This window comes from Rhinopithecus roxellana, chromosome 19 (genome assembly GCF_007565055.1).
Source record: "Rhinopithecus roxellana isolate Shanxi Qingling chromosome 19, ASM756505v1, whole genome shotgun sequence".
NCBI lineage: Eukaryota > Metazoa > Chordata > Mammalia > Primates > Cercopithecidae > Rhinopithecus > Rhinopithecus roxellana.
The window spans coordinates 47,450,547-47,520,562 of record NC_044567.1 but is presented as its reverse complement, the minus strand read 5'-3'; the positions used below and the strand labels follow the sequence as shown (position 1 = coordinate 47,520,562).

At 43.9% G+C, this 70,016-nt stretch overlaps 2 protein-coding genes across 3 annotated transcripts in view; both read left to right on the top strand.

Annotated features, from left to right (window-relative positions):
• The first annotated feature begins 9,405 nt into the window (after nucleotides 1-9,405).
• Nucleotides 9,406-55,189, top strand: CFAP52 (cilia and flagella associated protein 52). Its single transcript, XM_030923973.1, is given in 12 exon segments — nucleotides 9,406-9,423; nucleotides 9,425-9,447; nucleotides 13,688-13,787; nucleotides 15,687-15,803; nucleotides 24,951-25,051; nucleotides 29,211-29,381; nucleotides 40,737-40,885; nucleotides 44,527-44,672; nucleotides 47,454-47,605; nucleotides 50,609-50,711; nucleotides 53,717-53,828; nucleotides 55,014-55,189. Coding segments are annotated over 12 exon segments (1,353 nt in total). The 5' UTR covers nucleotides 9,406-9,420.
• A 2,275-nt stretch (nucleotides 55,190-57,464) lies between these two features.
• USP43 (ubiquitin specific peptidase 43) overlaps nucleotides 57,465-70,016 on the top strand; it is an 88,317-nt gene continuing 75,765 nt past the window's right edge. Inside the window, exons 1-2 of one of the 2 annotated variants that reach the window (XM_010358262.2) lie at nucleotides 57,465-58,084; nucleotides 68,740-68,871. In XM_010358262.2, coding sequence (XP_010356564.2) covers nucleotides 57,581-58,084; nucleotides 68,740-68,871 — 636 coding nt within the window. In that variant the 5' untranslated portion in view covers nucleotides 57,465-57,580. The remainder of the gene's footprint in view (nucleotides 58,085-68,739; nucleotides 68,872-70,016) is intronic. The other variant, XM_010358263.2, reaches the window with a different exon arrangement.

Here is a 70,016-nt window from a genome sequence, read left to right as displayed (position 1 = left end):
GTTTTTTTCTGTCTCTTACTTATAGTTTTTCCCTCTTTTTATGTATCTCTTGAATGTGAATATTAAATGATTATATGACTAGAAAACTCTGACATTTCCCAGGAAACACAGTGCAGTATTTCAAAGTTTCTTGAAATATCGCTACAGGAAAACTATCAAAGTAGTTAGAACATCTGTCTGTTATCAGAAATGAGATAGGCAGGTGCAGAACCTGGTACAAGCTTTCAAATCAAAGTTTAGTAGAAACAGCCCTAGCAAGTTTCTGGGCTGCTGGAAATAGCACAGCACTTATTATATAAAATGTCCTTGATGGCAGCTTTTTATTTTGGTGTAAACATCAAAGTCTCTAACTGTCCTTTTAACTAGAATTGCGCGGAATTCTGTAAATATAAACAGTTGACTCTTTATAGGTCTTTTTCGCGACTTATAATGTCAGCTGAAGCTAAAATCTAAGATCTAGTTAGTAGAGTAGACAAAAATTTTTATATAGTTTTATAGATCAAAGAGCACACTTATGTATGGCAACGGGGTGGAACCAATGTGGTTTAAAACACAAAGCAACAGGCCCTATGCTTTGAAGAGGTGAACAAAATGCGGTTCTGATTCTCTCTTCAGGACACCTAGAAATGTCTTTACCCTGAATAAAAAACCAGGGAGAGGGCAAAGAAACTGGCCAATGTACTTGCAAACTGAGATGTGGCTTTGGGTCCATCACTGACTTTTATGTTTTCCCACAAACTCTTTCTTCATTAAGAAAGTGTGTGCTTTGGCCGGGTGCGGTGACCACACCTCTAATCCAGCACTTTGAGAGACCAAGGTGGGCGGACACCTGAGGTTCAGGAGTTCAAGACCAGCCTGGCCAACATGATGGAAACCCTGTCTCTACTGAAAATACAAAAATTAGTCGGGCGTGGTGTGCAAGCCTGTAGTCCCAGCTACTTGAGAGGCTGAGCCAGGACAACGCTTGAACCCGGGAGGCGGAAGTTGCAGTGAGCCAGATCATGCCACTGCACTCCAGCTGGGCGACAGAACAAGACTCTGTCTCAAAAAGAAAAAAAAAAAAAAAGGTACATATGCTAGTGAAGGAGAGAGAAATGGCAGGCAGTAGATGGTCTCACTCACCAAACTGAATTTGTCCTTCGCAGGCCCTGCATCTGTCAGCAGTTTAGTCCTGGGGTTCATGTTTTAGAATATCTCCAGTCGTGGTGCCAAGGTAGAAAAAGCTATCATCGTCGGCCATCTGAGGAAGCAAGAAAAAGAAATCTTGGGCAGGTCGGTGCTCACACTGTAATCCCAGCACTTTAGGAGGACGAGGCGGCAGATCACCTGAGCTCAGGAGTTCAAGACCAGCTGACCAACATGGTGAAACCCCGTCTCCACTAAAAATACAAAATTAGCTGGCTTAGTGGCGCATGCCTGTAATCCCAGTGTTGGGAGGCTGAGGGCGGAGATCGCTTGAACCCGGAGGTGGAGGTTGCGGTGAGCAGAGATTGGGCCACTGTATCCAGCCTGGGCGACAAGAGCAAAACTCTGTCTCAGGAAAAATAAATAAATAAATAAATCTTGAAGACCTGGACGTCCTCAGTGATGCCCATGAACCCTGCTCAGGAAGGGATGAGGTTCCTCTGGCACACCCAGGAAGACTTGCAAAGTGCTCAGGGTGCTTTATTTCCTCAGGCTCAAAGTGGGTCAGAACCGCCTGAGGGAGCAGGGTTAGGCTACACATAGGATGGAGGAAATATCCGACTCCAATTGCCCGTGGTTCACCTGAAGTCTGTCTGGGTCTGATGTTAACAGGCATCCTCTGTCCGTTCAGACTTTGAGATATCTTTAAGGCTCCTAGGATAAAGGTGTGCTCCTCCAAAACTATGCTTTATCTCATTTTCCAAGTCAGATTCATAAAATGACTATGCATTAAACAAGAGGAATCAGTCCATGGAGAATGAAGTTATCTACGGGCTGAGTATCCTTAATCCAAAAATCTAAAATCTGAAATGCTCCCAAATCGGAAATGTTTGAGTGCTGATGTGACACTCCAAGGAATGCTCATTGGCACATCTCAAATTCTGAATTTTCAGATTAGAGGTGCTCAACTGGTAAGTGTAGTGCAGATACTCCAAAATCTGAAAACAATCCAAAATTCAAAACACTTCTGGCTATAAGCATATCAGATAAGGAATACACAACCTGAAATATAATCCACATTTAAAATATATTAAATATTCTCTGTATGGAAGAGATGCATTTCAACCATGGATTTCATGGTCAGAAACTGTATTTTCAGTAGCAGAAATAGCATAGTGACATAGGAAGTGCTGTGGGATTCGAGTGCTGCGGGCTACAGTGCTTTCGTCCAGGTGAGGCAGGCTTTGGGTGTTAATGACAGCTAGATTCCAGTAAAACAAGGTTTACCTGTGCTGTGTCTAGGTGACTTTCCCTGACTGCTAAAGGGAGTGGCAGAGGTGAAATTTTTCTTCTTTTTGAAACAGAGTGTCACTCTGTTGCCCAGGCTGGAGGCGCAGTGGCGTGATCCCAGTTCACCTCAAATTCGCCTCCTGGGTTCAAGCAATCTCTTGCCTCAACCCCCTGAGTAAGCTGGGATTGCAGGCACCCACCACCACACACTGGCTAAATTTTTATTTTTAGAAGAGGACAAGGTTTCACTATGTTGGCCAGGAGCACAGAGTTTGGCTCTGTTGCCTAGGCTGAGGAGTGCAGTGGCGCAATCTTGGCTCACCGCAACCTCCGCCTCCCAGGGTCAAGCAATTCTCCCGCCTCAGCCTCCGAGTAGCTGGGATATAGGAATGCACCACGACGCCAGCTAATTTTGTATTTTTAGCAGAGACGAGGTTTTCCATGTTGGTAGGTGGTCTGAACTCCTGAGCTCAGGTGATCCGCCGCCTCGGCTCCCAAAGTGTGGGATTACAGGTGTGACCACCGTGCCTGGCAAGGTGGCAGGTGAGCTTCTCAATCAACACCCCTATGTCTTATTCCCCACCTTCCTATCCCCAGCCCCATGAACGCACAACAAACACCTTGGTCAGTACTGCTAACAGGAATGTGTGCTAATGTTACTTAATACTTGATTAATACTTACTCCAATACTCATGACTATTTTTCATCTGTCCTGTTTGGCACTCTTGGCCAGATTTTTCTATTTGGAAGATCCAGTTCCCATACTCGAATTGTCCCACTATAAAAAAAAAAAAAGTCACAATCAAATGGACACCCATTGATAATCACTTCATCCCTGAAACTGAAGGGAAGAGATCAAAATTTTCGAGGCTTCGTGAGGGCCTAGTGCACTATGAAAGATCTTTTATTCGATCCTCATAACAACACCATGAGGCAGTTTTGTGATCTCCTCCCAAATGAGAAAGTGCGGAGCTCGAACACAGCAGAGCAGGAATCACACCCTCTCCCTCTCATCTGAAGTGCACACTCCCCACTCTACGGAAAACAAACACACATGTAAGAATGAGAACAAGGGTAGAGAAATCAGAGCTTCTAAATTTCTTCTCTTTGTTCTTTTCTTTCTTTTTTTTTTTTTTTTTTGTGTTTTAGACAGAGCCTCGCCTCTATCGCCCGGCGGAGTGCAGTGGTGCTATCTCGGTCACCGCAACCTCCATTCCCAGGTTCAAGCCATTCTCCTGCTCAGCCTCTGAGTAGCTGAAAACTACAGGTGGCCGCCACCATGGCCAGCTAATTTTGTATTTTTAGTAGAGACAGGGTTTCACCATGTTGGCCAGAATGATCTCAATCTGTTGACCTCATGATCCCGCTTCGGCCTCCCAAAGTGCTGGGATTACAGGCGTGAGCCACCGCGCTGGCCTTCTTTTCTTTCTTTCTAATTGACAAGTAAAAAATAATATATATTTATAGTGTACGTCATGAGGTTTATATACATTACACATTGTAGAATAGCAAAATCAAGCTATTGAACATATGCCTACCTTGTATAATTACCCTTTTTTTTGGTGGTGAGAATACTTAAAATTAATTCTGTTAGGAATTTTCAAGTATACAATATATTATGAACTATACTCACCCATGATGTCCACAACCTGTGTCATCAAAAGATGGATGGACTTTAAAAATGTGTATATGTACACGATGAAAAAATTCTGTCATTGTGACAACATGGACAAACCTGATGGACATTATTTTAAGTGAAATAAGCCAAGCACAGGAAAACAAACACTGTGTGACTTTATTCAGCTATGGAGTATAAAAACTCCTAACTCATGAGACAGTAGAATGGTGGTTATCAGAGACTGGGGGGGGAGAGTAGGGAGATGTTGGTCAAAGGACACCAAATTTCAGTTCAACAGGAGGAGGAGGGCCGGGCACAGTGGCTCACGCCTGTAATCTCAACACTTTGAGAGGCAAACGTGGGTGGATCACCTGAGGTCGGGAGTTCGAGACCAGCCTGGCCAACATGGTGAAACTCTGTCTCTACTAAAAATATAAAAAATTAGCCAGGGTTGTGGTGGGTGCCTGTAATCCCAGCCACTCGGGAGGCTGAAGCAGGAGAATCGCTTGAACCTGGGAGGTGGAGTTGCAGTGAGCCGAGATGTGTGCCATTGCACTCCAGCCGGGGTGACAAAGAGCAAAACTCTGTCTCAAAAAAGAAAACAAAGCAAAAACAAAAAAACCAGGAGGAGGAGTAAGTTTAAATGTGGGTTTTTTTTCGAGATATTGAGTTGCAAGGAAAAATTTTAAAGGGAAGACCTGTGGTGTGGAGTCTTGTCTTCAAGGAAAGAGAAATGAGACCAAACGACTAAAAGCTAAATCAAAATAGGCATCTAACACAGGACTTGATCCATGGTCGGTATTGACTCATTATATGTTGGATTAATCTGAATTAATAATTGTATAAAAATTTCAAGGCCAACATCACAGTCAAAGACTTCAGCTAATATTTAAGGCAGAAAAGATTAATAATCTAAAAATATATCAAGTTTGGGCTGGGGGCAGTGGCTGACACCTAATCCTAGCCCTGGGAGGCTGAGGCAGGTGGATTGCCTGAGCTCAGGAGTTCAAGACCACCTGGACACATGGTGAAATCCCATCTCTACTAAATACAAAAAAAATTAGCCAGCTTGTGCAGCATGCACCTGTAATTCCAGTTACTTGGGAGGCTGAGTCAGGAGATATATTTGAACCCAGGAGGCAGAGGTTGCAGTGAGCTGAGATCGTGCCATTGCACTCCAGCCTGGGTGACAGTGTGAGACTCCATTTCTCTCTCTATGTGTGTATATATTATATATATACACAACACACGCACACACACATATATGTGTATATATATGTGTATATACGTGTATATATACACACACACATCTATATCACAAAACAATACAATATAAACTATATAAACATAACATAACTTGTGTGTGTCTATATATATATATATGTTTTTCTTTTTGTTTTTAGCCTCCAGAGGTATATATATTAGTAAGTACTCAGACATATTTAAATGTACTGAACTTTTTTTTTTTTTAAACAAAGAGCTTTTTCATGGTCTTCCTGGTAGATGTTCTTTGGATTCTGAAATACTGAAACTTGCAGGCTATCTCATGGGGACAATATGGTGGAAACACATGGCATTGGGACCAAGTTAGAGAGCCCGGATACGTAGGTGCCCTGTCAAAAATTTTACTTAAGAACGCTCACTTTTCAGTTCTCAGTGTCACATGAAATCAAGCCAGACATAGAATGCAGATTGTCCTAAAAACTTTTTTGTTATAAAATTCAAGCTTTGAGTCCTGAAGAAAATGTTGCTCATGGACATCAGAATGGACCCATGCCTGCTGCTGAAGGGGTTGCTAAGGAACAGAAAGAGCCCCATAAAACCCTGGCTAAGCCAGATTGCTCTGCCAACCTGAACAAAGTTGAAGAGCGCCGCCACAGCCCCTGGTCAGTTGCTTTAGATTGCTTGGTAGGGGCTGGATTTCATGCCCGTCAATTAGCTTCATGGCCTTCCTCTGATGAATCGTTCCTCAGGATTAGCCATGGAGCCAAATGTAAGTTGCATATCGTAAAGCGGGGACAGGAAACAATACAGATGTGGAGCTGCACAAATTCTCTTCTCTGCTGGAGAGGTAACAAGCCCGTGTACCTTTCCCAGATGGAGGCCACACATGGGTTGAAAAAAATATTTATACTCCCCCTCATACGAACACATTCAACTCTGTATTTTCTGATTTCTTTCCCTTTGGACTGGTATTAAACATTTAAAAAGGAATTTTTAGACGAATTCTTGCTCTGTCACCAGGCTGCCATAGTGCAGGTGGTGCGATCTCGGCTACTGCAAGCTCTGCCTCCTGGGTTCAGGCCATTCTCCTGCCTCAGCCTCCTGAGCATGGGATTACAGGTGCCTGCCACCACACCTGGCTATTTTGTATTTTAGTAGAGACGGGGTTTCACCCTGTTAGCCAGGATGTGTCCTCGATCTCCGACCTCGTGATCCGCCCACCCTTGGCCTCTCAAAGTGCTGGGATTACAAGCACGAGCCACCGCGCTCAGCCCCCAAAAAAGATTTTTAAAAATTCTGTTTAACCTTCCCTTCAAACTCCAAACAAGCGTCTGTGGTCAGGAGTTGGAGACCAATCTGGCCAACATGGTGAAACCCTGTCTCTACTAAAAATACAAAAATTAGCCAGGTATGAGGTGCCTGTTATCCCAGAATTGGGAAGCTGAGGCAGGAGAATCGCTGGAACTGTTAGGTGGAGGCTGCGGTGAGCTAAGACCATGCCATTGCACCTAACTGGGTGACACAGCAAAACACTGCCAAAAAAAAAAAAAAAAAAAAAAAAAAACCTCCAAACAGGGTGCTAATTAGTGCATCTGTAAATTAATTTATTCCCTCCCTTAGGCAGATACTGGCCTCTGTTCAAACTTTGAGCTAGGTCATCATTAGTGGTTAAAGCTGATCCTGCCTGTAATTATCTTATATGGCTAACAGTCTCACCATCTGAAACTTCTGCAGAATTCTCTGCAAACTATCAATCATGAGACCCCAGTCAAGAGCAGGTGGAAAGAAACATCAATCAGTGGGTGAATCTGTGCAATTGTGCAAATTATTTCTGTGGGCATGGATTGGAGATAATCCTGTCACAAACAAGAACCTGAGAACAGTTAAGCAGGTAAGCAAAATCTTTTCATCAGTAATCACAGAATTTTTAAATAACTGTAGTTAAAATACTTCCAGTGAAGAGAACTTTTAATGAGTACAAAAACACAAAAACTATGATGTAAGGTATTTATCCAGGACTAAAGACACGTTCCCCCAGATCAAAATGACCACGTTTTCTGTGCAAGAAAATAAAGCAATGTTTGAGTTCTGAAAACTCCGAAGGCAGACACGTACTTTCCAGCAGTCACAAACATCTCATCGCGGCACCTGGAGAAGATTACATTGGTGGCATTCCCAACATTGAGGCCGGCTGCAGGGCTGCCGCAGATGGCATCTCTCTTAGCTATGCTCCACACCACCACGCTGCCGAAATAAGAAGGACCAAAAAAAAAGTCAAAGGGAAAACAGGCTTTCAAAATAAGAAACAACCATCTTAGTGGTTCTAGAAAGAAAAAACCGCAATAGGTTACTTAAAAACGAACAATGAAATTACCCCACCCCAACATCTCAACCACACCTCCCAAGTAGCTGGGACTACAGGCACACACCACCACACCTGGCTAATTTTTCAGTTTTTGTAGAGACGGGGGTCTCCCTATTAGAAGACACAACAGTGACACATTAAAAATTTGTTGTTGTTGTTGTTTGTTTTTGAGATGGAGTTTCGCTCTTGTTGCCCAGGCTGGAGTGCAATGGTGTGATCTCGGCTCACTGCAACCTCCGCCTCCTGGATTCAAGCGATTCTCCTGCCTCAGCCTCCCGAGTAGCTGGGACTACAGGCATGCACCACCACATCTGGGTAATTTTTGTATTTTTAGTAGAGATGGGGTTTCACCATGTTGGCCAGGATGGTTTCGAATGTTGGCCAGGCGCGATGGCTTACACCTGTAATCCCAGCACTTTGGGGGGCCGAGGTGGGTGGATCACCTGAGGTCAGGAGTTTGAGACCAACCTGGCCAACATGGTGAAAACTCATCTTTACTGAAAATTTAAAAATTAGCCAGAAGTGGTAGAGTGCACCTGTAGTTCCCAGCTACTTGGGAGGCTGAGGCAGGAGAATCAGGCTAGTCTTGAACTTCTAGGCTCAAGTGATCCTTTCTGCCTTTGGCCTCCTGAAGTGCTTGGATTACAGGTGAAGCCACGCATCAGGCTGGTTTGGCACATCAAAACAAATTTGTTTTGATAGTTGCACAGCCTAGGCAAACAAGAGCAGGGGCTTACAACTGTTTTTTTTTAAAAAAAAAAAAATTCCAAGCACTTCAGGTAGGGCCAAAGGCGACAGGATATCACTTGAGCTAGGAAGTTCAAGACTAGCTGATTCTCCTGCCTCAGCCTCCAAAGAGCTGGAACTAAGGTTGCACTCTACATTCTAGGCTAATTTTTAAATTTTCAGTAAAAGTAATAAAAAGGGGGGGGAAAGATGAGTTTTCACCATGTTGGCCAGGTTGGTCTCAAATCCTGATCCTCAGGTGATCCACCCACCTCGGCCCCCCCCAAAGTGATGGGGATTACAGGGTATAAGCCATCGCGCCTGGCCAACATTCGAAACCATCCTGGCCCAACATGGTTGAAACCCCATAGCTCTACTAAAAATACCAAAAATTACCAGGATGTGGTGTTTTGTGCAGCCTGTAGTCCCAGCTCTCGGGGAGGATGAGGCAGGAGAATCGCTTGATTTTGAATCAGGAGGCGGAGGTGTGATGTGGAGGGTGCAGTGAGCCGAGATCACCACCATTGCACTCCAGCCTGGGGCAACAAGAGCGAAACTCCAACTCAAAAAACAAACAACAAAAACAACAAGGTTTTAAATGTGTCACTGTTGTGTCTTCTTAATAGGGAGAACCCGTCCGTTCCTCTACAAAAATGAGAAAAAAAAAAAATAGCCAGGTGTGGTGTGTAGTGGTGCTGTGTGTGGGCCCTGTAGCACAACTACTTGGGAGGGCGTGGTGGTGAGTGTTGGGTGGGGTTGTTGGGGGGCGGTGGGGTAATTTCGGGGTGTAATTGCGGTGGTGGGTATGGGGTAATTTCAGTGTTCGTTTTTAAGTAACCTATTGCCGGGTGTTTTTTTTTTTTTCTTTCTAGAAAACTAAGATGGTTTGTTTCTTTTTTGAAAGCCTGGTTTCCCTTTGACTTTTTTTTTTGGTCCCTTCTTGATTTGCGGCCCCCAGGTGGGTGTGGGAGCCACAAGCAAGAGAGATGCCATCTGCGGCCCAGCTCCTGCAGCCGGCCTCAATGTTGGGGAAGAAGTGCCACCAATGTAAGGCTTCTCCAGGTGCCGCGAGATGTGAGATGTTTGGGAATGCTGGAAAGTACGGTCTGCCTTCGGAGTTTTTTTTCAGAAACTCAAACAATGCTTAATTTTCTTGCACAGAAAACGTGGCATTTGGATCTGGGGGGGGAACGTGTCTTTAGTCCTGGATAAATACATTACATCATAGTTGTTGTGTTTGTACTCATTTACAAGTTTCTTTCCACTGGAGTAATTTTTAAATACAGTTATTTAAAAATTCTGTGATTACTGATTGAAAACGATTTTGTCTTACCTGCTTAACTGTCTCAGGTTCTTGTTTGTGACAGGATTATCTCCAATCCATGCCCACAGAAATAATTTGCACAATTGCACAGATTCACCCACTGATTGATGTTTCTTTCCACCTGCTCTTGACTGGGGTCTCATGATCTGATAGTTTGCAAATGAATTCTGCCAGGAAGTTTCAGATGGTGAGACTGTTAGCCATATAAGATAATTACAGGCAGGATCAGCTTTAACCAGCTAATGATGACCTAGCTCAAAGTTTGAACAGAGGCCAGTATCTGCCTAAGGGAGGGAATAAATTAATTTACAGATGCACTAATTAGCACCCTGTTTGGAGGTTTTTTTTTTTTTTTTTTTTTTTGGCAGTGTTTTGCTGTGTCACCCAGGTTAGAGTGCAATGGCATGGTCTTAGCTCACCGCAGCCTCCACCTAACAGGTTCAAGCGATTCTCCTGCCTCAGCTTCCCAAGTATCTGGGATAACAGGCACCTCATACCTGGCTAATTTTTGTATTTTTAGTAGAGACAGGGTTTCACCATGTTGGCCAGATTGGTCTCCAACTCCTGACCACAGACGCTTGTTTGGAGTTTGAAGGGAAGGTTAAACAAGAATTTTAAAAATCCTTTCTTTGGGGGGCTGAGCGCGGTGGCTCGTGCTTGTAATCCCAGCACTTTGAGAGGCCAAGGTGGGCGGATCACGAGGTCGGGAGATCGAGACCATCCTGGCTAACAGGGTGAAACCCCGTCTCTACTAAAAATACAAAAATTAGCCAGGTGTGGTGGCAGGCACCTGTAATCCCAGCTGCTCAGGAGGCTGAGGCAGGAGAATGGCCTGAACCCAGGAGGCAGAGCTTGCAGTGAGCCGAGATCGCACCACTGCACTGCAGCCTGGTGACAGAGCAAGAATTCGTCTAAAAATTCCTTTTTAAATGTTTATATACCAGTCCAAAGGGAAAGAAATCAGAAAATACAGAGTTGAAGTATGTGTTCGGTAGAGGTAGAACTATTTTTTTCAACCCATGTGTGGCCTCCCATCTGGGAAAGGTACACGTGCTTGGTTACCTCTCCAGCCAGAGAAGAGAATTTGTGCAGCTCCACATCTGTATTGTTTCCTGTCCCCGCTTTACGATATGCAACTTACATTTGCTCCATGGCTAATCCTGAGGAACGATTCATCCAGAGGAGAGGCCATGAAGCTAATTGACCGGCATGAAATCCAGCCCCTACCAAGCAATCTAAAGCAACTGACCAGGGGCTGTGGCGGCGCTCTTCAACTTTGTTCAGGTTTGCAGAGCAATCTGGCTTAGCCAGGGTTTTATGGGGCTCTTTCTGTTCCTTAGCAACCCCTTCAGCAGCAGGCATGGGTCCATTCTGATGTCCATGAGCAACATTTCTTCAGGACTCAAAGCTTGAATTTTATACAAAAAAAGTTTTTTAGGACAATCTGCATTCTATGTCTGGCTTGATTTCATGTGACACTGAGAACTGAGAAAGTGAGCGTTCTTAAGTAAAATTTTTGACAGGGCACCTACGTATGCCGGGCTCTCTAACTTGGTCCCAATGCCATGTGTTCCACCATATTGTCCCCATGAGATAGCCTGCAAGTTTCAGTATTTCAGAATCCAAAGAACATCTACCAGGAAGACCATGAAAAAAGCTCTTTGTTTAAAAAAAAAAAAAGTTCAGTACATTTAAAATATGTCTGAGTACTTACTATATATATATAACTCTGGGAGCTAAAAAACAAAAAGAAAAACTATATATATATATATAGACACACACATAGTTATGTATGTTTATATAGTTATATATGTATATGTTTGTGTATATAGATGTGTGTGTGTATATATACACGTATATACACATATATATACACATATATGTGTGTGTGCGTGTGTGTGTATATATATATATATATACACACATAGAGAGAGAAATGGAGTCTCACACTGTCACCCAGGCTGGAGTGCAATGGCACGATCTCAGCTCACTGCAACCTCTGCCTCCTGGGTTCAAATAATTCTCCTGACTCAGCCTCCCAAGTAACTGGAATTACAGGTGCATGCTGCCACAGCTGGCTAATTTTTTTGTATTTTAGTAGAGATGGGATTTCACCATGTTGTCCAGGCTGGTCTTGAACTCCTGAGCTCAGGCAATCCACCTGCCTCAGCCTCCCAAAGGGCTAGGATTATAGGTGTCAGCCACTGCCCCCAGCCCAAAACTTGATATATTTTTAGATTATTAATCTTTTCTGCCTTAAAATATTAGCTGAAGTCTTTGACTGTGATGTTGGCCTTGAAATTTTTATACAATTATTAATTCAGATTAATCCAACATATAATGAGTCAATACCGACCATGGATCAAGTCCTGTGTTAGATGCCTATTTGATTTAGCTTTTAGTCGTTTGGTCTCATTTCTCTTTCCTTGAAGACAAGACTCCACACCACAGGTCTTCCCTTTAAAATTTTCCTTGCAACTCAATATCTCGAAAAAAAACCCACATTTAAACTTACTCCTCCTCCTGGTTTTTTTGTTTTGCTTTGTTTTCTTTTTTGAGACAGAGTTTTGCTCTTGTCACCCCGGCTGGAGTGCAATGGCACCATCTCGGCTCACTGCAACCTCCACCTCCCAGGTTCAAGCGATTCTCCTGCTTCAGCCTCCCGAGTAGCTGGGATTACAGGCACCCACCACCACACCTGGCTAATTTTTTATATTTTTAGTAGAGACAGAGTTTCACCATGTTGGCCAGGCTGGTCTCGAACTCCCGACCTCAGGTGATCCACCCACGTTTGCCTCTCAAAGTGTTGAGATTACAGGCGTGAGCCACTGTGCCCGGCCCTCCTCCTCCTGTTGAACTGAAATTTGGTGTCCTTTGACCAACATCTCCCTACTCTCCCACCCCCAGTCTCTGATAACCACCATTCTACTGTCTCATGAGTTAGGAGTTTTTATACTCCATAGCTGAATAAAGTCACACAGTGTTTGTTTTCCTGTGCTTGGCTTATTTCACTTAAAATAATGTCCATCAGGTTTGTCCATGTTGTCACAAATGACAGAATTTCTTTTCATCGTGTACATATACCACATTTTTAAAGTCCATCCATCTTTTGATGGACACAGGTTGTGGACATCATGGTGAGTATAGTTCATAATATATTGTATACTTGAAAATTCCTAACAGAATTAATTTTAAGTATTCTCACCACCAAAAAAAAAGGGTAATTATACAAGGTAAGGCATATGTTCAATAGCTTGATTTTGCTATTCTACAATGTGTATATGTATATAAACCTCATGACGTACACTATAAATATATATTATTTTTACTTGTCAATTAGAAAGAAAGAAAAGAAGGCCAGGCGCGGTGGCTCACGCCTGTAATCCCAGCACTTTGGGAGGCCGAAGCGGGCAGATCATGAGGTCAACAGATTGAGATCATTCTGGCCAACATGGTGAAACCCTGTCTCTACTAAAAATACAAAAATTAGCTGGCCATGGTGGCGGGCACCTGTAGTTCCAGCTACTCAGGAGGCTGAGGCAGGAGAATGGCTTGAACCTGGGAGATGGAGGTTGCGGTGAGCCGAGATAGCACCACTGCACTCCAGCCTGGCGATAGAGCGAGGCTCTGTCTAAAACAAAAAAAAAAAAAAAAAAGAAAGAAAAGAAAAGAACAAAGAGGAAGAAATTTAGAAGCTCTGATTTGCTCTACCCTTGTTCTCATGCTTACATGTGTGTTTGTTTTCCGTAGAGTGGGGAGTGTGCACTTCAGAGTGAGAGGGAGATGGGTGTGAATTCCTGCTCTGCTGTGTTCGAGCTCCGCACTTTCTCATTTGGGAGGGAGGATCACAAAACCTGCCTCATGGTGTTGTTATGAGGATCGAATAAAAGATCTTTCATAGTGCACTAGGCCCTCACGAAGCCTCGAAAATGTTTAGATCTCTTCCCTTCAGTTTCAGGGATGAAGTGATTATTCAATGGGTGTCCATTTGATTGTGACTTTTTTTTTTTTATAGTGGGACAATTCGAGTATGGGAACTGGATCTTCCAAATAGAAAAATCTGGCCAACTGAGTGCCAAACAGGACAGATGAAAAGAATAGTCATGAGTATTGGAGTAAGTATTAATCAAGTATTAAGTAACAATTAGCACACATTCCTGTTAGCAGTACTGACCAAGGTGTTTGTGTGTGCGTTCATGGGGCTGGGGATAGGAAGGTGGGGAATAGACATAGGGGGTGTTGATTGAAGAAGCTCACCTTGGCCAGGCACGGTGGCTCACACCTGTAATCCCAGCACTTTGGGAGGCCGAGGCGGGCGGATCACCTGAGCTCAGGAGTTCAAGACCAGCCTGACCAACATGGAGAAACCTCGTCTCTGCTAAAAATACAAAATTAGCTGGGCGTCGTGGTGCATTCCTATGATCCCAGCTACTCGGGAGGCTGAGGCGGGAGAATTGCTTGAACCTGGGAGGCGGAGGTTGCGGTGAGCCAAGATTGCGCCACTGCACTCCAGCCTAGGCAACAAGAGCCAAACTCTGTCTCCTGGCCAACATAGTGAAACCTTGTCTCTTCTAAAAATAAAAAATTTAGCCAGGTGTGGTGGTGGGTGCCTGCAATCCCAGCTTACTCAGGAGGTTGAGGCAAGAGAATTGCTTGAACCCAGGAGGCAGAAGTTGAGGTGAACTGGGATCACGCCACTGCGCTCCAGCCTGGGCAACAGAGTGACACTCTGTTTCAAAAAGAAGAAAAAGTTCACCTCTGCCACTCCCTTTAGCAGTCAGGGAAGAGTCACCTAGACACAGCACAGGTAAACCTTGTTTTACTGGAATCTAGGCTGTCATTAAACACCCAAAGCCTGCCTCACCTGGACGAAAGCACTGTAGCCCGCAGCACTCGAATCCCACAGCACATTCCTATGTCACTGATGCTATTTCTGCTACTGAAAATACAGTTTCTGACCATGAAATCCATGGTTGAAATGCAATCTCTTCCATACAGAGAAATTATTAATATATTTTAAATGTGGATTTATATATTCAGGTTGTGTATTCCTTATCTGATATGCTTATAGCCAGAAGTGTTTTGAATTTTGGATTGTTTTCAGATTTTGGAGTATCTGCACTACACTTACCAGTTGAGCACCTCTAATCTGAAAATTCAGAATTTGAGATGTGCCAATGAGCATTTCCTTGGAGTGTCACATCAGCACTCAAACATTTCCGATTTTGGAGCATTTCAGATTTTAGATTTTTGGATTAAGGATACTCAGCCCGTATAACTTCATTCTCCATGGACTGATTCCTCTTGTTTAATGCATAGTCATTTTATGAATCTAGACTTTGGAAAATATGAGATAAAGCATAGTTTTGGAGGAGCACACCTTTATCCTAGGAGCCCTTAAAAGATATCTCAAAAGTCTGAACTGACAGAGGATGCCTGTTAACATCAGACCCAGACAGACTTCAGGTGAAACGCACGGGCTAATTGGAGTCGGATATTTCCTCCCATCCTATGTGTAGCCCTAACCCTGCTCCCCTCAGCGGTTCTGACCCATCTTTGAGCCTGAGGAAATAGAAGCAGCCCTGAGCACCTTTGCAAGTCTTCCTGGGGTGCCAGAGGAACCTCATCCCATTCCTGAGCAGGGGTTCATGGGCATCACTGAGGACGTCCAGGTCTTCAAGATTTATTTATTTATTTATTTTTCCTGAGACAGAGTTTTGCTCTTGTCGCCCAGGCTGGAGTACAGTGGCCCAATCTCTGCTCACCGCAACCTCCACCTCCCGGGTTCAAGCGATTCTCCTGCCTCAGCCTCCCAAGCAGCTGGGATTACAGGCATGCGCCACTAAGCCCAGCTAATTTTGTATTTTTAGTGGAGACGGGGTTTCACCATGTTGGTCAGGCTGGTCTTGAACTCCTGAGCTCAGGTGATCTGCCCGCCTCGGCCTCCTAAAGTGCTGGGATTACAGGTGTGAGCCACCGAGCCTGGCCAAGATTTCTTTTTCTTGCTTCCTCAGATGGCCGACGATGATAGCTTTTTCTACCTTGGCACCACGACTGGAGATATTCTAAAAATGAACCCCAGGACTAAACTGCTGACAGATGCAGGGCCTGCGAAGGACAAATTCAGTTTGGTGAGTAGAGACCATCTACTGCCTGCCATTTCTCTCCCTTCACTAGCAGTATGTACCTTTTTTTTTTTTTTCTTTTTGAGACAGAGTCTTGTTCTGTCGCCCAGGCTGGAGTGCAGTGGCATGATCTTGGCTCACTGCAACTTCCGCCTCCCGGGTTCAAGCGATTGTCCTGCCTCAGCCTCTCAAGTAGCTGGGACTACAGGCGTGCACCACCACGCCCGACTAATTTTTGTATTTTTCAGTAGAGACAGGGTTTCATCATGTTGGCCAGGCTGGTCTTGAACTCCTGACCTCAGGTGATCCGCCCACCTTGGTCTCTCAAAGTGCTGGGATTAGAGGTGTGAGTCACCGCACCCGGCCAAAGCACACACTTTCTTAATGAAGAAAGAGTTTGTGGGAAAACATAAAAAGTCAGTGATGGACCCAAAGCCACATCTCAGTTTGCAAGTACATTGGCCAGTTCTCTTTGCCCTCATCCCTGGTTTTTATTCAGGGTAAAGACATTTCTAGGTGTCCTGAATTAGAGAATCAGAACCGCATTTATGTTCACCTCTTCAAAGCATAGGGCCTGTTGCTTTGTGATTTTAAACCACATTGGTTCCAGCCCCGTTGCCATACATAAGTGTGCTCTTTGATCTATAAAACTATATAAAAATTTTTGTCTACTCTACTAACTAGATCTTAGATTTTAGCTTCAGCTGACATTATAAGTCGCGAAAAAGACCTATAAATAGTCAACTGTTTATATTTACAGAATTCCTCGCAATTCTAGTTAAAAGGACAGTTAGAGACTTTGATGTTTACACCAAAATAAAAAGCTGCCATCAAAGGATCATTTTATATAATAAGTGCTGCTATTTCCAGCAGCCCAGAAACTTGCTAGGGCTGTTTCTACTAAACTTTGAATTTGAAAGCTTGTACCAGGTTCTGCACCTGCCTATCTCATTTCTGATAACAGAACAGATGGTTCTAACTAAGCTTTGATAGTTTTCCATGTAGCAGATATTTTCAAGAAACTTTGAAATACTGCACTGTGTTCCTGGGAAAATGTCAGAGTTTTCTTAGTCATATAATCATTTAATATTCAAGCATTCAAGGAGATACATAAAAAGAGGGAAAAACTATAAGTAGAGAAGAGTTAAGAAATAATTCTACAAGAGATTGAAGTGTAGCTTTTCAAGTGTGTTTTTTCTAATTCTTTTTAGGATAGGAATTGTTTTTTATTATTATACTTTAAGTTCTGGGATACATGTGCAGAACGTGCAGGTTTGTTACGTAAGTATACATGTGCCATGGTGGTTTGCTGCACCCATCAACCCGTCGTCTACATTAGGTATTTCTCCTAATGCTATCCCTCTTCTAGCCCCCAACCCCCGACAGGCCCCAGTATGTGATCTTCCCCTCCCTGTGTCCATGTGTTCTCGTTGTTCAGCTCCCACTTATGAGTGAGAACATGTGGTGTTTGGTTTTCTGTTCCTGTGTTAGTTTGCTGAGAATGATGGTTTCCAGCTTCATCCATGTCCCTGCAAAGGACATGAACTTATCCTTTTTTATGGCTGCATAGTAGTCCATGGTGTATATGTGCCATATTTTTTCTTTCTATCCAGTCTATCATTGATGGGCATTTGGGTTGGTTCCAAGTCTTTGCTATTGTGAGTAGTGCCACAATAAACATACCTGTGCATGTAGAATGATTTATAATCCTTTGGGTATATACCTAGTAATAGGATTCCTGGGTCAAATGGTATTTCTGGTTCTAGATCCTTGAGGAATCACCACATCGTCTTCCACAATGGTTGGACTAATTTACACTCCCACCAACAGTGTAAAAGTGTTCCTATTTCTCCACATCCTCTCCAGCATCTGTTGTTTCCTGACTTTTTAATGATCGCCATTCTAACTGGTGTGAGATGGTATCTCACTGTGGTTTGGATTTGCATTTCTCTAATGACCAGTGATGATGAGCTTTTTTTCATATGTTTTTTGGCCGCATAAATGTCTTCTTTTGCAAATTGTCTGTTCATATAGGATAGGAATTCTAATATATTAACCAAATAAAAACAAAGCACATCAGGTTAAGCAGAGCAAGTCTTAGAAGCCTGCCAGTGCCAACTCCTGAGATGCCACCAAAGGGCTCCATATAACACTACCTGAAAACTACTGGATTTTTTGTTTTGCTTTGTTTTCCTAGCACTTGGGAACTAAATATCTCTCTAGCAAAGATGCTGGCTGTCTTAGAGTTTCTCAAACCTTTGGCACTTAAGTCACCTGTGGATGCTGAAATTCTTAACCATGCAGGTCTGATGGTCAACTCCACAAGGCAATGGTTCCAAGACACCTTTTCCATGGGTGAAAAGAAAATAATTCCTGCGGGATGAAGGGATAAGAGGTGTCATTGAAGATGTTTGGTTTCAATATCAAGTGATCTTACACACTTTGAAACTCTGCTTAAATATTTGTTCAGGCCAGGCCGGTGGCTCACACCTGTAATCCCAGTACTCTGGGAGGTCGAGGTGGGCAGAGTGCTTGAGTCCAGGAGTTCAAGTCCAGCCTGGGTGACATGGTGAAACCCCCTCTCTACAAAAAATGTGAAAATTAGCTGGGCATGGTGGAGCATGCCTGTAGTCCCAGCTACTCAGGAGGCTGGGGCAGAGGATGTGGTGAGCTGAGATTAAGCCACTGCACTCTAACCTGTGTGACAGAGTGAGACCCTGTCTCAAATAAATAAATAAAAATTTCTTTATGGTTAGAAAGGCAAATAATTGGAAAGGTTTAAAACTGACCTGTTATGCCGGGCGCGGTGGCTCAAGCCTGTAATCCCAGCACTTTGGGAGGCCGAGACGGGCAGATCACGAGGTCAGGAGATCGAGACCATCCTGGCTAACACGGTGAAACCCCGCCTCTACTAAAAAATACAAAAAAACTAGCCGGGCGAGGTGGCGGGCGTCTGTAGTCCCAGCTACTCCGGAGGCTGAGGCAGGAGAATGGCGTGAACCCGGGAGGCGGAGCTTGCAGTGAGCTGAGATCCGGCCACTGCACTCCAGCCTGGGCGACAGAGCAAGACTCCGTCTCAAAAAAAAAAAAAAAAAAACTGACCTGTTGGCTAGATGCGGTGGCTCACGCCTGTAATCCCAGCATTTTGGGAGGCCGAAATGGGCAGAACGCTTGAGGTCAGGAGTTCAAGACCAGCCTTGCCAACATGGTGAAACCCCATCTCTACTAAAAATACAAAAATTAGCCAGGTATGGTGGCGTGTGCCTGTAATCCCAGCTACTTGGAAGGCTGAGGCAGGCGAATCACTTGAGTCTGGGAGGTGGAGGCTGCAGTAACCAAGATCATGTCACTGCACTCCAGCCTGGGCAACAGAGTGAGATCCTGTGTCAAACAAAAAAAAGAAAACAAAAACAAAAAAAAAACCTTAAACTAAAATTGACCTATTAGGCATACAGTACTAAAACGAAGATGATGATGATGACAATGATAATAAAAGTACATGCTGTATAAGATCTGTGTGAGGAAAACTATAAAACTGTGACAAAATAAATCAAGTAAGAACTAAATATGTATTTCTTCTTTTCTTTTTCTTTCTTTCTTTCTTTCTTTCTTTCTTTCTTTCTTTCTTTCTTTCTTTCTTTCTTTTTTTTTGGAACAGAGTCTCGCTCTGTCGCCCAGGCTGGAGTGCAGTGGCGCCATCTCGGCTCACTGCAAGCTCTGCCTCCTGGGTTCACGCCATTCTCCTGCCTCAGCCTCCCGAGTAGCTGGGACTACAGGCACCCGCCACCACGCCCGGCTAATGTTTTGTGTTTTTAGTAGAGATGGAGTTTCACTGTGTTAGCCAGGATGGTCTCGATCTCCTGAGCTTGTGATCTGCCTGCCTCGGCCTCTCAAAATGCTGGGATTACAGGTGTGAGCCACTGCACCTGGCCCTAAGTAGATATTTCATGTTCATGGATAGGAAGACTCAATATTGTCGAGATATGAGTTCTTAATTTGAACTATGGATTTAATGTAATCCCAATAAACATCCCAGCAAGTTATTTTGTGGCTATAGACAAACTGATTCTACAGTTTACACAGAGGGGCAAAAGCCTCAGAGCAGAAAGCACACTATTGATACCTCATGTAGATGACGGGTTGATGGGTGCAGCAATCCACCATGGCACGTGTATACCTATGTCACAAACCTGCATGTTCTGCACATGTATCCCAGAACTTAAAGTATAATTTTTTAAAAAAGAAAGCACAGTACTGAAGAAGAACAGTTGGAGGAGTGACACTACCAGATTTCAAGACTTGCCAGAAAACTACAGTAATTAAGACAGTGTAGTGTTGGTGAAAGAATAAATAAATGGATCAATGGGACAGAATAGAGAGCCCAAAAAGGAATTCACATAAATATAGTCAACTGATCTTTGGTGAAGGAGCAAAGCAAATACAATGGAAAAAAGATAGTCTTTTTAATAAATACTGCTCAACAACTGGAAAACAAAAAAAAATTTTAAAAAGCCTGGATACAGACCTTATACCTCTCACAAAAATTAACTCAACATGGATTATAGACCTAAAACACAAAACACTAAAACTCCTGAAAGATAAAATCCAGAAGACCTAAGGTTTGATGATAACTTTTAGCTATAATAACAAAGACATGGCCCATGAAAGAAAGAATTGAAAAGCTGGACTTTCTTAAAATCAAAAATTCTTCTGGATGAAAGACACTGTCAAGAGAATGAAAAAGAAAGATACGGAGTGAGAGAAAGTATTGGCAAAAGACATACCTGAATAAGGACTGTTACCCAAAATATACAGATAACCTTTTTTTTTTTTTTCTTTTTTTTGAGATGCAGTCTCACTCTGTCGCCCAGGCTGGAGTGCAGTGGGGTGATCTCGGCTCACTGCAAGCTCCACCTCCCGGGTTCATGCCATTCTCCTTCCTCGGCCTCCCGAGTAGCTGGGACTACAGGTGCCTGCCACCGTGTGTGGCTAATTTTTTTTTTTTTTTTTTCGTAGAGACAGGGTTTCACCGTGTTAGCCAGGATGGTCTCGATCTCCAGACCTCGTGATCCACCCGCCTCAGCCTCCCAAAGTGCTGGGATCACAGGCGTGAGCCACCACGCCCGGCCTATACAGAGAACTTTTAAAACTCAACAATAAGAAATGAGCCAAAGACCTCAACTGCCACCTTACCTAAAGAAGATATACAGATGGTGGCCGGGCACGGTGGCAGCTCACTCCTGTAATCTCAGCACTTTGGGAGGCAGAGGTGGGCGGATCACTTGAGGTCAGGAGTTTAAGACCAGCGGGGTCAACGTGGTGAAACCCGTCTCTACTGAAAACACAAAAATTAGCTGAGTGCGGTGGTGCGAGCCTGTGCAATCCCAGCTACTAGGGAGGCTGAGGCAGGAGAATCACTTGAACCCAGGAGGTGGAGGTTGCAGTGAGCTGAGATTGCGCCACTGCACTCCAGCCTGTGGGACAGAGCAAGACTCTGTCTCAAAAAAAAAGAAGATATACAGATGGTAAGTAGGCATATGGAAAGATACTCTACATCTTATATCAGCCGGGAAATGTCATTAAAACAGCAGTGAGACACCACTACATACCTTTTCAAATGGCCAAAATCCAGAACACTCACAACACCTAATATTGACAGAGACGGAAAGCAATAAGTACTATTGTTCATTGCTGATGGGAATGCAAAATAGTATGGCCACTGTGGAAGATAGTTCGGTGGTTTCTTGCAGAATTAAACATACTCTTACCATGTAATCCAGCAATTACACTCCTTGCTATTTACCCAAAGGAGTTAAAAACTTACGTTCACACAAGAACCTGCACACAGACGTTTATAGAAGCTTTATCCATGGTTGCCAAAACTTGGAAGCAACCAAGATGTCCTTCAGTAAGTAAAGGGATACATAAACGGTGATACATCCAAACATTGGAATATTAATCAGTACTAAAAAGAAATGAGCTATAAAGTCAGGAAAAGACTTTATAGGAAAAGAAGGAAACTGAGATGCACATTACTGAGTGAAAGATGCCGGTCTGAAAAGACACACACCATTTGATTCTAACTATATGACATTCTGGAAAAGGCAAAATTAAGGAGACAATGAAAAGATCAGGATAGGCACGGTGGCTGACGCCTGTAATCCCAACACTTTGGGAGGCCGAGGTGGGTGGATCACGAGGTCAAGAGATCGAGACCATCCTGGCCAACATGGTAAAACTCCATCTCAACCAAAAATACAAAAATTAGCCAGGCGTGGTGGCGTGTGCCTATGATCCCAGCTACTCAGGAGGCTGAGGCAGGAGAGAATTGCTTGAACTCGGGAAGTGGAGGTTGCATTGAGCTGAGATCGCACCACTGTACTTCAGCCTGGTGACAGAGTGAGACTCCATCTTAAAAAAAAAAAAAAAAAAAAAAGATCAGTGCTTGCCATGGGTTAGTGGGGAGGGAGGGTGAATAGGTAAAACACAGAGGATGTTTTGGATGGTGAAACTATTCTGTATGACACTATAATGGTAAATATATGTGGCTATTAATTTGTCCAAACCCAGAGAGTATGCAGTGGCAAGAGGGAACCCTAATGTACACAATGGGTTGTGGGTGATAATGATGTGTCCACGTAGGTTTATTAGCTGTCATGTATCTACTCTGCTGGAAGATATTGATAATGGGAGAGGCTGTTTAACTGTGGGGTAACGAAGTATTGGGGAAACCTCGAATACTTGTATCTTCTGTTTAATTTTGCTGTGCACCTAAAACTGCTCTAAAAAAAATAGCCTAATAAAAACAAAAATAGGCCAGGCAAGGTGGCTCATGCCTGTAATCTTAGTGCTCTGGGAGGCCAAGGCAGGAGGATCACTTGAGGCTGGAGTTTGAGGCCAGCCTGGGCAGCATAGAAAGACCCTATGTCTACGAAAAGTTTTTAAAAATTAGCCGTCATGGTAGCATACATCTATAGTTCTGGCTACTGGGGAGGCTAAGGCAGGAGAATTGCTTCATCCCAGGAGTTCGTGGTTACAGTGAGCTGTGGTTGTGTCACTACACTCCAGCCTGGGTGGTAGAGACCCTGTCTCCAAAGTACACACACACACACACACACACACACACACACACGAACGTGCAAACAAAAAAAAATGATGTGTCAATAAATGCTGCTGTGTCAGACATGGTGCAAAACCCCTTCCTTACATGATCTCATTCGATCCTCATAAACGCCTAATGAGATAGGTACCATTTTCATCCCTGCTTTACAGATAGGAAGACTGAGGTTCATACCATTGGAGATCTCCTGGCTTGCAAGTAGTAGAGCTGAGATTTCAACCCAGGCCGACTGGCTCCAGAACCCGTGCACTTGAATGATATCAGCTGTAGTTTTAAAAAGTTTATTTAGAAATCACACATATGTAGCTTCGAGGCTCTGTTGAACTCTTTACCCCTTGCATCCCCAAGTCCCCAAATAAATGCTACAAAGATTCACTCCAGGTTGTTCCCTCATAGGCTGAGCCTTCATCCTGTCGTCCTGCTGAGGCACTTTGGAAGTTAGGGGTGAGGAGTGGAAGCTGGGGAGCATATAATTCTGCTCCTCGCCTTCACGTTCTCGAGCCTTGGTTTCTCTTCTCAGTCACAAAATGTCTTTTGAGCCACAACAGGCTAAATTCAGTTTAAAGTAACTTGAAAGAGCATGATATTTGTTTTATAATATTCAAAATTCATTAAGACACAAACCTATACAGTCACTAGCTATATTGAACGTTTTAAAATCGAATGTTGTGGCCGAGTGTGGTGGCTCATGCCTGTAATGCCATCACTTTGGGAGGCTGAGGCAGGAGGATCCCTTCAAGTGAGGAGTTCGAGACCAGCCTGGCCAACATGGCGAAACCCCATCTCTACTGAAAATACAAAAATTGGCTGGGCACAGTGGCTCACACCTGTAATCCCAGCACTTTGGGAGGCCAAGGCAGGTGGATCACGAGGTCAGGAGATCGAGACCATCCTGGCTAACACGGTGAAACCCCATCTCTACTAAAAAGATACAAAAAATTAGCTGGGTGTGGTGGCGGGCGCCTGTAGTCCCAGCTACTTGGGAGGCTGAGGCAGGAGAATGGCGTGAACCCGGGAGGCAGAGCTTGCAGTGAGCCAAGACAGGCCTGGGCGACAGAGCGAGACTCCGATTCAAAAAAAAAAAAAACAAAAGAAAAAAGAAAATACAAAAATTAACCAGGCATGATGGCGCCTGCCTGTAATCCCAGCTACTCTGGTGGCTGAGTCACGAGAATCGCTTGAACCCAGGAGGCAGAGGTTGCAGTGAGTTGAGATCATGCCACTGCACTCCAGTCTGAGTGACAGAGGGAGACTCTGTCTCAATAAAACAATAATGATAACAAATAAATAAAATGTTGCTCATGCACATTTTAAAATTAGAACTTCACAGTGGATGCTATAAAACAACCATCATACATCATCAAACTTTTTCTTTGGAGTGAGTAGTGGGGGGCACCCCAACCTTTGAAAAGCACTTTAAATTTTAAATATGTTTCCCCCTCTTACGTAGTCCATGTTGTAGTTCAGATAATACAGTCACCAAACAATAAGGAGTCTTTTGTGCTTTCTTGGGATGTTAAATATGGTCCCTTTGCATTTGTAAGAATTAAGTTCTGGTGAAAACAGTGGCAGCTGAGAGACTAGCATTGCTGAGGTTATGCTTATACCTTCTCTTGGCCATATTTGAGTGGATGTAAAAGTGTTCATTTTTAAAATATTCAAAATGCACCGGAGGTTTTAGGGAGGAAGGATGGTGAAGCCTGTTTGCATCCTGCAGGCCCAGGAGGGTTACTTCCTGGCAAGTGAGCTCAGTGTTGGCATTGAATTCCCTTGGTCAGCCTGGGGGTGCATCGTGAGCAGAACCTTCAAGAACGTCCTCCAGGCAATGTGTGCGGCACTGGCATGACTTTGGCCATCTTTTAAATTCATCTTTCATTTAGCCGTTTTCTTTTTTTTTTTTTTATTAACATTTGAATTTTTTTAATTGCCATAGGTTTTTGGGGAACAGGTGGTTATTGGTTACATGAGTAAATTCTTTAGTGGTAATTTGTGAGATTTTGGTGCCTTTTTCTTAACACTGTTTCTCCCCCCAGGGAGTGTCAGCTATCAGGTGCCTGAAGATGGGGGGTTTGTTGGTGGGCTCTGGAGCCGGACTGCTGGTCTTCTGTAAAAGCCCTAGCTACAAACCCATCAAGTAAGTTCTGGGCCTCACAGAGTGGGGCTGGGTAGAGACCCACTAAAGGGAGGTTTGCTTAAAGCCAGCAACTCGATGCTATTGGCAAAGTGATATTTGGTTAAAAAATTTCATCTTGCTGTTAGAATGAGTAGTTGGAATCACAATAGATGGTGGCTTCTTTGCCAATGAAAAGACAAAAGCTTATGTTGAATCAAACCAAAGTAGTCCACTATTATCCAGAGGGACACTGCCCATTTAATAAATACATAAGTTTGTATTTAGCTAATACATTGAGCCGTGATGAAAGGAATGGGATGTTATAAACTTATCCAACAAATAACCCCCAATGTTAAATGTTCAAAACTGGTTAATTCAATGAAATTTATTATGCAGTGGGTACCTATTATGTGCAAAGCTTTGTGTTAGTCGTGCATTTGAATACAATTTATAATAGAAATAGCCAACATTCACCAGCCATTTATATATGCCAGATACTGTGTTATGTACATTTCTTGGCTCATTTAATCAAAATAAAATGAAACAAAACCTTATGTATTGCCATTAACAAGTACTTATTCAGCACCTCCTCCAACCAAACCAATGTATTAGATGCTATTAATAAAATAAAGAAACGTAAGCTATGGTCTTTGTCCTCCCAGAACGTACAGACTTGTTTGGGGATAAGGTATATACACATGAAAGAAGTCACTACCAGACAAGATAGTATATTAGCACATGGTCCAGATAAAGTGAAATGTATTATGAATGTTGTAGAGATCAGAGAAGAGGATGACCTTCTTGGGATGGAGAGATCAGGGAGGACAATTCATAGAGGGATGGGCTTAAAACCAGATACCCCACACATGCTCTGTATGGCCTCTGCTACCTCCCGGGAGGCCAGGGGTAGTTGCATACACATTGTAGAAATTAGCATCAGCTGTCTTCATTCAAAGAAATCTGTGTTGAACATTCATGGTGTACCACGCACCATTCTAGGCGCTTAGGATATCTCAGTGAATAAAACAAAAAAGACGAAAAAAAAAAAAAATCCCTGCCCTCGTGGAGCTTACATTCTAGCAGGAAGGAAAAGGCAATAAATAAGGAACAAAATAAACACGGAAGGTATATAGTATTAGAGGGTGACAAATACAATGGACAAAAATGAATTAGGATGTAGAGTAAGGGGATTACAGTTTGAATAGAAGCAGGGAGGCCAGGTGCAGTGGTTCACACCTGTAATTCCAGCACTTTGGGAGGTCGAGGCAAGTGGATTGCTTGAGCCCAGGAGTTCCAGACCAGCCTGGAAACACAGTGAAACCTCATTTCTACAAAAAATACAAAATTTAGCCAGATGTGGTGGCACACACCTGTAGTCCCAGCTACTCAGGAGGCTGAAGCAGGAGGATTGATTGAGGTTGATCAATCAACCTCAAGGTTGAGGCTGGAGTGAGCCATGATTGCAGCACTGCACTCAGCCTGGGTGACAGAGCGAGACCTTGTCTCAATTTTTTTGTTTAAATAAAAAAGCAGTGTATACTTTGCCATTTTAAATTCAGTGGTCGAGGTAGGGCTTATTGAGAATGTTTTGGACCAGTTTCACGCCTGTATGAAGGGGAATGAGGGAGGGAGGAGACTTTAGAACAATATTGGAAGCCTTCCAGGTTATTATACATGTTCAAGTTTGAAAGCCACAGCCCCAGAGAATGCTGGGAGCAGCATTTCATCAGGAGCCTGGTGCCTGGACAACCTCATGGAATAGACACTTATAAAACCTGGAATCTGATTTCTGGATAGAGAGAGACAGACAGAGAGAGAGAGGCAGAGAAAGAAAGAGAAAGAGAGAGAGAGAGAGAGAGAGAGAGAGAGAGAGAGAGAGAGAGAGATCCTCTCTTAATTTACAACCGAACCTGAATCCTAATACAGGTGAGGTGGGGAAGAGGAATCGGATGAGAAACTTAACCTTAAGAAAGCAAAAACCAGGAGAGGAAAGAAATAACATTCAAGTATATCAGTAATACAAGATGCAAGAAATAAAATCAAGTAAAAAAAACCTATGTTGGGTTGTCTCTGGATGTATGAAGTAGATATAGAAAATTAACCCTCTAGTTTTTTTAACCCCTCATTTTCAATGTGCATATGATCCCATTATGATGAAGATAAACTCCAACTAATTATTACAAGGTTTGTGCCATCACTGTTTCCAAAATAACCCTGTGTGACAGTGCGGACTTAAATCAGATGCGATTTCCACCTCCTGGGCTTTTTGTAGATTGAAAAGGCAGCTCACATAAGAAGTCATGGAGACTAGGAAGAGGTATGACCAAAACGGGCTGCTTCAGTGCCAAGATCTGTCCTTTCTCTTTCCTTTTTTTCTGAGACGGAGTCTCACTCTGTCACCCAGGCTGGAGTGCAGTGGCGCGATCTCGGCTCACTGCAACCTCTGCCTACAGGATTCAAGCGATTCTCCTGCCTCAGCCTCCCGAGTAGCTGAGATTACAGGCGCCTGCCACCATACCCAGCTAATTTTTTTATATTTTTAGTAGAGACGGGGTTTCATCATGTTGGCTAGGCAGGTCTCAAACTCATTACCTCAGGTGATCTGCCTGTCTCAGCCTCCCAAAGTGCTAGGATTATAGGCAATGAGCCACCGCGCCCAGCCTGTTCTTCCCCTTTTATCCCTAGGCTTCACTTTGTCTTCTGAAGTTCCCAGATGCCAGTAGCCAGTATTTCTTGAGGTTGTCATCTGTAGGCTAGCATACCTTACCTTTGCTGCAACCCCTGTAAAGGAGGAATTATTCTGTGGTTGAGTAAACTGAGGTCAGAGGTTTCTGACAACTTGCCCAGAGTCACAGACCTCTAGTTAGTGCAGGAATTGGGATTTAACTTGTCTTCCCTTCTCCATTAACTGTTCTGTGTCCCACCTAATAAACCTCTAAAACAGTGCATTTCCCATGCTGGCTTCCTGCACAAGAACCCGCGTTAAATTCTTCATTGTCAAAACTACATTACTTACAGAGAGAGGTTGTATTCCTAGGGCCTCATTCATTGATATGCTTTTTTTTTTTTTTTTCTTAATTCATACTCATTATAAAGGGAAGAGGGAGAAATCTGAAATGTAGAAGAGGAGAAACCAACTCCTAAAGGTTCTGGCAAAGACAACCGCTACTTTTCTATCTCTCTCTCTCTCTCTCTCTCTCTCTCTCTCTCTCTCTCTCTCTCTCTCTCTCTTCCTTTCTTTTGACAGAGTCTCACTCTGTCACCCAGGATGGAGGACAGGGATGAGATTGTGGCTCACTGCAGCCTCCAACTCCTGGGCGCAAGTGACCCTTCTACCTCAGACTCCCAAGTAGCTGGGACTATAGGTGCGTACCGCCACACCTGGCTAATTTACTTTATTTTATTTTTTATTTTTAGAGACAGGGTCTTGCCATGTTGCCCAGGCTAGTCTCAAACTCCTGGCCTCAAGTGGTCATCCTTGCCTAGGCCTCCCAAAGTGCTGGGATTACAGGCATGAACCCTGTACAAGCTCTGAAATGATTTTACTTATAAATAAAATTTCATATTCTATTTTTTTTTTTACTTAATGCAAACATCATAAACATTTTCAGTATTCAGATGTAATCTTTTTATTATGGTAACATATACACATACTACATAATCTTTTAAACTTGTTTTTAGGCAAATATTCTATGAAGCTGATGTTCCAAAGATCATTTAACTATTCCATTACGACTGGCTATCTAGGTTGTCTCCAACCTTTTACACTTTCAGATAGGGTTATCATAGCATCCTTTGATGTAAAGCATCTTCCCCCTGATTTTAGGATTATTTTTCAGAAGTGGTATTAATAAAGGGGTTAGTTGCTGTGGTCAGTTGTACCCATAGACCTGCCTGGAATATTCCCTCTACCCAAATCCTGCCTGTGTTGCACAACCCATGTCAAAATGTTGTCTCACTGAAGAATCTTCCCTGACTACTTTAACCTATGCTGACCTCTGGCTTTGCTGTTCATGTGTCCACCAACTTGTGAGTAACTCCTGCCTTTTCAACTGTGTCACTTCTGTGAGGGCAGGTCCGAAATTACATGCCTGATTTGTATCCTCTGCCATGCTTCAGATGACTCATAACCACTTACTGGTTGAGTGGGTCTCCTTTACCTTTGTGCTTCTCCCTAAAGGAAGATGCAGTTGCAAGGCCGCATCACTTCGATCACACTGCGAGGAGAAGGACACCAGTTTTTCGTAGGAACAGAAGAATCGCACATTTATCGTGTCAGCTTCACGGATTTCAAAGAGACGCTCATAGCGACTTGTCACTTTGAAGCTGTGGAGGATATTGTCTTTCCATTGTGAGTAGAAGAGAAAAAGAAGAATGTGGAGATTTGGTGCGGTATGCAAGGGCATTTAATTTTATGAATGCATTTTCAATATCAACACAGTTACAATTTTTTCTCCTTAAATTTTTCTAATGTGATGAATTATTTTCATAGACTTTCCATTGTCTTCGCCATGCAATTATATTAGCTTTCCAATTCAAATTTGGGTTTCTTTAGAATATTGACTTTTCTAATCCAACCCCTCTTGGAAAGGGTAAGTACCTGGCAAAACCTTTCTGTTTTCCTAATGCCATCCAGAAAAAGCTTAGTACAGGCAGTCCCTGACTTATGATTTTTTTATTTTATGATGGTATAAAAGTAAACTGTATTCAGTAGAAACGATATTTCAAGTACCCATACAACTATTTTGTTTTTCCCTTTCAGTACAGTATTCAATAAATTACATGAGATATTCAACACTTTATTATAAAATAGGCTTTGTGTTAGATGAGTTTGCCCAGCTATAGGCTAATGGAAGTGTTCTGGGTATGTTTAAGGTGGGCTGGGCTAAGCTAGGATGTTCAGTAGTTGGGTGTATTAAATGCATTTTCAACTTAGGATATTTTCAATTACATTGGGTGTATCAGGCATGTAGCCCCATCTTAAGACAAGAAGTATCTGTGGTACCTGTTTTAAAACTTCTTTCCTGTCATTTGTTTGTACCTCTTGAGGTCTTCTAGATTTGGCAGGCTTCATGGTGGTGTTCATTAGGAGGGCTTCTGGATCTAGTTACCGTATTTCTTGGTAAATCTCACCCAGCACAAGTAAAACAAATAACTATTGGCAGTTTTGGTATCAAAAGGAGCTTCAGTCATATGTTCCAGTACTTGATTTTGTAACACATTTTGTCTTTGGCGAGATTCATTTCATGAAGTTGGTCAGTTTTTGATCTAAACATCCTCAGTACTTAGCTTGAATTTATAATATTCAACTTTCAGCAAGACTTATATTCAGACCTCAGTTTTGTTTTTGTTTTTGTTTTTGTTTTTGAGACGAAGCCTAGCTCTGTCACCCAGGCTGGAGTGCAATGGCGGAATCTCGACTCACTGCAACCTCCGCCTCCAGGATTCAAGTGAGTCTCCTGTCTCAGCCTCCTAAGTAGCTAGGATTACAGGCATGCGCCACCACACCCAGCTATTTTTTTATATTTTTGGTAGAGATGGGGTTTCACCTTGTTGGCCAGGCTGGTCTTGAACTCCTGACTTCAAGTGATCCACCCGCTTCGGCCTCCCAGAGTGCTGGGATTACAGGCGTGAGCCAACGCGCCCAGCCTCAGACCTCAGTTTTTGAGATCTTGAGCTGTGGTTTTGGTTCCCTGAATCCCTGTGATTAGGTCTTTCCACGTATTTCCAACAGTGAAAATGGCTCGTGCTTTCCCATTAGGTGAATCTTTATTTGCAAGTTGGTTGTTTTCTTTTGGTCTCACCTTTTCCCCTCTTTTTTTTTTTTTTTTTTTTTCATAAGCAGTTTAGTAGAATTAATCTGTAAAATTGTTTGGCCCTGGTGCTTTTTTTAAGGATAAATTTTAAACTATCTTTTCAATTGCTTATATAGGTATTGATCTGTTTGGGTTTTGCACCTCTTTCTTTTGCCTTTACTTTTCTCTCTCCTTCCTTCCTTCCTTCCTTCCTTCCTTCCTTCCTTCCTTCCTTCCTTCCTTCCTTCCTTCCTTCCTTCTCTCTTTCTCTCTTTCTTTCTTTCACTGAGTCTTGCTCTGTTACCATGCTGGAGTGAAGTGGCGTCATCTCGGCTCACTGTAACCTCCGCCTCCAGGGTTCAAGCGATTCTCTTGCCTCAGTCTCCTGGGTAGCTGGGATTACAGGCGTGTGCCACCATGCCCAGCTAATTTTTATATTTTTAGTAGAGATGGGGTTTCACTATGTTGGCCAGGCTGGTCATGAGCTCCTGACCTCAGGTAATCCACCCACCTCGGCCTCCCAAAGTGCTGAGACTACAGGTGTGAGCCACCACGCCTGGCCTCTCAAAATATTTCCCTTGCCATCAATTTTACTTAGTCTGATATTAAGATTACCACATCTTAATTCTTTTAAAATAACATTTACTAATTAGCTATTTTTGCTATACTGTAATAAATGAATTCACTGGAAAACCTAAACTTCGTATACTAAAACAACAACAACAACAACAAAAGGACTTCTGGGAAAAATTGAATTAGGCCACGATTTCTCAACCTCAGCACTACTGACATTTTGAGTTAGATAACTTGGTATTGTGGATGCTGTTCTATGCGTTAAAGGACGTTTGGCAGTATCCCTGGCCTCTACACATCAGATGCGAGTAGCAGCTCCTTCTCTGCAATTATGACAACCAAAAAACATCCCCAGACCTTGCCAAACTTCCCCTGGTGGTAAAATTACCCCTAGCTGAGAATCACTGTGGTTAGGCCAGACCTCTTCACACTGATGCAATTTTGTAATCAGAGCACCAACAAACCAGTCACAATTTTAATAAAATATTAGCACAGTTAGAAAGGGTTTATTAACTTCCTAATAAGTAAAGAAATACTGCAGTAAATATAGGACTTCACTTTTCAATAAGTAAGGGTAACTTTCTAAAAGGAGATTTAAAAAGACTTGAGGCTGCTGAGTTGTGGAGATGAACTAAACTAAGAGGAAGAACATAGACTAAATGTATGGTACTGCTTTCTTCCTTTACTTGCTAATTTAGTTGTGTTAATGTTCTTTGTTTTCAGTTGCTATTACTTTATATACCAAAGCATTATTATACCGAGATAAATAATGCATGAACCAATGAAACTTCTGTAATAGTCTATTAAGTTGGTGCAAAAATAATTGCGGTTTTACTATCATTTGCCTTTTTACCAATTGCATGTAAGCTAATATTCATTATAGAAACGTGCATTGTAGCAAAAGAGAGTGTATTGTCTTTTTTCCAACTCTTTATTTTCAACCTATCCGTGTTTAGTTTTAGGTAAGTCTTAGTCTTTTAATAGAATTTAATTCATTCATACTTATTACTATCTGATAAGTTTATAGATTTTTCTATGTAATGTGTTTACTTTTTCTGTCTTTTCTTGTAGTCATCATGTTTTATTTGGTTCTGTTTTAACCTTTGCTGCGTACAACTTGGAAACTATCTACTTTATTTGTATTCATTTAGTAGTTACCCTTGAATTTTCTTGTTTGTTTGTTTTGTTTTGTTTTGTTTTTAGGAGATAAGGTCTTGCGCTGTCACCCAGGCTAGAGCACAGTGATGCAATCATAGCTAAATGCAACCTAGAACTCCTGGGGTTAAGCAATCCTCCTGCCTTAACCTCTGGTCTGGAGTAGCTGGGACTGTGGGCGTGCACCACCATGCCCGGCTAATTAAAAAAAAAAAAAAAAAAAATTTTTTTTTTTTTTTCCAGAAACAGGGAAAAAAAAACAGGGAAAATCAACAGGCTATGTTGCCCAAGTTGATTTCCAACTGCCATCCTCAAGCACTCCTCCTACCTTGGCCTCCCAGAGCACAGGCCTCTCAGATTATAGCAAGAACCACTGCAGTCAACCTCTAAATTTTTAATATACTTATTTAAATATAGTTTTTTATGGAAGACTACAGTTAACCAATGTTTGTATCCAATCTGCCAAAAAGGCAAGAGTCTCAGCACATTTTTATTTTCACATGTCCTATGTTGAAATTATTTGGAATTCTAGATCTTTGATTTTATCAGTCTGTCTCTCTCTCTCTTTTTTTTAAACACATCAATCCCCTTGGATTCTTTTTTTTTTTTTTTTTGGAATTCTTTCAGAAACAATCTATGTACAGAAAATTTGGTCTCAGCCAGGTGCAGTGGCTCATGCCTGTAATCCTAGCACTTTGCGAGACTGAGGCAGGAAGAATAACTTAAGCCCAGCAGTTTGAGACTCGCCTGGGTAAGATGGTGAGACACCCCTTCCTCATCTTTACAAAACTACATAAATAAACTGGACATGTTGGTGGCACTGCCTCTAGTCTCAGCTACTCAGGAGGCTAAGGTGGGAAGAAGTTTGAGGCTACCATGAGCTACAATCACACCAGTGCACACCAGCCTGGGTGACAGTGAGACCTTGTTTCTATTAAAAAACAAAACAAAACAAAACAAAAAGCAAGAAGAAGAAGATGAAAAGAAAAAAGAAAGAAAGAAAATTTGGTCTCTGCTAACCTGAAAATATGTTTGTTTTACCCTCAAACTTGAATAATAGTTTGGTGCAGTATAAAAAGAATTTTAATGGAGTTTGTGTTGAAGTGTAACATATATGCAAAATACATAAATCATAAATAAGCACCTCAGTGACTTACCACACCTATATGACTATCACCCTGGTAAAGCAATAGAACATTTTTATCATCCCCCAAACACCCCTTCCAATCACTACCCACACCCTCCTACTTAATCACTACCTGAACTTCTAGTCTCATAGATTAGTTTTACCTGCTTTTGAACTTTATGTAAATAGAATATTTCAATATATACTTTGGAGATCTTTTTTCTTCTCTGTGGAAGCTTTTAATGTAGTTAGTGTCATACAGATCTTCTTCTCCTTACTGATTTTTAGTCCACTTTTATTATCAGTTACTGAGAAAAATGTTAAAATCTCAAGCAATGAATATAGAGTTCCACCTTTATTTCTCACAGTTTTTGTTTTGCATATCTTAAAGCTCTATTATTAGGTGTTGTTAATTATTTATTATATCTTTCTGCTGTATTGACATTTTTATTAAAGTGTTCCTCTTTGTCTCTAGTAATTTTCTTTGATTTGAAGTATGTTTGTATAATTTTAATCTACTCATTACAGCTTTCTTATGCTTACTCTTAGCAGGATAAATCTTTTTTTAACCCTTTTATTTTTTCCATATGTCTTTATATTTAAAGTACATCTCTTAAAAAACAGCATATACTTGGTTTTTACTTCCCTATCCAGTCTATCTCTGCTTTTATTTGGAACATTTAATCCATTTACATTTAATGTAATCTTTCATACATTTGTATTAAATCTTTTTACAAACTGCATAAAACTTTATCAATGCAATATTATAATTTTTGCTTTAAAGAATCATAAACATTTTCAAGAAATTAAGAGAAGAAAACATTCAAAATGTCTTGTGTGCTTACTTACATATTTGAGTATTTCTGATGGTCTTCATTCTTATGTATCTAAGCTGCCATCTGTTATCTTTTCCCCCTCTAAAGAACTTTGTTTAGCATTTAAAAAAAAAAAAGAGAGAGAGAGAGAGACAGGGTTTCACTCTGTTGCCCAGGATGGAGTGAAGTGACTATTCTCAAGCATGATCATTGCACACTGCAGCCTAAACACCTGGTCTCAAGTGATCCTCCTGCCTCAGCCTCCTGAGTAGCTGGGACTACAGGTGCATACCATTTTGCCTGGCTGCCTTAACATCTTTTAAAAGTATAAGCCTCTGGTGAAGCATTATCTCAGTTTTTATTTATCTGGAAACATTTTTTTTAGATTTTATTTTTGAAGAAAGTTTCACTGGTTACAGAATTCTTGCCCAGTTGTTTTCTATTTATTCATTAGTTTGAATACATCATTCCAGACTTTCTAATGAGAAGTCATTCAGTATTCTTATGATTTTCCTCTTTGTAATATGTCATTTTTCTGCTTATTTTTCAAGATTTTTTCTTTGCTTTTGTCTTTCATCAGTTTTACTGTGATCTGTCTTTCTCTTTGTGTTTATCCTTCTTAGGGTTTGTTAAACTTTTTGAATCTATAAGCTGATATTTAGCTGATATATAAGCTGAGACAGAGTGAAACCCTGTCTCTCTCTCTTTTTTTTTTTTTTCTTAATGCTAAACAAAGTTCTTTAGAGGGGGAAAAGATAACAGATGGCAGCTTAGATATATAAGAATGAAGACCATCAGAAATTCCTTAAGAATTTCCACCTTTTCTCACTTCTGTTCCCCTGAGATTCAAATTATCTGTGTTTAGTTTTAGGTTGTTCATTTTTCTTCAATTTTTTAAATCTCTTTTTAAAAGTATGTAATCTCTATTAAATCTACCTTCCAGTTTACAGATTTTTTTTTTTTACCATCTCTAATCTGTCATTGAGTCCACCTAGTCAATTTATTTTAGTTATTGTACTTCTTACCTATAGAAAAATATATTATTGCTATAAGGTATATAATTATAATATTACATATATAGTTTCTAATTCTCTGTTCAGATTACCTATCTGTTCACTTATTGATATGACAGTTTCCTTTAATATTTTGAATATATTTTAAAATAGCTGCTTTAAAGTTTTTGTCTGCTAATCTTACACCTGGGTCTACTTGGAGTCAGTTGCTTCCGACTACCTTTTTTTCTGAGTCACATTTTCCTATTTGTTTGCATGTTTGATAATTTTTTTGTTGAAAACAGTATTATATAGAATACACTATAGCAAGTCTGTTCTCTGAGGATTGTTGGCATGGACTCAAACTGCAAATTTTGCCTCCCCATAGTATGCATCAGCTGATATTCTCATGACTTCCCACTGCTGCTTTTTTAGCCTGGCCTTGGGTTCTTCTGTAGGCTTGCATTATCTGGCAGTCACCCAGGTGTTTATGCAGAGATGAAGCTCATCCTTTCCATGATTTCCTTTCTTCTAGTGACTTCTCCCTATTTTCCAAATATTCTGCTAACCTCAAGCTGTTTCACTTGAAGCCTGCAAGGTTCAGATTCCTGCCATCCAAGCTGAGCTCATTTGGGGAATGTATTTAATTAAAAAGGCAAACAAACAGAAAACAAAAAACCTCTGAGATTGACCCCATGTAGCTGTCTTTAAAAGTAGAGTCCTTAAAAAAAATCAATAATAATAATAATAATAATAAAACAGTAGAGGCCGGGCGCGGTGGCTCAAGCCTGTAATCCCAGCACTTTGGGAGGCCGAGACGGGCGGATCACAAGGTCAGGAGATGGAGACCATCCTGGCTAACCCGGTGAAACCCCGTCTCTACTAAAAAAAAAAAAAAAAAAAAAAAAAAAAAAAACTAGCCGGGCGAGGTGGCGGGCGCCTATAGTCCCAGCTACTCGGGAGGCTGTGGCAGGAGAACGGCGTGAACCCGAAAGGCGGAGCTTGCAGTGAGCTGAGATCGGCCACTGCACTCCAGTTTGGGCAACAGAGCGAGACTCCGTCTCAAAAAAAAACAGGAGAATCTTCTCTCGTCTCTGCCTGCTTGTTCTTTCTCTTGGTATTCCCCCCAATACATGTATAATTTAGCTACCCAACAGAGATTTGGGCAGTGTTTATAACCCGAATTTACATCTTATTCTTGTGGTTCTCTTGCCAATAGGACATCCCCCCTTTAAATTCCAGCTGATTTTCTAGCCCTTAACTCTGATCTGTAGCATTGTTAGCTGGTAAGGCTATGGTTTTTCTGCCACCTTTTTCTACAGCCACCATAGCTGTGGGAGTTAGAGGCTCCCACATGTGAGAAAGCCACATGCTAACAATCCTAAACCCTTTCCAGTTGGTTGCACTCTTAGAAGAGCAAACTCTTCTTGATTTCTAATTTTAGAGGTTTTTAGTGTCATTAAGATTTTTGTTATTGTTTTTAATTCATCCAGTTTTTCTAATTGTTATTTGTGAGAAACTGTGTGACTAGTTCAGTGCTCCAGTCTTACAAGATGTACTCTCTGCTTATGCTTTGGAGCTCAGTTTTTCTCTACAGGTCTTATCTGTCTGATTTCTATTTATCCACAATGTTCCTAACCTATGTGATGATACTCTTCCTACTTTCCTGTACTGTTAAGGGCAAAATTATGTACATCTATAGCTACATCTATATCTATAACTCTCTTCATTTCATGGGATTTTAGGTGGGAGAGAGGGAGCACATGGGCCTGGTATCTCATCATGATCTAATCAACTGGGTTATTTCTGGAACTTAACCTCTCAGACCCTAAACTAAGAACAATCTACCACTTGAATGGTTCAGTTTTGAACTAGGCTTGACTGCTGAGGAAGTGGATAGGCCATCAAGGGTAGAGAGTTTGGAAGAAAGTTCTTTTATTTTTTTGAGATGGAGTTTCTTTCTTGTTGCCCAGGCTGGAGTGCAATGGCATGATCTTGGCTCACTGTGACCCCTGCCTACTGGGTTCAAGCTATTCTCCTGCCTCAGTCTTCCAAGTAGCTGGGACTACAGGTGCACACCACCACGCCCTGCTAATGTTTGTATTTTTAGTAGAGACAGGGTTTCGCCATCTTGGCCAAGTTGGTCTCAAACTCCTGACCTCAGGTGCTCCACTCACCTTGGCCCTCCCAAGGTGCTGGGATTACAGGCGTGAGCCAGCACGCCTGGCCTAGAATGTTCTTTAGGGGGCATTCATTTCATGATATTTGATTTTCATGAATGGTCCGTGAGTACACCTCTTTAAGAGCTTACTTCCCTCGAAGGAGGAGCCCATTCACCAAAGGCATTATGTAATATAAACGCCTCTAATTTTAAATAAATATTAACATTCTAATGTTGACTTGATTTATGTTAATCAAGATTTCTAGCAAGAGGCCCCATCACATCTGTTGTCTCATTCCAGCACTTACTCTTTCTTTTTTTTTTTTTTTTTTTTTGAGACGGAGTCTCGCTCTGTTGCCCGGGCTGGAGTGCAGTGGCCGGAGCTCAGCTCACTGCAAGCTCCGCCTCCCGGGTTCACGTCATTCTCCTGCCTCAGCCTCCCAAGTAGCTGGGACTACAGGCGCCCGCCACCGGGCCCGGCTAGTTTTTTGTATTTTTTAGTAGAGACGGGGTTTCACCGCGTTAGCCAGGATGGTCTCGATCTCCTGACCTCGTGATCCGCCCGTCTCGGCCTCCCAAAGTGCTGGGATTACAGGCTTGAGCCACCGCGCCCGGCCGCATTTACTCTTTCTAACTAAGTAGTCCATCATCATAACTTTAATACTGAGGCCCAACATTAAATGTGTGGAAGGGATCCACTTATTTTTTCTTTTAATTCTAAAGTGAGTAGGTCTTAAAATAAGAGAAAAGGACTCTTTTTTGAAATGTGTTCGTGAAAAAATGTAGACATTGCCTGACAGGTACTGAAACCTAAAAATTACCTTCAGTCTCCACAGAGACAAGCTAGAAATTTATACTTATAAACCAACTGGTCTTTATTTTACCCCAATATTATTCCTTCTTCTTATTCAAATTGGAATAATCTGTAATCTTTTGACATATTGGTAATTCACATTGTATTTACAGGTTGTCCTTTTTTTTTTTTTCTTTAGCTTGACAGACCAGAGAAGGGTTTTGGGTTATCTGCAAACATTAATTCTGGCACCTCTGTCTTTTTCTTTTTGAAGATTTTAATAAGATTGTCTACTTAGCCGGGCACAGTGGCTCACGTCTGTAACCACCAGCACTTTGGGAGGCCGAGGCGGGTGGATCACCTGAGGTCAGGAGTTTGAGACTAGCTTGGCCAACATGGTGAAACCCCGTCTCTACTAAAAATACAAAAATTGGCTGGACATGGTGGCACATGCCTGTAATCCCAGCTACTCGGGAGGCTGAGGTAGGAGAATTGCTTGAACATAGGAGGCGGAGTGAGCTGAGACTGGACCATTGCGCTCCAGCCCAGGCCACAGAGCGAGACTCCATCTCAAAAATAAATAAATAAATAAATAAATAAATAAATAAATAAATAAATAGATTGTCTACTTTACAGGAAAAAGTTTCTTTATTCTCTTTTAATACAAGTAATCCGGCTGGGTGCGGTGGCTCAAGCCTGTAATCCCAGCACTTTGGGAGGCCGAGACGGGCGGATCACGAGGTCAGGAGATCGAGACCATCCTGGCTAACACGGTGAAACCCTGTCTCTACTAAAAAAAAATACAAAAAACTAGCTGGGCGAGGTGGCGGGTGCCTGTAGTCCCAGCTACTCGGGAGGCTGAGGCATGAGAATGGCCTGAACCCGGGAGGCGGAGCTTGCAGTGAGCTGAGATCCGGCCACTGCACTCCAGCCTGGGCGACAGAGCGAGACTCCGTCTCAAAAAAAAAAACAAAAAAAGCAAAAAAAAAAAAATACAAGTAATCCAAGGGCGTATTTATCTCAAGAAATGTTATAGGTGTCTACTTGTCTCCAAACTGAGGTAATATACATTAAATATGTACAGCTTTTTGTTTGTCAATTTTACCTCAATAAAGTGGTTTTTATTTTATTTCATTTTATTTTTAGAGGCAAGTTCTCTTGTCTCACTCTGTCATCCAGGCTGGAGTGCAGTGGCATGATCATAGCTCAATGCAGTCTCCAACCCCTGGGCTCAAGAGATCTTCCTTCCTCAGCCTCCCAAGAAGCTAGGACCACAGGCATGCGTCACTACACCCAACTAATTTTTATATATTTTTATTTTTTGTGTGAAGGGAGGGTCTCACTATGTTGCTCAGGCTGGTCTTGAACTCCTGGCCTCAAGAGATGGGATCCTCCCTTCTTGGCCTCCCAAAGTGCTGGGATGACAGGTGCGAGCCACCACATCGGGCCTCAATGAAGTAGTTTTATAGAAAAGACAAATGTTACTTAGTATCCTCCAGTCTACCAAGACTTTGTGAGAATTTTCAATCAGTTTATTCTTTTTGAGCAACTTTGTCCCAACCCTTCCTAAAGAGAAAGGACTACAAAAGATGGTCCACAGATGATGAGAGGGCATTACATACCATTATACAAGATGTGTCAAATGGTCTGTAAGACAATCATTAAGCCTTCCGATAATAAAAGGCATCCTTCCCTATAAGACAATCATTAAGCCTTCAGATAATAAAAGGCATCCTTCCCTATATTCTTTTTTTTTTTTTTTTTTTTTTGAGATGGAGCCTGGCTCTGTTGCCCAGGCTGGAGTGCAGTGGTCCAATCTTGGCTCACTACAACCTCAGCCTCCCAGGTTCAAGTGATTCTCCTGCCTCAGCCTCCTGAGTAGCTGGGATTACAGGCATGTGCCACCACGCCCGGCTAATTTTTGTATTTTTAGTAGAGAGGGTTTCTCCGTGTTGGCCAGGCTGGTCTCAAACTCCTGACCTCAGGTAATCCACCAGCCTTGACCTCCCAAAGTGCTGGGATCACAGGCATGAGCCACTGTGTCTGGCCAAGTAGACAATTTTATTAAAATTTTCAAAAAGAAAAAGACAATGGTGCCAGAATTCATGTTTGCAGATAACCCAAAACCCTTCTTTGGTCTGTCAAGCCCCCTCGGTCTCCCAAAATGCTGGGATTACAGGTTTGAGCCACCGCGCCCAGCCTTTCCCTATATTTTTGTGAAACACATTTTGGTGTCAAATATGCGTGTGGGAAACTGTGTCTTTTATGGTTGCATCTCTTGATGGCTTCCTTGCAGTGGCACTGCTGAGCTATTTGCAACCTGTGCCAAGAAGGACATCAGGGTGTGGCACACATCATCCAACAGGGAGCTACTGCGGATCACCGTGCCCAACATGACCTGCCACGGCATCGACTTCATGAGGGACGGCAAGAGCATCATTTCAGGTAAGGTCCACATGTCAAGATCTGGCTCGGGGCTCCAGCTGCGGTTTTGATTCTTGTCACTCTCCTCCCATACTAGTCTCTACGCGTGGATAACCTAGAACAGCCTCCCACTGTCCTCCCCCTTCTTGCTTCTAATCTAGCCTCTCTTTGGAGTTTCCTTCCAGCTGGGAGACTTTCTGAGCTAGGAAGGGCCAAATAGCAATTTCTCCTCTCCCACATTGCTGCATATAGCGTGTATCTTTCTCTCTAGTAGGAAGATTTAGAAATTCAATTTTGAAAAGGAATTTGTGGCCTCAGTGAGGACAGGGCCCCCCATGTGAGGACCCCTTTTGTTGTGTAAGAGATAAAAACCTGACTCAAACGAAGCAATGCCTCAACGGGAATTTATTTTTAACTCAATTTATTATTTTATGCCAAAGTCATTTAGCATAAATTATAGGCAGCATGATATTCCACCTCTAAAGACTTCAGCATGTATCTCTAAAAATATTTTCCTTTAAAACAGTAATTTCTTAGTATTGTCTTATGCTGAATCTATCTGCAAATCTCCCCAGTGCTCAGAAAGTACATATGCCACTGCACATCAATGAAAAGTTCAGTGGATCTTTAGTGACAGCTATTAAAATGGTGATACCAGCAGCCCATCTCCCTCTCTCCCTCCCTCCCTCTCTTCCTCCCTTCCTTCCTTCTTCCCCCTCTTCCTCCCTCCCTTCCTCCCTTTCTCTCTCTCTCTTTCTTTCTTTTTTTTTGAGATGGTGTTTCACCCTTGTTGCCCAAACTGGAGTGCCATGATGCGACCTCAGCTCACTGCAAACTCTGCCTCCCGGATTCGAGCTATTCTCCTGCCTCAGCCTCCAGAGTAGCTGGGATTACAGGCATGCGCCTGCCTCAGCCTTCCGAGTAGCTGGGATTACAGGCGTGCACCACCACGACCGGCTAATTTTTTTGTATTTTTAGTAGAAACGGGGTTTCACCATGTTGACCAAGCTGGTCTTGAACTCCTGACCTCAGGTGATTCACCCACCTCGGCTTCCCAAAGTGCTGGGATTACAAGCGTGAGCCACCGCGCCTGGCCCTCACCCGTCTTTTCTTGGCCCTGTCTCCTTGTTAGCGTCCCTACCCCACCCTGCGCATGTCTTCTCCACATGATGCTGCCAGGAGCTCTTGGCTTACCTTACATCTAGAGCGAAGGCAGCTCAGGACAGAAATCTTGGCGTCCTCACTGCCTCCCCTTTCTCTCTTAGGCCTACATCCACATCTCCTGATGACGCTCATTACAAAGTACATCCAAGGTCCGTCACTCCTCATTATCTCCCCGCTTATCTTAGCCACCAGCATCTCTCCCCTAGATTGCTCTGGTACCTTCCTACCAGGTCTCCTTGCTTCTCTTCTCACCCAGCGTACTTTCCCGCAGTCTGTTCTCAACACAGAAGCCAGAAGCCAGAGGTCTGCTTTAAAATGTAAGTCAGGGCCGGGCGCGGTGGCTCACTCCTATAATCCCAGCACTTTGGGAGGCCGAGGCGGGCAGATCACGAGGTCAGGAGATCGAGACCATCCTGGCAAACACGGTGAAACCCCGTCTCTACTAACCACGCAGTGGTGGCGGGCACCTGTAGTCGCAGCTGCTCGGGAGGCTGAGGCAGAAGAATGACGTGAACCCGGGAGGCGGAGCTTGCAGTGAGCCGAGATCGCGCCACTGCACTCCAGCCTGGGCGACAGAGCGAGACTCCGTCTCGAAAAAAAAAAAAAAAAAAAAAGTAAGTCAGGGCCTGGCGCGGTGGCTCACGCCTCTAATCCCAGCACTTTGGAGGCCGAGGTGTGAGCCACCGCACCTGGGCCTGATTTACATAGCTAGGATTACAGGCATGCGCCACCACGCCCAGCTAATTTTTGTAATTTTTTTTTTTTGTTTTTGTTTTTGTTTTTTGTTTTTTGTTTTTTTTTTTGGGGGGGGACGGAGTCTCGATCTGTTACCCAGGCTGGAGTGCAGTGGCCGGATCTCAGTTTACTGCAAGCTCCGCCTCCTGGGTTCACGCCATTCTCCTGCCTCAGCCTCCCGAGTAGCTGGGATTACAGGCATGCTGCTACCAGGCCCAGCCAATTTTTGTAAATTTTTTAGTAGAGATGGGGTCTTGCCATGTTGACCAGGCTGGTCTCCAACTCCTGCCCTCAAGTGATGCACCTGTCTTGGCCTCCCAAAGTGCTGGAATTACAGGTGTGAGCCACTGCGCCCAGCCCCCACTTTTTTTTTTTTTTAATTTTTGTTGAGACAGGGTCTCGCTCTGTTGCCCAGGCTAGAGTGCAGTGGCGGACTCTTGGCTCACTGCAACCTCTACCTGCCAGGTTTAAGCAGTCCTCCCACTTCAGCCTCCTGAGTAGCTGGGACTATAGGTGCACGCCACCATGCCTGGCAATTTTTTTTTTTTTTTTGTATTTTTGGTAGAGACTGGGTCTTGCCATGTTCTCCAGGCTGGTCTTGAACTCCTAGACTCAAGAAATCCACCCACCTTGGCCTTCCAAAGTGCAAAGTGTTGGGATTATAGACATGAGCCTTTTTTTTTTTTTTTTTTTTTTTAAATAAAAAAGGAAGTTCTTGAATGGGCACAGTGGCTCATGCCTGTAATCCCAACACTTTGGGAGGCCGAGGCAGGCGGATTATGAGGTCAGGAGATCGAGACTGTCCTGTCCAACATGGCGAAACCCCGTCTCTACTTAAAAATACAAAAATTAGCTGGGCATGGTGGTGCGCACATGTAGTCCCAGCTACTCAGGAGGCTGAGGCAGGAGAATTGCTTGAACCCGGGAGGTGGAGCTTGCAGTGAGCCAAGATCGTGCCACTGCACTGCAGCCTGGGCGACAGAGTGAGACTCCTTCTCAAAAAGAAAAAAAAGGAAGTTCTTGATCAAGAAGGTGACATGATTTTTAAAAGGTGGTTGTAAGCAAGAGTGGAAGCAAGCATAAGCTGTTATAATAATCCAGGAGAAAGATGGTGGTGCCTTGGATGAAGGAGGTAATGTTGGAACTGTTGAGAGGTGGTCAGATTTGAATGTTTTTTAACAGTAGAGCTGGTGGAACTTGCTGATGGATTGGATGTTGGATTGGGTTGGGTAGATGGAATTGAGGGTAATCAAGGAAGACTCAGGCTGTTGGCTTAGGCAACTGGATGGGTGGTGGCAACTTTTACTGAGATGGGAAAGATAGTGGAAGGTGGAGGAGGAGCATTCCATTGAAAGATTGGGGTAGGTTGGGGTAGGTGGGATGACAACAATTATTTGGAAATGTTCAATTATATATCTCAGGCACAATATCATCCAGCTAGTTGGGTGTACAAGTCTTGCGGTTCGTGGGAGAGGTAGGAGTGGGCCTCCCTCATTTCCCCCTCCCCGTCCTCACTCACTTGGCATGGGATGCACCTAGGTAGGTTCAGCCAAGACAAACCACTCCTTTCCCTTAGCCAGGTGTGACCAGTGTGGGGTACGAGGGGAAATGGGCCTATGATGACCACCATTCAGTTGAGCTGGTCTCCTCCCTCCACCACAGCGCCGCTTGCCAGGCCTGCCTCTCCTTAGTGAGGCCAGCAGCCTGCGGAGAGAGGGTGTGTGTACTGATCCTGCCTGCCTTTTGTTTCCCTTTCATGCCAGCATGGAACGACGGTAAAATCCGAGCCTTCGCCCCAGAGACAGGCCGACTGATGTATGTCATTAACAATGCTCACAGGATCGGTGTCACCGCCATCGCCACCACCAGTGACTGTAAAAGGGTCATCAGTGGTGGTGGGGAAGGGGAGGTATTGAAAGCAGAAATTGGAAAAAATAACGCTCTATTTAGAACAACTGCCTTATAGGAAGCCTCTATTTGCTTTTAAAAATACACACTTGTGCTAGGATTCAAGCAGGACCAAATTAACATTTTGATGAGATCCGAAAATACATCGTAAATAAAAGTTCTAATATTATAAATGTATATCTTTTTTTTTTTTGAAATGGAGTCTCACTCTGTCACCCAGTCTGGAGAGTGCAGTGGCTCAATCTTGGCTCATTACAACCACCTCCTTCCAGGTTCAAGCGATTCTCCTGCCTCAGCCTCCTGAGTAGCTGGGATTACAGGCGCCCGCCATCACACCCAGCTAATTTTTGTATTTTTACTGGAGATGGGGTTTCACCATTTTGGCCAGACTGGTCTCAAACTCTTGACCTCAGGTGATCCACCTGCCTTGGCCTCCCAAAGTGCTGGGATTACAGGTATGAGCCACTGCACCCTGCCTATAAATATGTATCTTTGTGCACAGAATATACATTTGTGCACAGAAAGGACATATACAATACAGACATGAAAGTGTTCTGTGTGGACTAGAGTTAATGAATTCACGTGGGTGTTTTGCCAGTGTTTTGACTTGCTTGCTCTTTTCCTCCAAGAATCGTAGTTGTGTTTTGCCAGTGTTTTGACTTGCTTGCTCTTTTCCTCCAAGAATCGTAGTTGTATAAATTGTCTTCATCTTACCTTTCAAAGCAGGTGATGGTTTGAACATCAATTCTTTTTTTTTGTTTGTTTTTTGTTTTTTGAGACGGAGTCTCGCTCTGTCGCCCAGGCTGGAGTACAGTGGCACGATCTCGGCTCACTGCAACCTCTGCCTCCCAGGTTCACATCATTCTCCTGCCTCAGCCTCCTAAGTAGCTGGGACTACAGGTGCCTGCTGCCATGCCCAGCTACTTTTTTGTAATATTTTTAGTAGAGACAGGGTTTCACCATGTTAGCCAGGATGGTCTCAATCTCCTGACCTTGTGATCCGCCCACCTCGGCCTCCCAGAGTGCTGGGATTACAGGCGTGAGCCACTGCGCCCTGCCTAGCATCAATTCTTTAATACACCCAGACGTTTTGACATTATTTTTAAATGATCACGCTCAGCTTTTTCTTTCCATTATTTTGAGGAGGCTGTAACACTTTTTACTTGCACATTTTTCTCTGGATCTCTCCTCCTCTGTGCCCCAGATTCTTTCCTACCCCAAAGTCTTCCCTTTCTCTTTGAGATGTTTTCTTTTCCTTTCCTTAATCCCCTGTCATAGGAAGAACAGAATAGTTTGTGCTCGTCTTATTTTTCATAAATCCAACATAGTCATTATAAGAAGGTATAAGCATCTGACTACTATGTTTTCTGGTGTAGTTGTGACATATCCTTTGTCCAATTAAAAGAATACGGGCTGGGAGTGGTGGCTCACGCCTGTAATCTCAGCACCTTGGGAGGCCGAGGCAGGTGGATCACCTGAGGTCAGGAGTTTGAGACCAGCCTGGCCAACATGGCCAAACCCTGTCTCTACTAAAAATACAAAAATTAGGCTGGGCGCAGTGAGTCGAAGGTTGCAGTGAGCCAAGATCACACCATTGCACTCCAGCCTGGGTGACAGAGCGAGACTTTGTCTCAAAAAAGGAAAAAAAAAAAATACAAAAATCAGCCAGGTGTGGTGGTGCATTCCTGCAGTCCCAGCTACCTGGGAGGCTGAGAGAGGAGAATTGCTTGAATCCGACAGGCGGAGGTTGCAGTGAGCCGAGATCACGCCATTGCACTCCAGCCTGGGAGAGGGAGCAAGACTCCGTCTCAAAAAATAAAAAAAAAATAAATAAAGGAATACTATACTAACTACTTTCCTTTTACCTATCCCTTTTATTAAAGCATCATATTGATGATTTAAAATTTTGTGTGTAGGTAGCTGTATTACCAATGAATTTCACTCCAGGATGATATACAGGCATTTGGAAATATTTGTGATATAAAATAGGTATTAGATTCAGTCGAGTTGGGAATCATTGCTTTTACACGATCAAAATTGAACAACCGATCATGAAAGTTTAAATATGGCTCTGGGTACCCACAAAATTTCCCAATGGTACCAGAAATTTGAGAGCCGTGATCAGCAGAAGTGAACAGACATTATTTCACTTGGTTTGGTGTTGGCCCTTGCATTATCAACTTGCGTAGCAGGTGTCTGATTACATTTCTCAGCCTGTATGTACAAGCAGGTACAGGATTGTTAGCAGCATTTTTCAAGCCCTGTTGAAGATGATCACATCTTATACATGAATATTCCTGCCCTTCAACTTAGGAATATTCACCCTACCCAACCGAGAGGAAGACAGGGAATTAAAAAAACACAAATCAGGCCGGGCGCGGTGGCTCACGCCTATAATCCCAGCACTTTGGGAGGCCGAGACGGGCAGATCACAAGGTCAGGAGATCGAGACCATCCTGACTAACACGGTGAAACCCCGTCTCTACTAAAAATACAAAAAAATTAGCCGGACGTGGTGGCGGGCGCCTGTAGTCCCAGCTACTAGGGAGGCTGAGCCAGGAGAATGGCGTGAACCTGGGAGGCGGAGCTTGCGGTGAGCTGAGATCGCGCCACTGCACTCCAGCCTGGGCCAGAGCGAGACTCCACCTCAAAAAACAAACAACAACAAAAAAAAACCACACAAAAATCAAGCATAGCAAAGGTGAAAAAGCTCTTGGACTCTTTTCCTATCCCTTCAGAAGTCCCAAGTATGTGTCAAGATCCTGTGTTCTGTGGCTTTCAGGTGAGGGTATGGCAGATAGGCTGTCAGACCCAGAAGCTGGAGGAGGCCCTGAAGGAACACAAGTCCTCAGTCTCCTGCATTAGGGTGAAGAGGAACAATGAGGAGTGTGTCACCGCCAGCACCGATGGGACTTGTATCATTTGGGACCTTGTGTAGGTACCTTGATGGGGAGGATGCCGTAGTACCTCCAAAATCCAATCATGCCAACAGTTTATTGAACATGAGAGAAGATTCAAATGAAGCGTAGAAACCTTATTGAAGGCAACACAGTAGAGGGATGTTCATCAGAAGCCGTTCATGACTGTCCATGGTTTATCAATGCTGGTGGAAAGGGTTAAAATTTCCAGGAAGAACTGAATGTTAGAAGTTTCTGGTGAGATAGGGAAATAGCTTTCTGTGTCCACACAGTGAAGCATGGTTTGACTTACATGAATTCAACCCTAAGTGTCCCAAATGAAAGGGGGCAAGAAAAATAACGAATGTAAGGCCGGGCACGGTGGCTCCTGCCTGTAATCCCAGCACTTTGGGAGGCTGAGGAGGGCGGATCACCTGAGGTCAGGAGTTCGAGATGAGTCCCGCCAATGTGGTGAAACCCCTTCTCTACTAAACATACAAAAATTAGCTGGGCATGGTGGTGTGTGCCTGTAATCCTAGCTACTTGGGAGGCTGAGGCAGGAGAATGGCTTGAACCCAGGAGGTGGAGGTTGCAGTGAACTGAGATCACGCCATTGCACTCTGTCCTGGGCAACAAGAGTGAAACTCTGTCTCAAAAGGAAAAAAAAAAAAAAGAAAGAAAGAAAGAGAAAAGAAAAATAACTAATGCAGGCAGTGCCTCTTATCATTCCAGTCAGTTAGATGAAGCCCAGAATGAACTCCCCATGGAGGGGAGGGATGCTGGTGGGACATACATTTGCCTTTCTCCTCGGTTGGCCACATTCCCAGGGACCTCTTATGCCCTGAGCATATCACACCCCCATAGAATGACTAACTTCAAACTAACTAGACCAAAGCATATGAACTTTATTGTAGGAGTAACTCAAAGGATTTTTGAAAAGTGGCTTTTTGAATTTTTGACTATAAGCACTTTTGCTGTGTTTTTATTTTAGAATCAGACCCTATTCCTCCAACCCCTCTCCCCACCCACCTATCACCCCTCTACCACTCCTACGAGGCACTGCCTTTGTATCACTGCATAAGAGAGACGAGGATAAGTGCAAAGATGGGAGGAAGGAGGTATGCATGACAAAGAATATGAGATACACTTGGTGGGAATGAGAACTCACTGTGTACTTAACACATTAAAAAAACACAAAGCACTGCTGGGCACGGTGGCTCATGCCTGTAATCCCAGCACTTTGGGAGGCTGAGGTGGGAGGATCACGAGGTCAGAGTTCGAGACCAGCCTGACCAATATGGTGAAACCCCATCTATACTAAAAATACAAAAAATAGCCGGGCGTGGTAGTGCATGCCTGTAATCCCAGCTACTCAAGAGGCTGAGGCAGGAGAATCGCTTGAACCCGGGAGGCAGAGGTTGCAGTGAGCCGAGATCATGCCACCACACTCCAGCCTGGGCAACAGAATGAGACTTCGTCTTAAAAAAGCAGACAAACAAACAAACAAAAAGCCCCCACAAAGCAAACGTTTGTCTTCTAGCCCTGTGTGTCTCCTGGGGATCTTGTTAAACATGTAGATTTTGATTCAATAAATTTAATGTGGTACCTGAGATTCCACATTTCTGAGAAGCTCCCAACTGAGAGCACTGGTTCAAGGACCACACTTGTAGGAAGTGTTAGGCTATATACCTGACCTTCCTCCTGGGAAAATATAGAACTAGAAGGACGTGTCTCGACTTATTTCTATGGATGGTTTGTGACTGCCTCAAATCCTTAAAGCTGTTCTGTTGTGTAGCAGGAATTCTTGTGCCAAAATCTTTAAAAATGCTCAGCTCAGATACCAGGTTTGAAAACTTCCATAATGAGAAGCAACTGTGCAGAAGGTGCATTTTTTAGCCAGGAAAGCCTGGCCTGTGAGATGGCCACCCACCACATTGTCTACGGAAGGAGAAGCGATATTTACATATTTCTTGGTACAGTATCTAAGGCAGGGGTTCTATTATGCACATAAAAATCAACTGAAATTCTGGTTTAAAATGCAGATCTTGGCCAGGCGTGGTGCAGTGGCATGATCTTGGCTCACTGCAGCCTCTGCCTCCTGGGTTCAAGTGATTCTCCTGCCTCAGCCTCCCGAGTAGCCGGGATTACAGGCATCTGCCACCGCGCCTGGCTAATGTTTTGTATTTTTAGTAGAGACGGGGTTTCACCATGTTGGCCAGGCTGGCCTCGATCTCCTGACCTCAGGTGATCTGCCTGCCTTGGCCTCCCACAAGTGCTAGGATTACAGGCGTGAGCCACTGCACTCGGCCCATAATACCCATTTTTAAAATACCCTTCCCAGGCCAGGCTCTCTTCAGCTGCAGGAGGCCAGATCCCTCTTGGGGGCACCCTGGGCGGGGTGGGAGGGTCTTGGGAGGGACTTCTTACCATATGCAGACAAGGGTTGAGCCTGCCAGCTTTTGCGACATCCCCACGTGACAGGCTTGTGTTTTCTGAGGGTTGTGCATGATCTGGTATGTCCAAACCTGTGTACAAATGTGTACATGACATCTTGCTACAGCTTTTATTTGTGAATTAAAGATACATCGATGGTTAAAACATAAATAAAATAAAATGCCCCTCCACACATTCTGCTTCTCAGACTGTAAGGAGCTCCACTTCCAAATGGTGGCCTCAAGAATCAAGTACATTGTGTGGGAGGCAGCAGTTTGTCTCTGAGTTCAGCCTCTTCTGCTTCTTTTTCACTGCAACTTAAGGGTTCTCGCTGAATTCTGTCTTCTGTCTTTAGGAAAGGTCCCTTCTTGTTGTCCTCTGGTGGTCACTGATAGGCCAACGAGAATACACAGAAGTAGAGAGGACAGGGGTGACCTGAAGTCTGTTTCGAAGAAATACAGGCCCCACCGTGCTGGGCAGTATGAGATGTTTGGCACAGAGATAAACCAACCCAAATCCCAGCTTGCAGCAAATCCAGCCTGAATAGTGAATAAATTTCCTAGGGAAGAGAAAGTTGACTTTCGCAGCTTTTGAATCTACTTTCCAGGCGTCTCAGGAGGAATCAGATGATACTAGCCAACACCTTATTCCAGTGTGTGTGCTATCACCCTGAGGAGTTCCAGATCATCACCAGTGGAACAGACAGAAAGGTGAGTCCTCCCAGCGAGAGGTGAGATCTTTCCAGTGCAAGAGAAAAGCAGTGAGGCGTTGTGGCGGAGGCTGCAGGCTCTCAAGTCAAACCATCTTGGTTCCAATGGTGTCTGTCATCAATCAGCCATGTCACTTTGGAAAGGCCATATCACCTTCCAGTGTCTTCACTTCCCTGCCTGTTAAGTGGAAATGGTATCACTGACCTCACAGAGTGAGGATTAAAGTCATGCTCGCCTATGGGGCTTACAGCAGGGCACCTGGCACATAGTAGGTACTCAATAGATTGGTTTTTATTATTAGGGAATTTCTGAGACTGGAGTAGAATTGCTGTGCCCAAACCAGTTATTACTTTGACTAAATTCAAACAGAAAGGCAATAGAGCTCCTCATCTCTTAGCACTGTACTTCATCAATACACTAAAAATCTACACACGGAGTCAAGCATGGTGGCTCATGCCTGTAATTCCAGTGCTTTGTGAGGCCGAGGCAGGCGGATCACCTGAGGTCAGGAATTCAAGACCAGCCTAGCCAACATGGTGAAACCCCATCTCTACAAAAAATTAGTAGAGTGTGGTGGAGGGTGCCTGTAATCCCAGCTACTCAAGAGGCTGAGGCATGAGAATTGCTTGAACCTGGGAAGCAGAGGTTGCAGTAAGCCAAGATTGCACCACTGCACTTCAGCCTGGGTGAGAGAGCAAGACTCTGTCTTAAAAAAAAAAAAAAAAAGAAAAAGAAAAAAAAAATTCTACATATGGTATAGATTTCCCAGTTAAAGAGGAAGGTGAAGGTTCATGCTTCTGTTTGGGGGAATGTTCACCCTTGGAGCAAGCAAGGGGTCCCTGCTCTCATGAACCTTATAACTTCCCTAATTTATTTTGGGTAGGAGGGGATGGAATTGGCTAATACACACATGAACCAATCCGTGAATGGACGACGAGTAACAAGTGAACAAGACATGAGATGGTGAAAGGACTGAGAAAGGAGATAGAACAGGTGATATGATACCGGTGGGCTGGGGGACACTCCTTCAGCTAGGTGGGTGGGTGAAGGCCTCCTTAAGGAACAGCTTCTGAGCTGAGGCCTGAATGACAGAAGGACCCACCCAATGCCTAGACCTCAGGGAAGGGCATCTCTGGCAGTGGACACTCCGGTAAGATGGAGCCCTACTGGGGCTACCCAGAAGAGTATCAGTTTGGCTTCTTTGGCTGGGAAGGCAGACAGTCAAGTTCCAACTACTTCTGTGGGTGTGATTCCTGAGAAACATGGGTTCTGGCATGGTTTTCTATCTCTTTAGGCGTTTACTATGAAATCAGAATTTTTTTGTTAACATGATCAAGCATCAACAGACATTACAAAGCAAAAGAAAAAAATTAGAAAGAAATAGTATGCACAATGTCTAGCTAGATTCAGAGGAATACAGACTCCTGGCATAGTGACTGGTGACTGGAACACAGCACGTTTCCAACATGAAGCAATGAGAAATGAATGAAATGCACATGCAAGTTTGCACATGCAAGTCAAGCACTCTTTTTTTTTTTTCTTTTCTTCTTTTTCTTCAACCTTATTTTAAGTTCCAGGGTACATGCGCAGGATGTGCAGGTTTGTTCCATAGGTAAACATGTGCCATGGTGGTTTGCTGCAAAGATCATCCCATCACCTCGGTATTAAACCCTGCATGCATTAGCTATTCTTCCTGATGCTCTTCCTCTCCCCAACCACCCCCTGACAGCTGCCCAGAGCGTGTTGTTTCCCCTCATGTGTCCATGTGTTTTCATTGTTCAGCTTCCACTTGTAAGTGAGAACAGGTGGTGTTTGATTTTCTGTTCCTGCATTAGTTTGCTGGGGATAGTGGCTTCCAACTCCATCCATGTCCCTGCAAAAGGACATGATCTTGTCCCTTTTTATGGCTGCATAGTATTCCATGGCATATATGTGTCACATTTTCTTAAGTTTATCTGTTTCTTTTTTTTTTGAGACAGCGTCTCACTTTGCCACCCAGGCTGGAGCGCAGTGGCACAATCTTGGCTCACTGCAACCTCCACCTCCTGGGTGCAAGTGATTTTCATGCCTCACCCTCCCAAGTAGCTGGCACTACAGGTGTGTGCCATTACATCCAGCTAATTTTTGTATTTTTAGTACAGATGAGGTTTCCCCATATTGCCTAGGCTGGTCTCGTATTCCTGACCTCAAGCAACGGGCCCAACTCAGCTTCTCAAAGTGCTGGGATTACAGATATGAGCCGCTGCACCCGGCTGGCCGCATCACATTTTCCTTATGCAGTCTATCATTGATGGGCATTTCGGTTGATTCCCTGTCTTTGCTATCATAAATAGAAGCTTTCTTTCCTAAGAAGGACATTTAAATTTTGAATAGATTGTGCATTCACAAAGTTCAAGGTACAAAGGCAGTATATTCGGGAAAAAAATCATCCTCCTTTAGGCACCCTGTCTCTCCACCCCTAAGGTAGTTCTGCTCCCCAACAGGGAACCAAGGTTCCCAGTTCCTCTTTAAACTCCACCCCGTGGAATGTCTCAGTGCTTAGGAGCAGAAGGGAAAGTTGGGAATATGGGTGGGGTGAGGAAGAGGGAGGGCCCAGTCTCTAGAACTCTGGGGAGTCAGGAGTGCTCATCCCCCAGTGGGAAGGAAGAAAATGCTTTTCCTCCCTCCAGGCCTGAAGCTTAGCTGTGGATGCAGAGGCTGTTCTTTCTTTTACAGCTTGCTTCAGGCTCAATCTGCTTAGTCTTATCAAAAGCCCTTTCTGTCTTAATCCAGGTTTATCAGCACATCAACATCTCTTTAAATAGAATGCAAATCTAAAACCAATACTAAAAATATTAAAATGGTTTTGCCACCCCCTGCTGTAGCCTATTTATAATTTCAGCCAGTATCATCCCGTGGTGTATTTTTGCTCCCTTCTATATAAAGTAGAGCCATCTTTTGTTAGCATGTGCATGGATGACTCTCCTGAGCTGAGTCCTGCTTAATGCTTCTTTCCTGAATTCCAGATTGCTTACTGGGAAGTATTTGATGGGACAGTAATCAGAGAATTGGAAGGTTCCCTGTCTGGGTCGATAAATGGCATGGATATCACACAGGAAGGGGTGCACTTTGTTACAGGTTAGTCCTGGGATGGGAAAAAGCCAAGCCTGGCTTATTTAGACAAGGACATGGAAGGAACTCCCAAGCTAGAGGCAATTGGAAAAGACCACAAAAGGGTCTCAAGGCAACTTGGTTAGAATCAGACTGCAACCAATACTGCAGCCAATGCAGCAGAGAAAGAAAAATCCAGAAGTCACATTTCAATGAGAGGAAACATTTGCACAGGAGCCTTAAGGGCGCAAATAAAGGCTAAGACGTAGGTTGCTAGGCTTGCTTTTTGTGGTAGGCATTGATAATAGAAATGCGGCCTTTAAATGGCCTGGGCTGTCCAGCATCCTTCTGAAGTCTTAAATGCGTCTTTTAATTCCACTTTATTATTGCATGATGCGATGCCCTGCCCACCAAAACAAATGAATTAACCAGTATTTCAAAGAGGCATTTACCACCCAACAAGCCGATTGGAACGTCATTATCATTTCCTGCCAAGCTCTTTGATTCATCAGGATATTAACAAATAAATGCGGCCGGGCACGGTGGCTCATGCCTGTAATCCCAGCACTTTGGGAGGCCGAGGCAGGTGGATCACCTGGGGTCAGGAGTTCGAGACCAGCCTGGCCAACGTGGTGAAACCCCGTCTCTACTAAAAATACGAAAATTAGCTGGGCATGGTGGTGTGCACCTATAATCCCAGCTACTCAGGAGGCTGAGACAGGAGAATGGCTTGAGCCCAGGAGGCGGAGGCTGCAGTGAATTGAGATCACGCCACTCCACTCCAGCCTGGGCGACAGAGACTCCGTCTCAAAAAATTAAATAAATAAATAAATACAAAATAAATAAATGCACTAAATGAATTAAGTTTCACAAATACATTGACTATAAGGCAGATATCCAACTAGACACAGTGTAATCCCAATCACATATATGATGTATATGTATACCAGTATACTTACAAAGACTGGAAGGAACCAAGTCCACATTTTACTAGTGGTTATTTCTGGGTAGTGGGATGAAATGTGCTTTTACCTCTCTGTATTTCCCCCTCCCCTTCAAACTTACTGCAACAGATAGATTTTTATAATCAAGTAAAAGTGTTATTACAAAGATAGATACATGGGGACCGTGCTGAAAATGATCGTTATTTGAAATCAGGGTTGTTTCTCTCTTGTATTGCAGTGATGCCATATCCGTGTTTATCTTTTACAGGTGGAAATGACCATCTGGTCAAAGTTTGGGATTATAATGAGGGTGAAGTGACTCACGTTGGGGTGGGACACAGCGGCAACATCACACGCATCCGCATAAGTCCAGGAAATCAATATATTGTTAGTGTAAGTGCCGACGGGGCCATTTTGCGATGGAAGTACCCATACACCTCTTGAAACTGATGTCTCTGGGCCTCGGCGTTGCACACAGTCCTGTTGAAGACCGATTTTAGATAACTCCAACACTCGTCTTCATTCCTCACAGGTCTGCTCTTGTTCTTGAGTCAAAACTTTTTTTTCTTTATAGAATGCATTTTGTATTTCTACATTGTATATTAAAATTGAAATATGTTCAAGAATAATTTGTGCAGACTCTAATTAGAACTTCTTACATTCTGAATAAATTCTCAGTTGTCGGTTTTGTTATAATTTGTTGTCTGCAACTCTGCAAAACCCACAGACCTTCCTCCTGATCTGTGCACAGACAGCATTGCTATTATCCTCTAAAAATAAGGCAAAGTGAATTTCCTTCTTAATTGTCATTTCATTGGTCAAGCTATACGGGACTAGACTCAGATTTAAATCCAGATCTTGGGCAGGCTTCTTAAAAATTCTCTGAGCCACAATTTTCTCTTCTGTCAAGCAAGAGTAAGTTCCTGCTCAAAAGGTTATTGTGAGAATTAAGTGACTAATGTACTAAAGCATCGGCAGAATTCCTGACAGGGTAGAGAGTGAAACATGCATGCTTTCTCAAAGAAAATGTGTGGTGTTGGGATCTCAGGACAATTACCAAAGAAAGATGAAATTTCAGAGATGCTTTATTGGAGTTGGCCATTAAATCTTTCTTCCGTGCTTTCCACCAGAAGGGTGATGAAATGGACCTTATGTCCTTGTATATTAATCACCCAACCGGGTATCTTTTTCCAGAGACGGGTAAATAATGGCATTTTCCAGAACACAAGTCTCCGATTCACAGTACAGTCTGATGTTTTAAGCATGTTATTTATCCTTTAAGTAATGCTGCTTTTTTTTGCAACCCGGTTTGAAAGATCAAAACTTCTTTTTTTTTTTTTTGGAGACAGACTTCAGCTCTTGTCACCCGACTGGAGTGTAATGGCGCGATCTCGGCTCACTGAATCAAGCGATTCTCCTGCTTCAGCCTCCTGAGTAGCTGGGATTACAGGCATGCGCCACCACGCCCGGCTAATTTTTGTATTTTTGGTAGAGACGGGGTTTCACCATGTTGGCCAGGCTGGTCTCGAACTCCTGACCTCAGGTGATCTGCCCGTCTCGGCCTCCCAAGGTGCTGGAATTACAGGTGTAAGCCACCGCGTCCGGCCAGGATCAAGAATATTTAATAAATGATGATCACTTATTAAACTACAAGTAACATTTCAGGGCGTTAGAATACTGCGTCTCACATGGTGCTGATCTCTTTCTGAGCTAGAAATTGACGAGAAACTCATTTTGCAAGATCTTGCCTGATTAATTATAAACCTGACAGTTGCATGGGATCAAGAGGGGGCGGGGGGCCCAGGGTTACCCAGGGAATCAAGGGCGGGACAAGGCCAAACTAATTCTGATTGGGCAATCATTCAGCAAGGATTTGTGCGTTAAGGAGTGAACCAGAAACCGCGTAGGGGGCGCGCCTGAGAGCCGGAAAACTTCCTGGTAAGCAAATACTGAGGTTGGAAAGGGCCTGAACTCGGCAGTCCAGAGATACAGGTCGAGTTCCGGTTTCCCTGCTTACGGGTCGGGCGGTCTTCCTACGTTGCGATAACCTCTCTGAGCCCCCTTCCTTGCGGATTAAAGCAAGGATGATCAAGTCTCACAAGTGTTTGGAAAATGATTCTAACCCAATCGGGTGTAAAAACGCAAACCACAACCACTCGGGGGCTTTTTTTTTTTTTACAGGGCAACACGTGGCACCCAGTTCAGGTCCCTAGTGGGCGGGTGCAGGCACAGGCTCTGCCTCCCCTAAAAGGGCAGACGGTCTGAAAGGAGGTGGCGACACCTGTCCGCACACACCTGAGCCTGCGGAGGAACCAGCGGTGCACAAAAGCGCTCCCCACCCCCACACAGCGCCCAGCGCGCGCCTCTCACCACGCCCGAGGCTGTGCTCTGGAGATGCCTGCCTTGCTCTTTTCTTCCTGCAGTAGCCAGGCCTTTGCCATTTACTAGGCGCTTTCAGAATGTTCATTCCTCCATAATTTCCGCTGCTCGAAGGCTGCTCGAGGAACAGCAGCAGAGGCGAAACCCAGGTCTGTCGGTTTACGAGGTAAGGAAGGGTGGGGAACCCGACCACGACGACTCCCAGTCAGCGCCGCGGGGGCGGCACCAGGCAGGGGTAGGGGTGGCCCCGCGCTGCCCTGCAGGGGGCTGGTCGTGCGGCCGGATTCCCGCGCGGGGCGGGGCTGCCCCGCCCTTGGCTCCGCCTCCGCCCCGTCCCCGCACACCTGGCCCGCAGGTAGCCGGCACCAGGCGCCTTAGCGAAGCTGTAGGGCCTGCTGGCCGCTCGTCCGCTCGGGCCCGGGGGCTCCTGCGCCTGGAGCTGCGCCGGCGGCAGCCATGGACCCGGGCCCCGGGGACGCGGCAGGAGGGGGACCGCCCGCGCCCCGGCCCCGCCGCCGCCGCTCCCTGCGCCGCCTGTTCAGCCGCTTCCTGCTGGCACTGGGCAGCCGCTCCCGCCCCGGGGACTCGCCGCCCCGGCCCCAGCCGGGATATTGCGATGGCGACGGTGAGGGGGGTTTCGCTTGCGCCCCGGGCCCGGCTCCAGCGGCCCCCGGGAGCCCCGGGGAGGAGCGCCCGCCCGGACCCCAGCCCCAGCTTCAGCTCCCCGCCGGCGATGGGGCGCGGCCGCCGGGCGCTCAGGGCTTGAAGAACCACGGCAACACCTGTTTCATGAACGCCGTGGTGCAGTGTCTCAGCAACACCGACCTGCTGGCTGAGTTCCTGGCGCTGGGGCGCTACCGGGCGGCGCCAGGCCGCGCCGAGGTCACCGAGCAGCTGGCGGCGCTGGTGCGCGCGCTCTGGACTCGCGAATACACGCCCCAACTTTCCGCGGAGTTCAAGGTAGGCAGCGCTGCGCCGGCGGCCGCCCTGGCCCCCGGTTTCGCCTCTTGAAAAGTGTGTGCACGATCAGGAAGGGGTTTTCTTGGGGCCTTCTTTAGATGCCATTGACCAGTTCAGCCCCGGATTACCGGCTTTGTTTTGAGTCGTTGTGTTACGCTGTCGCTTGCGTATATTTTCTTTATAAATTAATTCTCCTAGGTATTTTGAGAGGGAGTGGGGTGAGCTGGCAGATTGAAGGGTAATCAGAGTTTTTGGATTCAACAAGCATTTGTTGAAGTATTGAAGGCTTGAGGGCCGGACAGCGTTCTAACGCCCGCTCTAGAGCTTCCAGTCTGGAATGATGTTGGGTGGGGAGTGGGAGGTTGAAAGGCCAAGACCTCAGGGGAAGGAGGTGATGCTTGCGTTGTGATCTGAATGATGAGAAGGATGCGGTCAGGGCACGCTCTAGGACTAATGCAGGCAGGGGGAACAGCAAGTACAACTGCCATAGACCCAAAGGAGCTGAGTACTGGAGACATGGAAGGAAAGAAAACCAGTGGCGTTGGAGATTAGGAGGCAGATGAGTTTCGCCAGATCATGTAAGACGTAGGAGGCAACGGTAAAGAGTTTGGATTTTATTCTAAGCCCGGTGGAATCTGACAACCCGCAGGCCAGGTACCGTGCTGAGTGCCCAGCAAAGGCAGCGAGCGTGCTATTTTGGAGCTAGCATCCTTTTGTTTAAGGCGCATTCAATCCGCTACAATGTATGAGCACGGGCTTGCATTTTATTGTCTGCTAGATCACGGTCTACTTACTCGGGATGCTGCAGGGTCTTGAGGCGTTGTAAATTGTTTGTATCACATCACCCGGGGTTAAAGTGGGGTGTTTGTTTGGGGTCCCAGTTGGATTAAAGGGTTCCTGATAATTGGTGCACATGGCTTACTTCCTGAAAAAAAAAAAAAAAAAAAAGAAACCCGCAGTTCTGAAGCTCCCTACAGACTAGTGATTGTTCTTGGAGGAGGGGGAAACCTGTCAGTGTTCATTCCACAAGCATCACCGCTCTTGAGTTTCAGCCTGAGAAAGCAGTGTTTGCCATGTGACCCGTGAGATGCCAACCCCCACCTTCCTCCCTCCTGCCTCCATTAGCGAAGCACTGTTCTGCAGCAGCCGGTGGGACAAATGGTTGTCACTAAATGTCTCTTTTTGGTGACATTTACTTTTTAAGAAAGAGGCAGTGTGGTATAGTGGTTAAGAGCAAGGTCTCTGGAGTTCTGTGACCTTGAGCAGGTTACCAGATGTCTCTGTGGTGCAACTTTCTTCTTCTTTAATATAGAACCATAGTGGTACCTACCTTGTTATAGGGTTGTTGTATTAAGTGAGTTCGAATGTAGAGCACAGTGCCAGCCTCATAGGAAATGTTCGTTATTCTATCATGACACCTTCTCACCTGCAGAAACCTAGAGGAGGGAGGGAGATAATCTTTGTGTACATTTTCTCGTGCTAGATGCATCTCCATCCAGTTACCACAGCAATGGGAGAGGCTGCAGTAGTTTGAAAAAACTCGGAATTGGCCGGGCGCGGTGGCTCAAGCCTGTAATCCCAGCACTTTGGGAGGCCGAGGTGGGCGGATCACGAGGTCAGGAGATCGAGACCATCCTGGCTAACACGGTGAAACCCCGTCTCTACTAAAAATAGAAAAAAAAAAAAAAAGCCGGGCAGTGGTGGCGGGCACCTGTAGTCCTAGCTACTTGGGAGGCTGAGGCAGGAGAATGGCGTGAACCAGGGAGGCGGAGCTGGCAGTGAGCCGAGGTTGCACCACTGCACTCCAGCCTGGGCAACAGAACCATACTCTCTCTCAAAAACAACAACAACAACAACAACAAACTCCGAAACTAGTAGTCGCCCTCAGTGACTCACCAGGATTTCCTATCTCTCTCCTGCTGTCAAATCCCCAGGGTCTGGGAGCTCCTAGTAAGCCTCAGGGAATTGAAGGATAATCAAGTTTGTAATATGTTAATGAGGAAGATACAATCTGGAATTTCCTGGGATTTTTGGGTAGTCAGCTTTGGAGGGAGGAGTGGAGGATCCCAGAATCCAGGCTTATGGATTGAAATCTAGGTGAGCTCTTCTTATTTTACAGATAGGGAAGCATTCATTCAACAAATACTTATTGAATGTCCAGAGACTAGACTGGGAATGCATGGAATGCATGTTGAGTGAGGAGTACAACGCAGATTCTGGGGCTACTCTTCAGGGGCTTAAGGTCTAGAGGTAGAAATAGATGTTAATGAAATAATCACACAGGAACATAACTGGAACAGAAACATGTTAGAAAGGACAAATCCAAGGTGCTATGATAGTGACAGCAGGAAAATGTGATGTGATTGGGGGGGATCCTGTGAGATGGGCAGGGAAAGCTTCCCTGGAGAGGTAACCAGCCACTGAGTTGAATTTTGAAGGATTGGGTGTCAATGAAGGGCTTGGGAAGATGGGAGAGTGCATTCCAGGACCCGGGAACTGAAATGCCAACCAGGGAAGGAGGTGGGACCAAGAGACTTTCTGTTCAATATATGAATGAAAGCCCACTTGGCTGGGGAGGAAAGGCTGGAGAATTAGTTGCAGACACACCACGTTTGTATTAAGGAGTCTTGTCTTCTCCTTTCGTTTCCTTTCTCTTTCTCTTTCTCTCTCTCTTCCTTCCTTCCTCTTTCTTTTTCTTTCTCTTTCTCTCCCTTTCTATTTTTTTCCCGCCCACCCTCTCTCCCTTCCATCCTTCCCTCCCTCTCTCCCTCCTTCCTCTCTCTGTCTCTCTCTCTCTCTCTCTTTAAGAGAGAGAGTCTCACCTTGTCATCCAGGCTGGAGTATAGTGGTGCCATCATAGCTCACTACAGTTTTCAACTCCTGGGCTTGAGTGATCCTCCTACCTCAGCCTCCTGACCGATATGGTGAAACCCTGTCTCTACTAAAAATGCAAAAATTAGCCGGGCATGGTGGCGTGTGCCTGTAGTCCCAGCTACTCAGGAGGCTAAGACAGGCGAATTGCTTGAACCTGGGAGGCCGAGGTTGCAGTGAGCCAAGATTGTGCCACTGTACTCCAGCCTGGGTGACAGAGTGAGACTCTTTTCTTTTTTTTCTTTTTTAAAATTTTACATTTTTATTTTACATTCAGTGGGTACGTGTGCAGGTTTGTTATAAGGGTATATTGTGTGATGTTGAGGTTTGAGCTTCTCTTGACCCTGTCACCCAGATAGTGAACACAGTGCCCAAAAGGAAGTTTTTCAGCCCTTGTCCCCCTGCCTCCCTCCCTCCCTCCCTCCTTCCTTTTGGAGTCCCCTTCCTTATGTCCATGTGTACGCAAGATTTAGCTCCCACTTTTTTTTTTTTTTTTTTTTTTTTTTTGAGACGGAGTCTCGCTCTGCCGCCCAGGCTGGAGTGCAGTGGCCGGATCTCAGCTCACTGCAAGCTCCGCCTCCAGGGTTCACGCCATTCTCCTGCCTCAGCCTCCCGAGTAGCTGGGACTACAGGCGCCCGCCAGGTCGCCCGGCTAGTTTTTTGTATTTTTTAGTAGAGACGGAGTTTCACTGTGTTAGCCAGGATGGTCTCGATCTCCTGACCTCGTGATCCGCCCGTCTCGGCCTCCCAAAGTGCTGGGATTACAGGCTTGAGCCACCGCGCCCGGCAGCTCCCACTTATAAGTGAGAACATGCAATATTTGATTTTCTGTGCTTTTCTAATGATGTAATTAAATGCTGCACATTGTAAAAAAAAAAAAAAAGTTAAAATATAAAAAAAAGAGATCTGTAATTTTAACCCCTAGAGATAACCGTTGTAAATATACTGATATGTTTCAAAGTATAAACAATTGAAAATTTTAGTTTTATATTCTGCTTTTCTCATTTAAGCACTGTTACGTTTTCCTAGTCTTAATAATATACAACAATCATTAATAATTGAGTCTTTAACAATTAATATATATTAAATGAACCAATTCTGTATGGAGATCTATGGTTATATTAAAAATTTTAGCCATCTGGAATTTATATTAGCTTATGTGCTTACACATCAATTTTAGATCTATGGTGATATACTGGAGATTTTTTAAAAACAAGGATGCCTTCTTCATCACTCTTATGTTTTGGAAGTTCTGGAAAAAACAGTAAGACATAAAATGGAAATGGAGTTTCCATTTTCCAATATTATACTGTATTGAAGTTTCTTGTATTTAAATCACTGTCCTTAGCTGTGATTATTCCCATAAGCTTAATTCCTACAAATGGAATTACACAGTCAAAGCAAAGGTATGAATGTTTTATTATCTATTTTTACTTTTAAAATCAACTTTATTGAGGTCTAAACTATATGTGGTGAAATGCACCCAGTATAAGCATAAAATTTAGGAAGTTTTAACAAATGTGTGAACCTGTATAGTCACCATCTCAATTTTAAATATTGAGTTGTTTTTGTTGTTGTCATCGAGATGGAGTTTTGCTCTGTCGCCCAGGCTGGAGTGCAGGGGCACTATCTCGGCTCACTGCAACCTCTGCTTTCTGGGTTCAGGTGATTCTCCTGCCTCAGCCTCCCAAGTAGCTGGGATTACAGACGTGCACCACCACGCCCGGCTAGTTTTTGTATTTTAGTAGATACAGGGTTTCGCCATGTTGGCCAGGCTGGTCTCAAACTCCTGACCCCAAGTGATCCGCCTGCCTCAGCCTCCCAAAGTGCTGGGATTACAGGTGTGAGCCACCGCACCTGGCCAACATACTTACGTTTTTGTGGTGAGAACATTTACGATCTATTCCTGTGGCAATTTTCAAGATATAATATATTATTATTAACTATAATCACCAGGCTGTATAATAAATCTCCATCCCTTATTATTAATTTATTCAACAAAAAGAAATAGCATATTTTAAACATTTTAATAGGTTTTTGGGGAACAGGTAGTATTTGGTTACATGGATAAGTTCTTTAGTGGTGATTTGAGAGATTTTGGTGCACCCATCACTTGAGCAATAGACACTGGACCCAGTGTGCAGTCTTTTAGCCTTCACCCACCTCCTACCTTTCCCCTCGAGTCACCAAAGTTCATTACATTGCTCTTGTGCCTTTGCATCCTAAGAAATAGCATTATCTTCTAAACTTCTAAAAATAGTTTTTTATTTTTATTTCTTTGATTAGGAGCGAGGTGGAAGATTTTTCCATGTTTCTTTACTAGTTGCGAGTCTGCTTTTGGAATCAATCATCTGTTCAATGTTCTTTTTTTTTTTTTTTTTGAGACAGAGTCTCGCTCTGTCACCCAGGCTGGAGTGCAGCAGTGGTGTGATCTTAGCTTACTGCAACCTCTGCCTCCCAAGTTCAAGCAATTCTCCTGCCTCAGCCTTCTGAGTAGCTGGGACTACAGGCGCATGCCACCATGCCCGACTAATTTTTGTATTTTTAGCAGAGATGGGGTTTCACCATGTTGGCCAGGCTGGTCTTGAACTCCTGACCAGTGAGCCACTTTACCCGGCCCATCTGCTCAATGTTCTTATGCGTCTCTCTATTCTGCTTTGGTCTCAATGTTTTTAGGTTTCTGTAAGTTCCTTAGCTCTTGGAATATTTGCTACAAATATTTCCTCAAAACTGTCTCCATCTTCCCCCTACCCCAATATTGGAAGATTTAGATTTATTTATATCATACCTTATGATAAATATTTGATTTTATGTACCAGCTTTTCTATGGTTATATTAAACATTTTAGCCATCTGGAATTTATATTATCTTATGTGCTTAAGCATCCCTTTTAGGCTTACAGTGATATAATGGAGACATGGCTTTTTAACAACAAGGATGCCTTCTTCACCACTCTTATGTTTTGGAAGTTCTGGACAAAACAGACATAAAATGGAAAGGGAGTAAAAAATATTAAACGGGGCCGGGCGCGGTGGCTCACGCTTGTAATCCCAGCACTTTGGGAGGCCGAGGTGGGCGGATCACGAGGTCAGAAGATCGAGACCATCCTGGTTAACACGGTGAAACACCATCTCTACTAAAAATACAAAAAAATTAGCCGGGCGTGGTGGCGGACGCCTGTGGTCCCAGCTACTCGGGAGGCTGAGGCAGGAGAATGGCGTAAACCCGGGAGGCGGACCTTGCAGTGAGCCGAGACCGCGCCACTGCACTCCAGCCTGGGCGACAGAGTGAGACTCCCCCTCAAAAAAAAAAAAAAAAATTAAACGGAAAGAAAATTGCTAAAACATTCTAGAAATCCTTATTTTAGCTTTATTACTGTCATTAGTTACATCAGATGGAAGGTAGAAAATCAAAGGAATAACCATTTGGAATATATAAAATTAGATTTTTATTCATAAAACAACCAGAAATATGAAATAACTAGGAATAATTTTAATAAGAAGTGTTAAAAATTGTCAATGTTTGGGAAAGAAAACATACACACGGATAGAGTTATGCCATGTTGAAGGAGAGAAATAACCAAATATAGGGCTGGGCACGGTGGCTCATGCCTGTAAGCCTAGCACTTTGGGAGGCCGAGATGGGAGGACCGCTTGAGGCTAGGAGTTCAAGACCAGCCTGGTCAACATAGCAGACCTCAGTGGAAAAAAAAAAAAAAAAAAGATGTGGGATAAGTAACCAAATATTGCAGTTCATTCTTCCCAAGCTAATTAACTTCTTGGGAACTGCTTTGTGCAGTTCTACTTATGTTTCCATAGACTTATTTCTTTTTTTTTTTGAGATGGAGTCTCGCTCTGTTGCCCAGGCTGGAGTGCAGGGGCACGATCTCGGTTTACTACAACCTCCACCTCCTGGGTTCAAGTGATTCTCCTGCCTCAGCCTGCCGAGTAGTTGGAACTACAGGTGCCCACCACCACGCCCAGCTAATTTTTTGTATTTTTAGTAGAGATCGGGTTTCACCTTAGTAGCCTGGATGGTCTTGATCTCCTGACCTTGTGATCCGACCGCCTTGGCTCCCAAAACTGCTGGGATTACAGGCGTGAGCCACAACCCCCGGCCTGTTTCCATAGACTTTCTAGGGGAATTACTTCTGTAGTCATCAGGAGGTTATTAAAAATAATTCTGAGAAATACCTGCCAAATACTTTATAAATGGAAAAAGACAAAGAACAATGTTCACTGTTAAAAAACTTTGTCATTTACAAATGAAAATTAAAAAATTACTTATGATCCCATTATTCTGTGGTAACCATTTGCTACTATTTTGCCATGTATTTTCTGGTCTTTTATTTTGCTATCTATAAATATATAAAAACAATCTCAAATAATGTATTTTTGCATTTTTTTCTTCTTATGACCAGATTATTATTTTCTTTATCATTTGTATTTCATCAGTCATAAATTTTAAGGCCATCTGACTGTGTCATAAGTTTTCACCCAGATAACTTTGATGTGTAAAGACATCTCTGCTTGTATCTCTCATTTCCTAAGGCAAAATCCCCCAAAGTGGAATTGCCGTTTATAGAGAGGGACATGTTTAAGGCCCTATCGTGTCTTGGCTTCTTGAAGTTGTCACCTCCTTTCTGAAAAGGTTGTCAGGTACTATAGCCAGGCTAAGATGAAGAGTGTCAGGCTTAAAGGATCATCGTGATTAACTGGACAGGAATGGATTTCACATGGAAGGAAGAACAAAAGCAAAAGTCTAAGCCAGGTGCGGTGGCGCACTCCTGTAATCCCAGCACTTTGGGAGGTCGAGCGGGGGGTGGATCACCTGAGATCAGGAGTTCGAGACCAGCCCGGCCAACATGGTGAAACCCCATCTTTACTAAAAATACAAAAATTAGCCAGGTGTGATGGTAGGCCCCTGTAATCCCAGCTACTTGGGAGGCTGAGGCAGGAGAATCGCTTGAACCCGGGAGACAGAGGTGGCAGTGAGCCGAGGTCGTGCCATTGCATTCCAGCTGGGCAACAAGAGCAAAACTCCGTTTCAGAAAAAGAAAGAAAAAAAAAAAAGTCAAGGTCTAGACTGTAGAAGTAGGAAAGCATGTGTGGGGCAGCTAGGTGGATTACTTACCTGGAGCTTTGAAACAGGGAATGATATGGCTTGGGGGTGAACCAGAGAGGGTTCTTGGACTATTTGGTGGTGAGCAGGAGAGTAAGGAAGGATTTAGGGTCAGAGCATGACAATATTCAGCTGAGCTGTAGGAAAATTGGTCTGGTCTACCATGAAGTCAGTGGGTTGGCAAGGGAAGAACCTAGGGGCTGGGCCCCTCCTTAGGTACATACTGTCTGGGTCAGCTACAGGTGGAACTCAACAGATCGAATGAGACTCTTCTATAGGGGAAGGGTGGAGACATTTGGGAGCCAGCATCCAGACTGCTTGACAGTGGACTGATATGAAGGAGAACCTGAAAGACGACACCTACATTAAAAGGATGAGCTGGTTTTAGATATTTTGAGTTGGAAGAGCCAGCTGCTCACCCAGAAGAGAATGTGTTGGTACAAGAAGATAGGTTTGAGGGTTGTTTAAGGGTAGGGTTGCCAGATGAAAAATATACTATGCCCAGCTGACTTTTAATTGCAGATAAAAAATGAATAACTTTTTAGGGTAAATACGTCCCAAATATTGCATGGGACATATTTCTACTAAAAACATATTCATTGTTTATGTGAAATTCAAATCTAACTGGGCATCTTGTATTTTTATTTGCTAAATCTGGTAGCCCTACTTGGGAATTAACACGCAGAGAAGCCTGGGGGAAGAATCCAAACTAATGTGATTGGCATAAAGACTCAGAGCCACACTTGGGGAGGCTGAGGCGGGCAGATCACCTGAGGTCAGGAGTTCGAGATCAGCCTGGACAACATGGGGAAACCTCATCTGTACTAAAAATACAAACATTAGCTGGGTGTGGTGGCAGGCACCTGTAATCCCAGCTACTTGGGAGGCTGAGGCAGGAGAATCACTTGAACCCGAAGGTGGAGGTTGCAGTGAGCTGAGATCGCGCCATTGCACTCTAGCCTAGGCAACAAGAGTGAAACACTGTCTTAAAAAAAAAGACTCAAAACCAGCATTTCAGTTAATTAGATCTTGCGTTTTTGCTTTGTCTCATCCTAAAGTCTCCTTTATTTTTATTTTTAGTTTTTTGAGACAAGAGTCTCACTATGTTACCCATGCTGGAGTGCAGTGGTACAATCTCTCCTCACTGCAACCTCTACCTCCCAAGTTCAAGCAATTCTCCTGCCTCAGTCTCCCAAGTAGCTGGGATTTCAGACATGCACCACCACGCCCAGCTAATTTTTGTATTTGTAGTATAGACAGGGTTTCACTATATTGGCCAGGCTGGTGTCAAATTCCTGACTTAAAGTGATCCCCCTGCCTCGGCCCCCCAAATTGTTGAGATTACAGGCATGAGCCACTGCACCTGGCCTCTAAAGGCTCCTTTAAATCTCAAGGGAAAATTAAAAGAAAGAAAGAAAAAAAAAAAAAGCCCAGGCCGCCTGATTTGATTGGCAGTGTTAAGGATTGTCCTGGTCCTTAGCCTTGCTAAGACCAGTCTCTTTGGCAGGCGTGAGCAGAGAACAGACCTGTGTGGGATGAGACTGGAGGCTTGGCTCTGCAGTCTAAGAGAGACCCACAGCCATCGTGTGCCGTGTGCATGTGCATGTGTGAACACATAGACAAGTGATTTGCTTACATCCAGATGCCCACATGCTCACACAGGTAGAGCAAAAGTCCCTGGAAAGATGCTGAAGGAAGTGCTTAAAGTGGCTGTCCCCTGAGAAGGGGTAACACGGGATGAAGGCCAGGTAGAAGGAAGACTTCATTATCATCCTTTTTTATTGCATTATTGTTTTTTAGTATGTGCATATATTACTCTTTGCAATAAACTTTTAAAAAGCTGGAATGTGCATTTATGCAGAAAATGACAAAGTTGCTACACAATTTAATAGGACAGCGCAAGGGGGACCAGGAATGCAAACACCACGAGGGCAGTGAGTCTTCATCCGTTTTGTTCACTGTTGTATCCCCGGTCCCTAGAATAGTGCCTGGCCTGTGGTTGGCACTCAATACATATTTATCAAAGTAGTGAAGGGCTGGTTCAACCATTTGATGACCTAACTACAGAAACAAGTTTGTATCCTTAAGTTTCATACATGTTAGAAAGAGGCAGTAGAGGAGCTACATGCATGGTACTTAAGGAAATCAACTTCATTGCAAATGTCAGTATTCTGATAGAAGAAAGAGTTGAAGTTATGGGAATGAATGAAATCAGCAAGAGAGAGCAAGTAGGGCGAGAAGGCTGTTCACCATCTAGATGAACAGAGAGAGACAGCATGAGAATAGACCAATGGAGGGAAGACTAGTGGAGCATCATACCCCAGCAGTCACAGGGAGAGAGCTTTGGTGGGTCAGATGGTCAACAGTATCAAAATACTCAACAGAGACCACCCTCTGGGTTTTCAAAGGATAGAACATACATTAGCAGTCCTCTGGAAAGCAAGTATCTTCTCCTATATACAGAGACCCTCATACCGTTTGGGGACATTGCCCCAAAAGGGCGGGCTTTGGCATGAAAGAACATTTCCACCCCAGTGGTTTGCATCTATCATCCCAGGTCAGGGCTGAGTAATGACCACTTGGTAGACCTGGTGCTCACAGAGCCTTCATTTGGTTGTATAAGGGGCCAAATTCACCTCTGGATTTCCTTTTTTTCCTTTCAGAATGCAGTTTCCAAGTATGGCTCTCAGTTCCAAGGCAACTCCCAGCATGACGCCCTGGAATTCCTGCTCTGGTTGCTGGATCGTGTACATGAGGACCTGGAGGGTTCATCCCGAGGGCCGGTGTCGGAGAAGGTCGGTCACTCTCAGAACAACACAATGTACTGGGTTTTCTTTTTTTCCTTTAAATATTGACTCAGCTCCTCAAAACTGAATCTTGAAATTGAGATTCTTAGATTCCTATATAGTCTGGCTACTATATCCACAGTCCGTTCCCTGCTCCCTTCTCTTAGCTGTGATTGTTTTACACAAGGCGCTTCTTTCTATTCCAGTATTTCTCATTCTCTTTGTCCCAGTGATATAATGAATAGAGTTTCATTTTGGCTCAAAATATGAAAAGTCTTTTCTTTGGTTTGTATTCCGTACGTTAGTGTGGTCATCCAAGGCCATGAGTACTGTTCCTTATTATTTGCAGATGGTACCATTTGAACTCTACCATTGCTTTCTCAGTTATGTATTGTACAGAGCACTAACTGTTAACTTTTCCTCTCACGACACAGGGTGGATGATTTTTACACATGTGCATTTAGCATCCCCAGGTTTTGAGGAAACCCCAAACCTTTCAGAGGAGGAAAGCACTACAATAATTTGTCATAAGAACAGCTGATTGATACCTCAGGCGCAGTCTTTATGGACTTTGCTCACTGATGGCTTATGCTCCAATGCTAGTCCTCTATCTCCCACTTAAGAAAGTAAAAGCGAATGAAGTTATTATATTATGAAAGTATTCATCCATTCTCACACTGCTATAAAGAAATACCTGAGGCCGGGTGTGGTGGTTCACGACTGTAATCCCAGCATTTTGGAAGGCCGAGGCAGGCAGATCACTTGAGGTCAGGAGTTCAAGACCAGCCTGGCCAACATGGCAAAACCCCACCTCTATTAATAATACAAAAATTAGCCAGTGTGATGGCATGCTCCTGTAATCTCAGCTACTCGGGAGGCTGAGGCAGGAGAATCCTTTGATTGTGGGAGGTGGAGTGAGCTGAGGTCATGCCACTGCACTCCAGCCTGGGTGACATAGTGAGACTCGGTCTCAAAAAAAAAAAAGAAAAAAAAAAAGAGACATACCTGAGACTGGGTAGTTTATAAAGGAAAGAGGTTTAATTGACTCACAGTTCCACATGGCTGGGGAGGCCTCAGGAAACGTACAATCATGGTGGAAGGAGAAGTAAGTACCTCCTTCACAAGGTGGCAGGAAGGAGAGAGAGGGGGAAGAG